Source organism: Lytechinus variegatus, chromosome 8, assembly GCF_018143015.1.
Source record: "Lytechinus variegatus isolate NC3 chromosome 8, Lvar_3.0, whole genome shotgun sequence".
Taxonomy (NCBI): domain Eukaryota; kingdom Metazoa; phylum Echinodermata; class Echinoidea; order Temnopleuroida; family Toxopneustidae; genus Lytechinus; species Lytechinus variegatus.
The window spans coordinates 29,489,969-29,562,057 of record NC_054747.1 but is presented as its reverse complement, the minus strand read 5'-3'; the positions used below and the strand labels follow the sequence as shown (position 1 = coordinate 29,562,057).

General features: G+C 36.0%; 2 protein-coding genes across 4 annotated transcripts; both read right to left on the bottom strand.

Annotated features, from left to right (window-relative positions):
- Positions 1-151: 151 nt before the first annotated feature.
- On the bottom strand, positions 152-17,202 carry LOC121420307 (zinc finger protein 615-like). 3 transcript variants are annotated; one of them, XM_041614885.1, is made up of 5 exons: positions 17,115-17,202; positions 10,473-10,737; positions 9,110-9,801; positions 2,992-3,244; positions 152-1,959 (listed from the first exon to the last, which is right to left on the bottom strand). In XM_041614885.1, exons 2-5 carry the CDS (start codon positions 10,723-10,725, stop codon positions 446-448), a joined length of 2,712 nt encoding a protein of 903 aa, XP_041470819.1. In that variant the 5' UTR covers positions 10,726-10,737; positions 17,115-17,202; the 3' UTR covers positions 152-445. The 3 variants fall into 3 exon arrangements, with proteins under 3 accessions (XP_041470819.1, XP_041470821.1, XP_041470820.1); XM_041614887.1 differs by having other exon boundaries at positions 17,118-17,185; XM_041614886.1 differs by having other exon boundaries at positions 17,111-17,137.
- Positions 17,203-23,660: 6,458 nt separating this feature from the next.
- Positions 23,661-56,768, bottom strand: LOC121420306 (ubiquitin-associated and SH3 domain-containing protein B-like). Its single transcript, XM_041614884.1, has 12 exons — positions 56,609-56,768; positions 38,255-38,308; positions 37,402-37,588; positions 30,181-30,379; positions 29,214-29,383; positions 28,519-28,727; positions 27,998-28,169; positions 26,836-26,974; positions 26,065-26,187; positions 25,649-25,741; positions 24,787-25,035; positions 23,661-24,207 (listed from the first exon to the last, which is right to left on the bottom strand). The coding sequence occupies exons 1-12, from the start codon at positions 56,725-56,727 to the stop codon at positions 23,969-23,971; spliced, it is 1,953 nt and encodes a 650-aa protein (XP_041470818.1). The 5' UTR covers positions 56,728-56,768; the 3' UTR covers positions 23,661-23,968.
- Between the last annotated feature and the right edge of the window lie 15,321 nt (positions 56,769-72,089).

Genomic DNA, 72,089 nt, shown 5'->3' with positions numbered 1-72,089 from the left:
ACGATGCCCATAGACACTGGGGTCTCACCCCCCCCCCCTTTATTGTTTTTTGTTTTCTTACCTACCACTAAACCTTGCCAAAAAAATTCAACCAACTTATTATGCATGAGTATAAAGCACACACAAAATACAAACTACTCCGTTTTCAAGTTCAATAGAGCTATTTCTATTATTGTTTATGAGTAAATTTTGGTACCAGAAAGTAAATGTAAAGTCAAATAAATCAATGTTGATCTGATATACGGAAAGAACATTTTGTGTCATTTGTCTATTTGACAGAGTAGTAAAATGGCATCAAGACGTGTAGGCCTAAAGTTATTGCACCATAATGTGATTGCTCAAACCAAGTTTCTAGTAATATCATTATCTTGTTCAATAAAATATAATCTTAACATCGCCATAGACATAATAGCAATACATGTAGGTGATTTGAATTGCCATTCCTCTAAGATTGCTGTTGTTGTTGGAAATGTTCTGAAGGTTCCCCACCCTGTATCTTGTGCCTGAACATGTGAGACGTAAAGCTATGATTCAAGGAGAATGTCTTCAAGCAGATGTGACAGGTGAAGGGTCTCTTCTCTTCATGCATACTCTGCATGTGAACCTGTAAGCTATGCTTCACAGTGAATCCTTTCCCACACACCAAACACACAAAGGGTCGGATACCCTTGTGGCGTCTCTCATGCTTGGTCAGGCCACCTTTGTCCGGGAAGCCCTTGTTGCAGACAGTGCAGAAGAAGCGCATTTGCCGTGTCTGGTGCATACGTCTCTTGTGCTGGTAGACGGCATTCTTGACACGGAAGCCACGTCCACAGAGGTCACACTTGTAAGGTTTCAGACCGTTGTGTTCGCCTTGATGGTTGTTCAAAGCAGTCTCTGAGGCGAAGGATCGAGCACAGAGGTTGCATCTGTACAACCGATGCTGTTCATGGTTCTTGACGTGATCCAAGAAACGGGCTTCGTTCATGAACATCCTTCCACAGTCTGTGCATTTATATGTTCCTTTGCCTTCGTGGACTTCCTTCTCATGCTCATAAGCTTTGGTCTTATCAACATACCTCTTGGAGCAGTAGCGACACTTGAAAGGTCTCGGTTTGATGTAATAGTCAGCCGCTTTACCCAACATGTCTTGGGGCTCCTGGGGTTTACCCCTTGCCTTTGTTTTTGCCTTTGGTTTCCGATTACGAGGCTGCATGGGCAATCTTTCAGTGTCCCCCCTACTGGTTTTAATGCTAGCATTGTGATTTTTTTCTTCTTCAGGAATGGATAATCTTTCGTTTCCGACAGAATCTGAGCTTCCAATGACATTTTCAATATTATCATCATTCTTTGTCTGCTGTTTGGTTCTTTTATCAGGTTCTACGTTCATCTTGCAAGCTCTCTTCTTTGGCGTGCCTACAACATCCTTGAATTCTCTGTGTGTCATCTCATGCTTCAAGCACTCAAGCTTCTTGGCGAAGCGAATGGGACATATCCTGCACTTATGGTTCCTGACCACTGGTATACCATGCATATCTCGCTCATGTCTGTACAGCGCTCCTCTGGTTTTATACGCCTTGTCACATTTGCTGCACTTGTGGGTCCTACTGACGTGCCTTGCCATGTGTTTTGTCAGCATGAATGTATTCCTCTGTCTCTCTCCGCATACTGGGCAGGTGTGGTCTTCGGTGAACTCGTGGAACATGGCATGAGCCTCCAGCCTTCCTTCAGTTGGGAAGTTCTTACCACAGACAGTGCAGGTGTAGTGCTTGCTTGTCTCAGTGCTGTCTTCTTTCTCATTAGCTTGTTCAGAGCTTGGATGAATGTTCTCAATGTCAGTCTTGGACTTTACCTTCCATGTTACAATGGGACATAGCTCCTTTGAGGAATCAGTCTCATGATCAAACTTGATGTGTCTTAGCATTCTCTTGGCAGATGGAAGCCTAGTGCTGCATTGCTTGCATTCAAAGTCATCATCATCTGTGGAAAACAAAAAACAAGAATTGCTTAAGATATCCTGTCATCTACATGTACTTCAACACTCATGTTTTTTTTTCAGGATTGTTTGAACATGATTGTGGGCCTTTTCAATTAGTATTCAAAGAATTGATTAAAACATTTATCAGTCATCTAGAAGAGCAACTTTTTTAATACTGTACATATATGTAACAATTTGGGGCAAGGGGGGGGGGGAGAAGGTCTAAAGATCACATACTTTACACTAGGTATAGAAAATAAGGCACATTATACAGTTTTACACTTGAGAAATTAACCTCCTCTTTTCTCTTACTTTCATTTTTTCACTGCTTAAAATTTCATAGGAGGCCTGTTGCCCCCTCATCCTTTGACAATTAAATAAGTGGATTGCCTCTGGCTGTCTCACCTGCATCACACAAACCAATATAGCAGTAGTGCTGACTTTGAAACTACTATAAAATAATTATTCACAAAAGCCACCATTCATATAATGATACAATACTACATTCATTGACACTTGACCTTGATCATGTGACCTAAAACTTGTCAGTGATACTTGATTACCCCTATATCCACATTTTATACACTATATCTATAAACTTTGAAAGTTATGACAGCAATCTAATAATTACCTCTAAAATGGCCAAAGTTCAATGACCTTAAATGACCTTTGACATTATCTATGTGACCTGAAACTCGCATCAGATGTTCAAAGATACTTGATTACTCTTATGTCCAAGTTTCATGAATCAGATCCATAAACTTTCAAAGTTATGATGGCAATTCAACAGATACCCCATTATGGCCAAAGTTCATTGACCTTTGACACTGGTCATGTGACCTGAAACTCAAGCAGAATGTTCAGTAATACTTGATTACCCTTATGGCCAAGTTTCATGAACTAGGTCCATATACTTTATGCTGTCATTTAAGAAACTTAACCTTAGATAAAGATTTGGTGTTGACGCTGCCACCGCCGTCGGAAAAGCGGCGCCTATAGTCTCACTCTGCTATGCAGGTCAGACAAAAACCTACCTTCATGATAGATAAGATCATCCAATTTCATTTTAAATCCCACGATGTCACTGTACACCTCACTATAGAACACCTTGAGCTCTTCTCCCGGCTCAATCGTCTTCATCGCTCGGAAGTAGACGTCACCAAACGACTGGACGGCCTCCAGGTTCTGTTCAGATTCATTCCGTGCGCACTGCACATAGGACATCATATGTGAACGGCCCTTGCGTTTGCCATCAATGTACAGAAAGACCTTGCCTCGTAAGCAAAGCTGTGATGACACAAATTAAGAAAAAAATTGTTCTATAGAGTGGAAATATTAAAATCTAACCACACTTTTGGAAAAAAACAAGTGGAATTGCCTCTGGCAGTCTCACCTGCATCACGCGATTCAATATAGCAGCAGTACTGACTTTGAAAACTACTACATGTATAACTCGCAAAAGATGTTATGAATCAGATCCATTTCAAAGTTATGATGGTAATTGATTGATTGATTGATTATTTTATTTCCATGCAACAACTGAACATACAACATAAAACGAATTAACAATATTCAAATATCAGAACAATCATTACATGGGAGGGGACAGTCATAAGCACAGAGGCTTGAAAAGGACACCCCTCAAGAAATGACTATACGGCCCTGAATGCGTCTTTTTTTTTCTTTTTTTTAAATAAAAATAAAATAACATTTACATTCTCCATATACGCAGCAGGGCCAAAATGAGAAACATCAAGCATGCCACAAAGATATAAAAATAAATAATATTACATAATTATAATGATGATATGTCAGCCGTGTATCGAAAGATAGTAATTTGTTTATTTTTGTAAGTATTAAACAAAAAAAAAACAAAACAAAACAAAAAAAACCAATGACTTAGATCGAATAGCTGTTAATAATAAAATGTTTGAAATCGAACTTAAATTTATTCAATGTAGAAGCGTAACGTATTGTTATGGGTATATTATTCCAGGTATCAGGACCAGTATGTCTTATTGACCTATGAGCTAAAGCGGTTATTGGGTTTAATAAATGAACATTTGTCGAAGTTCTCGTAGGATAATTATGAATGAAAGAATTTAAAACGAACATATGATTAAACGTGGTTGGTAATTGACGACAGTAAAATCGATACATAAACAAAGCAATTTGAAATATATGTATGTCATCCATTTTCAAAGTTTTAAAACGATTAAAGAGGGGATCAGTATTTTCATAATAACCAACACCAGCACATAAACGAACAGCTTTCTTTTGCAATAAGAAGATATGATTTTTTGATTTGAATGAGCCCCAAACAATATTACAGTAAGTTACATGTGGCAGTAAAATAGAATTATAAATTGAGAGTAATGCTTGAATAGGCAAATAGTATTTTACTTTAAACATTATCCCTATGCATCGTGACATAGATGTGAGTATTTTAGATATATGATCATCCCACGTTAAGAACTCATCTATAATGACACCTAAAAACCTCACATTGTTTCTTTGTGCTATAGAAATATTACTTATTTTTATTTCTTCTGTATATTGATCAGATAATGCTTTAGAGCTCTTGAAATTAACATAATATGTTTTTTGCAAGTTTAACGATAATTTATTACTTTGGAACCATGTGGATATTTTGGGCAATTCATTATTCAAAATTTCAAAAAGCCTTTTTTTATCAGAGCTCGAAGAAATAACTGTAGTGTCATCAGCATAGAGGATATATTGCAATAGAGGTGAAGAATAAACAATATCATTAATATAAAGAAGAAATAAAAGGGGCCTAAGATTGAACCTTGTGGTACACCACAATTTATATACTGCAAACGAGAACTAACTGAATTTATACATGTAAATTGTTGCCTATTAGAAATATAACTTTTAAACCAATTAAGGGTAGTACCTCTGACTCCGAAATATTTTAATTTATAAAGTAAGATATTATGATCCAGGGTGTCGAAGGCTTTGCTTAAGTCCATGAAAACACAAATTACATGCTCCTTTTTTGCCAAAAGAGAAGATATTTTATCATAAAGATCAACAAGAGCTAAATCAGCAGAATGAAGTTTACGAAAACCATATTGGGATGGATTAAATAAATTATGTAATGACAAAAATGAGACTAATCTGTTGTAAACAAGGCGTTCTAATATTTTTGAAAATGATGAGAGAACAGAAATGGGGCGATAATTCGCAATAAGTGTGCGGTCGTCCTTTTTATATATAGGAGTGACTTTTGCAACTTTCATGTCACAAGGAAAAACTCCAGATGACATTGAAATATTACATATATGAGTAAAAGGAATTATGATTGTTAATATAATATTTTTAAGGAGATTGTTACTTATCTCATCATATCCATAGGAACGTCTGGTTTTAAGATTATTAACAATTTTTAATATTTCCTCAGAATTTGTTGGATAAAAAATAATGTATGTTGACATGAATTCCGTAAGTAATCTGCAAAATTAGTAGTAGTATTAGGTATTTTTGATGCTTGTTCTTGCCCAACATTGATAAAATAATCATTAAAACCGTTAACAATATCATCCAATGTTTCATATACAACATCGCCATGTAAATATTTATGATTTACATTAACATCCTTTGTTTTTCCCAATAACTCGTTAATATTTTTCCAAGTAGCTGACATATCGCCTTTGGTATTTTCAAATTTTTGCGAATAATATGATTTCTTTGCATTTTTAATAATACATGTTAAAACATTTCTATATCTTTTATATTTAGTAATATTTTCAGGAGAAGAATTCTTTAAACTAATCTTATAAAGTTTATTTCTTTTTCGAATTGATTTTACAATCCCAAAAGTAATCCATGGTTTTCTGGGGTTTTTGATGACTTTTTCAGTCTAATTTTTGGAATGTTACGGTCTAAGTGATAATGCAATTTTTCAATGAATAATTTATATGCTGTATCAGCAACGTTACAAGATAAAACATCTTCCCAATGTTCGGATTGAAGTTCGGTTACAAAAGTTTGAATATTTTCAGGAGACATCCTTCGAATGTATTTAGATTTTGCAATATGCTTTTTGTTTTGTCTAAGTGTAGTGATCATGAAAATAGGAAGATGGTCAGAAATATCTGAATATAATATACCAGACGATACATGTTGCTTGTCAGTGTTGGAAAAAATATTATCGATTAAAGAGGAACTTGCAACAGATATACGGGTAGGTTTATCTATAAAAGGGTATAATGCATACGAATTTAATAAGTTGACAAACGTTTGACTCTGTTTGTTTACATCCAGAATATCAATATTGAAATCACCAGATAAGTATATGTCTTTATGTTCATTTGCAAGTTTATGAAGAACAATATCTAGATCAAAGAAAAAAAGATTCAATATTTAAATGAGGTGGTCGATAAACAACACCTATCACTGAGTTTTTTGAATTACAGTTGTCAACCTCAATAAATAATGATTCAGCACTATTATTCTGAAAATTTAAGTCTTTCCTAATTTTAAATTGATATGTTTCCTTAATATATATAGCAACACCACCGCCTTTCGTATTATTTCTATCAACATGAAGAAGTGAATAACCACTGATATTAAATAATTCTGGAGATTTGTCATTTAACCATGTTTCAGTTACACATATAAGACTATATTCATATTTAACAGAAGAGAGCAATTCTTGAAAAGCATCAAAATTCTTACACAAACTTCTTGCATTGACATGAAGAATACTAAAGTGTTCATCTTTGAAAGTAATCTTATTTTCGAATTCATGGGGTAAATAATATTGGCAAGGAGAAACTTCAATAGTTTCATTTAGTTGCAAATCTGTATTACTTTCCATCATGAAATAAACATTCATATAAAAAATACTTGCACACATTAATGAGAATGTGCATAAAGGCAATCACCTTCCTTGCATCTTGTAATAAATAATTGTAACAGTAATATTTATGAATCGATACACGACTGACACAAAGATATACTAAAATTACTTGCTGACTTGCGTTTATATAAGTAAAGTAATAATTATTGTAGATTATTTCAAGACTGATAATCAAATTAAGTACAAAAATATTGTGACATGCTAAAAATATGGCACAGCGATACGCAATAAGGCATTTATACGAATATAAATACAGTAAAAAACAAATGTTTTTGTTGAATGCTATTGTAAGACTAGCTTGACCTCAGATTACAGAAGAGGAACTTTCGCATTGAATTAGAATGTGGTAGGGAGAACAAAAAAGAAAAAGAAAAAAACAGATCCACAAAGAATTTGTCGTTTCAAAAGTTTATCAGCAATTCGAATTGCAGCTGGCGTTTAATCAGTTTGTCATGAGCAACACAGTTTTGTTGTAATTGTTGCTAATCAGTGAAACTAAAAATATAACTCAGCTCCATAGTATGCTGTGACAAATATGTTTAAAGAATGTAATCACTAATTTATTTTCCTAAAAGGTCAATATCCAGCTGTTGTCGTTCATAACTGCATGAAATATAGTAACATCGTTTCTAGCAGGTGTAATATACTTGTAGTCAGAGCGAGTTCAAAGAGTTAAATCAAATATTGTACTTATAGAGATCATTCATGTTTCGATAGTGAAACTGATTGCTTTCTAGATTAAAAATAGAGATGTAGTAAATAAAGATGGCGGACAAAATGGATTACCTCATCATTCAAACTTATAAGGCTCTCCACCATTCCCTCTCCATTTCCCCGCGTAGAAACGTAGCTTAGTTCCTGCGTTATACATGGTCTTGACTCGTTCAGCCCATTTTCGTTTCTCGACTAGATCCACCTTGGTGAGGTCATCAACAACAAAAAACCCGGCATTCTTGAGCTTTTCCCTGGCGCTTTTCATCACTTGTATTTTATCGCGATATGACAGCGACTTGACGAGAATATGGCGTGGTCGATTTTCGCGTTTTGCTCCATCGCGATGAGCCCTCTCGATGCGTGCAGCTATTCCGAACTTATCACGTAGGATCTCTTCGACGAGGGAGACACAATCTTCCTGCGAAGAATTCTCGGCTTCTTTGATCCCCACAAGTCGAAAATTATTTCGTCGTGAAAATCTTTCTCCCTTGTTGATGTCTCCTTCTAGATGCACAACGTTGTCGCGAAGCAGGCTGACTTCTTTCTCTAAGTTTCCCACTTTCTTCTCAAGACTTACATTCTTCCTCTCCAAGTCATCTATTCTTTTGCTCTCAAACTCTATCACTTTTCCCAGTTCAGTTTCAACTCTACGGACATTCTCAAGTAAGCTATCCATTGCATTTCGAATCATAGTTTGAAAACTGGCGGTAGTATGCCGAAAGTAATCGTCAATAGCGGCTTTGGTTGCCTGCGGGATACCACCAGAGTCGGCACTCCCAGCTGGCGCCGTGGCGCCGCCATTCCCCGGTGCGGTCACTTCAGTCGCTGATAACATTGTGGCACTCACCTCAGTTACTTTCTCAGGAGCAGATATTCCGTGTTTTTTAGCCTTTTTGTTGGGTTTCCGGAGATTATAATTGCTCATAATCAAATGTAGAACATAGGAGATAAACAAATCACGTGAAGTCCGAATAAATCCGAGAGTTTGAGAGGCTCGAGTTCAAAATTAAGATTATGAGGTCTCCGCACACGTCTTAACACCTACGCCGCCATATTTGTCATATATCAAATTGGACATATATCAAATTCAACAAATACCCCCAATTCGGCCAAAGTTCATTGACCCTAAATGACCTTTGACCTTGGTCATGTGACATGAAACTCATGCAGGATGTTCGGTGATACTTGATTAACTTAATGTCCAAGTTTCATGAACTAGGTCCACATATTTTCTAAGTTATGATGACATTTCAAAAACTTAAACTTAGGTTAAGATTGAGCCCTCTCCAAAATGCCGTCACTCATTTTGCCATATGTTTGATACACAGCAGCATGCCGATGTGAGGTTTACTTACTAAACGCTGTTGGGCGCCCTACCCCATGAGCATTAACGAACGTTAAAAAAAATTGACGAAGTGTCCGATCATCCCCTTGTAGTATCTTTGATATCAATAACAATATTGTTGGATATCCATCACACCCACATTCTTGTTTTGCAATCATCTAAACACAATACTTCATATATATTCTTTCTCTCTCCATTATTGACATACCTCCCAAGTAGATTCCTTATGAGCTCCACTGTCTTCATCCAATAGATTGCCTTCATATGGACCAAACATTGTCCCCTTCTCTACCAATCCAGTTGCGATCACACCCCTGATGTTCTCCTTATCCTCTGAATCAAACTTAAAATGTAAGAAATCTGGCAAATCTGCTTCTGGCGTCTTCTCCTCCCTTTTGGACTTTTCTCTTGACTTCCGTCCTCTCAAGTTAAAGACACTTTGTGATACAACCAAATTCTTCTGCAAAGCGGATGATGGTGTTAGGACATTTGGTGTTCTGGATTGTGAACTAATGTTTGGTGGGACGATAGTCGGATGGGATAGAACGGTCTGACGGATGGAGGTGATAGTGGAGGGAAAGGTTGAGGTAGGCGCAGTGATTGGATCGGACTGAAGGTTAGCAGGAGTGAGACAGTTTGGAGTGTCAGGTTGCTCTTTGCCGATGATTCCACTGCTGGCTGCAGGATCAAGAGGGGTAATCACAGGGGTGTGGTCACTGGTGATTACCGGTGGAGGGGTGAAGATACCGGCCTGACAGGTGGTAGGAGAGGTAGAGGATGGGAAGCCTGATGATTGGGTGGTAGGCTGGAGTAAGGTGACATGTTGAAGGCCCGGAGAATAATTAACAGGATGCTCACTGGAGGCCTGAAGACTTGTGTTGGCATTTGGATGTACAGATCCTGTACCCGACATAAAAAAATGAAAATGATGTAAATGTAATCATATGTCAGCTGGGGCCATGCCAAGGCGTTTTGATGGGTTGGAAGATGCCTTCAGAAGTGCAACAGAATTAAATTTTACGCCTTCATTTCAGTCAAGAACAAACAAAAACAGAAAAATGATAGACCCAAGGTCTGTCTCATCTAAAGTTGTCATTATGGCAACCATGGTATTAAATGACTCAACAGCCAATCATAACCAAAATTATCATGGTAATTGCAATAATGACAAAATTAGTTGAAAGTCTTTATTAAACTGGACCCAGAAAACGATTTAATATCCTATTTGAATTTCATTCAATTTCATTTTGTGACTGACATGTATCGTTTTTTTTTGTATAGTACATTTACGTGAATCATTGAAAGAAAAAAAATCCTTTATATACAATAAAGCTACTCAATGCAATTCAGTTTAAAGAGTTATGGTTACAGGACCTGCTGTAATTATGATGAATCATTTTCTAGTCAGTGCAAATGGTAACTTTCTCAACAAATCAAGGATTTCATGAGAGTTACCAAAACAGTATTAAACTTCATACAGCAGGTCCTGCTGCCATACAGTTCTATCTTCCTCCACTTGAGGGTGGTGGGGGGAGGGTGGTTACAAAAAAAAAAAAAAACAAAAAACTTACCAGTATAGATGGAACGAAGCATAACCTGGCCATTTCCAAACTCTTCCCTATTCCTCAACGGCTCGACCTGGTCAACCATGAACGGGGGCTGCTGTGGTGAGATGTGGAAAGGGATCTGGTAGTGTTGTAGGTGTTGCTGCTGTAACTGGGGGTGATGGAGTGTGTGGTGGGGATGGCGCTGATCCTGTTCTCTCTCGACAGACGGATAAAAACCCTGGCGATAGCTTGGATCCATGTTACATTCCTTTATCATTCACAATGTGATCTGAAAGAGAAGAGAAAATTTGTGTTAATAGACCATGTGATAAGAGATGGAAGATTGTCGAACTTAATTGCTGCAGCCCACAGGGTATGGTGGTAGAGGTCAAACATTACAATACAGGGAGAGTGAAGTGCGCATGATCGGTTCATCACGGACGGACATTTGATAGATTTTGAATGTTTTGAAGGCTTGTAACAAATTAGGAATAAGATGAACAAGGTTCCTTTGTGTTTTATAGTGAAGGGTAGGACATAGTATGCTGAATGATTAAAAAAGTTTGTTGCCATGGTTACCTACAAACACAGGTATCCACTAAATGTGCCATATCACGGACGGACAAGATAGAAATGTGGTTTTTAGAATTTTTGTACATTTTTATTGTTTCTATCTAAACAGCTTTACATGGACCAATTATTGTTAATGCACCTAACACTCGGGTATGTTAGCTTCTATGTTCAGCATATTGAATTCTTAACCAATATCAAACTTCCGAGAGAATTGCAAATATTTTCCATCACGGACGGACATCATGGACGGACATCACGGACGGACACAATTAAAATACAATGGAAGTACTCTGTAAAAAGTTCTTAGTACTTTTTTGGTAAACAAATGCAATTGTTTTGATGATTTGTACATATTTTAATAATATTAAACAGTATTAGTTGCACAATCAAGTTGCTACAACTTCAATCAAGTTGCTGCAACTTGATTTAAGATGTAGCAACTTGATTTCTATGCTAGACGCACAGTATAATCTAGACATACGATTGCTCTTAACACATTTCTTGTCAAAATCAAACGTAAAGAATAAGTGATGTATAACAAAAAAAAAAACGTAAAAAGCCATTAATATGCAGGCAGAAAGGAGCAAATTCACATGACAGTCCTTTTACTTTTAGAAGATGTTAGTATTCATAGAGAATTAGCAAGTGAAAAGACTTTAAATGAAAAATTGACATCCTGGTTCTTCCCGCATACATTTTTTACATAGTTTTTGTGGCTCAACTTACCCCAGACGATGGCACAACTTACCCCACAGATGGGGCAAGTTGAGCAATTTGACATCCTTTTTTTCAAAGGTCACAATGACATTCAGCGTGGGGGTAGAAAGTTATATATAGGTGAAAAATATTTCCCAAGAATCAAATTTAAAGGTAAGGTACTTATTTCTACAATATTACTAGTCATATCAATTCTAACGTGCAAAATGCAAAAAGTGTCACAACTTACCCCGCCTTCCCCTATTGTCTTTTAAAGTGTAGAATACAAGTAGGTTCTAAATCAACAGCTAGTTGATTATTGATCATGTTGATACAAGTATTTTTATGATCATGATGATTTTAGGCATTAATTTTCCAAGAGCAAAGATGTTTTTTAAGGTCCAAAAACTAAATCTAAAAGATTAACAGGTCACTGATCCTTATGCTTGTTTGTTGGATCAACACTTGTCAGGGGCTCTCTTTAAATCCATCTTTTGCATTAAAGCGGAGACACCCCATAACATCAACAGCCCTCATGTATTTAGGCCCTGACCGAATCCAAAATTGAAATTGATATTCCAATCCAAAGCTTAACTTCTAAACACTGCAGTGCGAGCTTTATGCATTTTCAGTTTACCAGATAAGTGATTTGCTTAAAATTAGCTCCAAAATGGACTTCGAAAAAAGGTATTCATGTAATTTTCACAAACCTATGTTCTGTTAGAAGCATTGTGAATCCATAAGTTTGTACATGGAAAAATTGATTTTTCTTCTTATCAGATTATGCATTGCATTCTACTTCTTCTCCATCACTTTCTGCAAGCTTGAATTGATGAAATCTACAGCTTTGGACGTGTTCTTGCCATACTTTGTTTCCCGCTTTTTTGGCATATACATGTACATGTAGCTTTTCAACTCTATCTGCATTCCAATAATGCTTAACAATTTTCCTGACAACAATATAGCCCCAATAACGGCCAAACAAAGATATCACAAAAAATTGTGAAGAGTTGTAGGCTTATTCCATTTGAGTTCTGAATAATTCTCAGAGCCATTTTTCACTGCAATTAGAAGCTAAAATTAAACTCATAATCTGCTCAGCAAAGTTTCTCATTTGCATATATGAATCTTTCCACAAGTATTTCACTCGTCCGTCCGTGATGAAATTAATGTCCGTCCGTGATCATTTTTCATTGATTTATTAAATGCATAAAATGTATGGATTTTAGCTATGTTCAAATAAAATGATGAACAGTGTCCAGTGAAATACTTCTACACACTTTTATTTCTGTTTCTATTCTGATAAAGAATAAAAAGCTGAATCCATAGACATTATCCTAATGAAAATGATCACGGACGGACATTAATTTCATCACGGACGGACGGAAATGTTAACATCTACAAGGAAAGTTTACTTCCATATTTTTTTCCTACTAATTTATGTTTGATGATAGATTAATGTTCAGAGTGCAAGACCATTAAAAAAAATTGGAGTAACTTTGAAAACAATAAAACTAGAGTGAAATGAATTTGAGTGAATTAACTTTGTCCGTCCGTGATCAAATTAATGTCCGTCCGTGATCATTTTTGACTGAGTTTATGATATGGATAAAATGTATGGATTTTAGCCATGTTCAAATAAAATAATGTACAGTGTTTAGAGAGATACCTCTAAACCTTTTAATTTTTTATTTCTACTCTGATAAAGAATAAAAAACTTTTCATCTTTTTTTCCATCACGGACGGAAATTTCAAAATGGAAATGTTAACACCTACCAAAAAAAATTAGTTCCCAATATTTTTTTTCTACTATATTATGTCTGATAATAGAGAAATGTTCAGAGTGCAAGAACATCCAAACCAAATTAGAGTAACTTTAAAAACAATAAAACTAGAGTGAATTTAATTTGAGTAGAAATGTCCGTCCGTGATGAGAGGTAGCAGCACCCCCATGAATAAAATGGACTATTCCCGTACTTTCGAAATCATCAATCTTCATGAAACTTAGTTTTTTGAAACCTGAGATATCAAAGATCATTTTAAAAGCAAATTTGATAAAAGTACCTTAAAAAATTTTTTTCACCTCAATGCGAACCCTTAACCGATCATGCTCAGCACTTGGTTTGATGATGTTGGAAAATGGAATAATCTTTTGTTATAGAGGTTAAAACAGAAGTTTGGGAGACAAAAGTGATAAAGATGCAGAGCCAACAAAATGTGATAAAAGATGGAAGACAGCAGAACTTCTTAAATAAAAAACATGAACAAAAATATAGCAATGATTTTAACAATAATAATGATAATCAACAACAACAAAAATAAAACATGACAACGCAATGTATGCGAAAAAGAATGACAGTCATCTTTAACTCTTGTAAACTTACGCTGAAAACATTTACATGATCTTTTTCTACAGACCATGACAAACACAACGTTTAAGATTAAACCTAAATTAAATTCCCATTTTCTTTATAGGGGATTCATTATTATTCCAGGTTATTATTACAGGCAGTGTGAGTACTGTAGCTTTCAAAAGACGGTGATATATTATGGAATTTAAATGTATAAATATAATCAATAAAAGTCAGTGAGTGGAAAGAGAGGAGGGCTAAACCATTCTTGGGGTTATTTACAAATCATGCAAACAGTGGTCCAAATTTTCGGCACGGACAGACAGACCATTGTGATATGGTGATTGGAGTTGGATGAACCCAATTTTGTTGACCTTTGGGAAAGGAAAAATATACTAGCAACATCTTAAAGTCACATAAGGCTTCAAAAGTAATATGAGCATATCATTTTGCAGATTAAAGAAACAATTGAGTATTCATGATATAAATTTCCATTTCTTAAAATGAAAAGCAAACTTGTTGTTTTTTCTTTGGCAATCTGTATTCCAGGTCCTTATTTCTGACAATGTATGGTTTGTAGCCTGCAAAAGATGGCACTTTACTTCGAAATTTGCATATGTAAATATAACATTTAAGCAAAAGAAACAGATAAGAAATTTATCGTTGTCAAAGCTAAACATTTTTTTTTAAAAAGTAGGATTGAAAAAATGTTTTGTCCTCGCCTTAATGAATTTAATAGTCTCCTACCAGATTGGCTGAACCACAGGACACTCAATAAACAAATGAGTATAAGTTTCTGGGGCAATATTACAAAAAGCACAATTTGGAGAATCTTCCCTCTTTATTTTGTACAGAAACTTATTCAAACCTATTGCTTTATGAAATAATTTGAAATAAAATGAACAAATACGTGTAAGAATTGTAGATTTAAAATTATTTAAATGGATTTTTTCCCAATTCTCTTGATCCGAGACAGAAAGATCTCTCCAAATGTTTATTTTCCTTTCAGGGACACAAGAATCTAATATAACATTGTATGCATATTTTGGGATTTTCTTTGTACTAAACAATTTTGCTTTAATTTCATCAAATATCATATTGGGAGTTAAACCTGATAACACCAACCAATCTTTTGGAATATTTTTCATTAAAAAATTGTACTTTCTCCTATCCCGCAAATTAATGTCAAAATCTAACACAAGTTCTTCAAATAATTTACTGCCTGAATGGGGATGATTAGGTAAATCCGATATAAACATAATTCCCTTGTCTAACCAATCTTGATAAAGAAATATTGTTTTGATTTTGAATAAAGGTTTTTATTATACCAAATACATTGACATTCTCCAATAGATGGAAAAGGGATATCCCACTCGATTTTAACAAATTTTTCTCTAAGTAAATACCATGTTTGGAGCGATTCTGCCAACTGACAAGAAGATACTGTACATAGTTTATCAAGAACACTTATAGGTGCATATCATGTTTGCCACAATATATCCTTCTTAGAAGTAAAAAGATTTAAGAGAGCAAAACTTGCTGCAGACCACAGGGTATGGTGGTAGAGATCCAAACATTACAATGGATAGTAAAGCACTTGGTATGATGATGTTGGAAAATTGACTTGTCTTTTGTTATAAAGAGGTTAAAACAAGAGTTTGGGAGACAGAAGGTGAAAAAGATACAGAGCCAACACCAAAATGCTTTTCCCCTTCTTTTTTATTTTGTTATGAAAAGCAGAGAAGGCTTTGTTGTTTTGCTAATAAAGATAAATCATTCAAAAATCAAAACAAAAAACCTGGGTCTCTTGACAGGTTACATTGGAAACAAAATATGATCTTTAACCCCTTTTACAGGGATGGTACTAAAGTTAGACGGAAATTCAGAGAGTTTAGCTAGATATCCAGTCCTCTAAAATAATTAATGACGTCAGAATATTGGTACAGCTAAAAATATATCGAGGTCTGACGTCACACAACATCATAGTATAGTTGAAATATATTTGGTCACAGGATGCTATTTGAAACAATCACTATACAGGATTTAATCTATGTAGGATATAAATATTAATAACGTCAAGCACTTAATACATTAAAATCTTGAGCTAGCAATTGGCTCAAATTGTAGAGCATCCATCTAACAACCAGGTCTGGGTGTTTAGCCCCCCCCCCCCCCGTCAGACCAAAAGATGGGAGTTGCTGCTGGTGCTACCCTGACTGTTTAGGCTTTCAACACAACGATTAACGTTAAACTGGGATAGACATAGAGCCTCGTAGATCTGGCGCTGCACAGTGGCTGCCGGGCTCAAATTGGGCAAGGCAAATTTTCAGTGTATTTCATTTCAGGTCTCTTTCGAACAATAACAAAATAGGCCCTAGGCAGGCCTTTTGTTTAATTTTAATCTTTCTTTCTCAGTTTCTGACTTCAGTCTAACAAAAAAATTGACTCATCTGAAATGAACTGAAGATTTCAGTTAATTTCAGACGAGTCAATTTTTTTTAAGACTGAAGTCAGAAACTGAGAAAGAGATTAAAAAACGAAATATGAGTCTTATGACTGAATCGGTGAAGTGAATTAGAGTCTAAGACTAAAATGCATGACTAAGACTCTAACTAAAAAATTCTGCCCAACATTTTCTTGTCGAAACTTTGGAATGGCGAAACAATAAACCACATAATATCATAATCTTTGCACTGTCAGACTTTAGAATTAGAACATAGGCTAATGGAACTTGGAAGTGAAACCGGACCTTGTCCTTGCTTCAACAAGTTCAGAATCAGACTCTGAGAATTGCTTACTCATAATCATATCCTGCACACACACAATTCTGAGTACACGGGACTGAGCTTGGCAATCTATCCTGGCAAAGCAAAGCCAAAAAGCCAGAATAGATTCGGGAGGGGTGAAAAATAATGATCATACACAACAACAACCAAGAAGGTTGAGATAGACAATAATGAATATTAAGAATGTCATGACAAGGGCAATTACGAGGCAAATATAATACTAGTAACAAAAATATAGATCGAAATGATTACTAACTCACTACCATATAAATATAGTCCTGACTGAAATTGCCGACAATTTTGATTTCCTATGGTGATTGAAGTTAGGTACTGTAACATAATTGCTGCCGGCTGACAATATGAAATAATAATGATCTATACAGGGGCGGATCTAGGGTTTCCACGAGGGGGGAGGGGGACCAGGGGCACATTTTCCCGATGAAAATTAGACAAGCAAAAATTTTAAAAAGGCCTCATTTTCAAAAGGGGGGCACACTTGGGTAAAATGAGACAACACGGCTCTGCCAGTGAAAGGGCACATCTGGCCCTTGCCCCCCCCCTCGAACCGCCAGTGAATATATATTACTGATCAACCCCAAATCATATTACTAAATTCTCAAGAGTAAAGTCCTGATCAACTGGAAAGAGCTGCCAGCCCATTTGCTATATCTACCAGGCCAAGTAAACAGTTTCTTGATGTTGAAGTTCACTGTTGTGAAAGTCAAATCTAATGGAACAAATGCAATTTTATCAATTCATAACTAAAATAAATAGCCAACAAGAGAAACATTCAAACTCATGCCAAGAAATCAATAAGACAACTATATTGACAGAAGAACCGCTCTATATACTGACTTCTATATCCAGGGGCGGATCCAGCTTTTTATAAAGGGGGGGGGGGGGTTGGGGTAGTATGCGAGGGAGTGTAGCGACCGAGTCCAAGCGAGCGAGGGGGGAGGGTGTGGGAGGGGGGACACCCACAGTAGGGAAAATTTGTGAAAATCTGTGTGTGAAAACCCCCCCTCCCCCAAAAAGAAATAATAATAATAATAGTAATAATAATAAATGAAATAAATACATAGAAATAGAATAAAATAAAATTACAAGTTTAAAAAAAAATAAGATTTAAAAAATGGTCCCCGGAATTTTTTTTTTTTTTTTTGGGGGGGGGTTGCAACCCCCCAACCCCCCCTCTAGATCCGCTTCTGATATCTGTTTGATATAGAGCCATATTCGAGGTATATGTTTCTTCTATCTCTATCTCCGTGGTTTTACCAATTATAGAATAAGGTACTGGGCATATTAATTAGACCACCATTATTACTTCATCCTGAATTGTTGGGTTCAAAGCATGTTAAGCTCCTATGGGAGTGGGATAAATTAAATAAAAAGTTTACGTCCTCACTGCTCATGTTGACATGATGATTATCATTTCATTTTCTGAAATAAATATGTGAGTGAACAAAGAAATCTAGGAAGCAAAATAAAGTTCAGGGATATGATATTTCCCTCTGAAAAAATAGCCGAGGGTTGCTAAGTCACTGCCGAAGTACGAGGCGCCCAGGTCAACGGGGGTTACAAGCTCTTGCTTGTAAAAAAAATCTAAATAATTTTTCAAGGTGAGCCTGCATGATAGTTCTAACATTTTACTTTAAAAATTAGTAAAAAAACAACAACAGCATGAGAATGCTCTTGGGTAAAGGATTTCACGCTTAAAAAAATGAAGAAAAAAAAAATTGAAAAAAAAAAATTAAAAAAAAAAAATCGGAATTCCGGTTTTAGTCGGGAGAATATCATTCCTGAAAGTTGCAGGAAGAGTTGTGATTAAACACACACAAAAAAAAATCCAGGGGAAGTCCTACTTTATATTGATTGAAAGTCAAGATGAGTATGACTTTTGGAGTTGCATTTGATCACAACTCTTTCTGCAATAAGCCTAAGGAGTGCTTGAATAACACAATCGACTTAAAGATTGCCATTTGGACTTGAACAAATATTACAAAAACATAACACTCAATCCATTTTGTGCTGCATGGAGCATTCTTTTATTCTGCATCTTGCCACGTTCTGACAGTATTTTTACAAAGTGTAGAAAAATACAATTTACACAAAATATTGATATTAAACCTGACATATTTCAGTTTTAAATTAAATTCACATAATTTCTTGAAATTATATATATTCTTACACATAACAAGATAAATATTATAATCATATACTTTATTTGCTAATTACATAATCAAACATAATATATTGAATAACAGCTAAAGGACAGATGATTTATTAATGAGATGGATACACTTTTATTTTAGTTTCCTGACACATACAGTAACTTCCGATTCAAATATTTCTAGATATCTACTTTAAAAAAAAAATATATATATGTATATTATATATATTCCCCTTTCCTCAAGGTCACAAAATCATTATACATCTACTTTTGAGATGATAGATGTTTTTCTTAAAGCAACATTATAGGAGCTACTGACACACAAAATAGAAAAAGAGAAAATATTCAAACTGTAAATTACCAATTTCTTTGTGGTCTGTGATGGATCTTAAAATTTTGGTTAAAGTTTGGTTTTGGTAACAATCATAAAATTAGTTTTAAAAGTAAAAAAGTTATCATAAAGCATGGACTGGGTTGATTGATCACTAAACTTAATATTACAGGACCTACGCAAGGGTTTTTCCAAGCTATAATCAATGCACGCAGGGCTTGTTTGATATGTCAAATGTACTTCACTTTCAGCCCTTTTCTATCTAGTTTGCACTATTTCACAGCAACTTGTACAGCAATTTGCTTTCTAATTCTCAGGATAAGAATTTTTTATCATCCCTTCTCTTATAATCACCAATTTCTTTATAAGCTTTTCTATTTTGCTCACTTGAAAAGAACAAAACCTAATTAAAAAAAAGTAGATCTCCATATTCAGTAGATTCTGGATAAATCAACCTTCTACCAGTGAAATATCTGCCTAAATCTAGGCATTTTATTCAGACCAGAATGTGTAAAATGTTTGTTATTCACATCTTGTAAGTCAAACCTCACCTTGGTCTAAAAGACTTCGGTGGAGATTTCACTAGGGCGAAGTCACTGTTATGTCAATCCTTTGCACAATAACTCACCTAGCTATTTACCAACACAGAAAAAAAGCATGTGCATGAAAAAAAAAAAAAATGCATTAATTGATTGCATAATAAAATAAAGCAGCCTATTGATCAGTATTTACATTAAAATCAAGATGTGAACAACCCTGTTCATGATGCTATTTGTACACATAATTCGCTACACAAACAAAGCTTCCAGGGTTATACTACGAAGACATTGCATATTATGGGAAAATATATCTTTGAAAAAAGGTGGGAAAGTGTACCTACACTTAGTGTAGAAAAGGACGTGTTTACAAAAAATATTTATAAAAATATACTATGTACAATTTCACATGTCCTTCCTTCATATAGAAAATAACTAAATGGCACCAGTCCACGAAATGTGCCATTATTCAGTGCACAGTGAATGCCTTGCATTATTATATCTTAAAGCATGATATCTTTGCATCTGGCTGTTTTTAACAACAAATTAAGGATATTTCTTCCCAAAAAGATTTGACAAGCAAAAAAATAAATTTTATATTACAAATGTTAATTTTGCTTCTCAAAAGTGGGGGGGGGGGGGGACACGTGCCCCCTGTGCCCCCCTGGATCCACGCCTGCAGCAAAACCACAAATATTTTTGCTTAATAGAGCCATCTCTTATCATAATTTCAATATTCAGGTGATATATACAGAAGGCAAAGTATGGGTATGACCACTGCAGTCCAAAATCAAACAAAAGGAAGGCCATATAATAACCAGCCAAGCATAGGCACGTAATAATACATAGTCTGTACTCATGAAGTTAAAACTATCAAAAGTCCTAAGAAGACATAAAATACTGGCCTTGTATTAGTCACTTGAATGAAAACGATACATATTAGCCTGAAAATAGTCTTTAACCATTTCTAGATATCATACATGCATAGCCAGCAGCATAACCCACGATTTTAAATTATTTACTTGCATTCTGACGGCAAAATATACATGTAATACATGTAATTTTAAGTGCAGTAGATATAAGTTACACTATTTGTTATATAACCTGATTGACTATTGAATTAAGATACCTTTATGATTCGATTTGAACTGAAAACACACTTAAACAGTTCAATTCCTATAGAAAAATGTCAAGTGGCACATCATTTTGAATCAAGTTAAATCTAAATATTTTTAAAACTATAAACGAGGATTATTACCAATTTGAAGAGAACATTAACTTATTAAGGAAGACCTAATAAATTAGTTTAAGGATTAAAGGATTACTTCAATCCAAAGAATACAAATACATGTAAGAACAAAAAAAGTATCAGCCACATCACATCAGTGATATCAGATACAAACAGAACGACATGAGAAACAAAGAAAGACAATGAGACACTTATTACATGAAACTTGGTACATTGCTAATGCTGGCAATTCAGTAAAAAACCGAGACACCATTCTCACTACCTTCCTAAAACTCGTTCACTGAAAACGAGTTTAGTGGAACGAGCTTAACGTTTAATGAGAACGGTCAAAGCGATCCTGGAAGCGATCTTTCAAACCAGTTCATAAAACCACCTCCCGATGTAGTTTTTAAGATTGCTTTGCCTCGTTAAACTGGTTTTAGCACAAGTGAGGATACATCTGTTCTTCGGGAAGCGATCTTTGCACATTTTGAACATGCTACTCCACACACTCTGTGTAGAATACCTACACCGAGGTTTCGAATTTCGTGCATAACGTGTCAACCCACTGAGAGCGTTCCCACAGCAACAAGATCGCTTTACATGAAGTGATTTTGAAAAACACTTTCGGGTGATCAAATGGGAATGCTAGCAAAGCGATCTTTCAAACTAATTTTAAACTAGTTTTAGAAAGTGTAATGAGAACGGGGTCCAAGAGTTTGATTGGTTGAGAAGTACTCGGGGCCATTTTATGAATATTTTTATGACAAATTTGCAATAACTGAAATCATTCAATCTGATTGGCTGATTGAAAACTTGTTATAGAAATTGTATGATAACATGTCTTCATGAAACCGGACCCCGAACTCTGACTGTTACTATGACAACAGACACATAAATGGCAAATTGGCAATGCTGACAAGCTTCATGTATCCATGCCTTGGAAGTAAAAAAGAAATACACCTCTTAGAGTGTGGTGCTATATCAGTACATAGACAAACTTTAAGAAAGTATACTTTAACTTTGTGATCTACCAACCATACAGATTTAGAATAATTAATTCAACAGCAATAAATATATATATAACAAATTCAAAGATTGTAGTTGAAATATAATCAAGAGCAATTCAAGCCCTGCTAATATCATCATTTGCAAGAAACAATTTTTTAGTGTATGGAAATGATCATGAAACAATAATGAGAGGTTTACAATTTTATGTTTGAGAAGTAAAATCAGTGAATCTGTGTGATCCTCAAATAAACAATTTAATCCGTGAACTATTAGATCATTAATCACACCTGTCATTATAAGTAGATTACCTTAATACTTGAAATATCTAATAGTCATATCTCTGTTCCTAATGATGAATCAATTATTAAGCATCAAGAAGTCAAGTTAGTTTCATGCAGCATTTAAATATACAAGTGCCAATAGCATTAGGCACTCAATGATATAAGATTATGTATGTCAATTATTTGCATTAATATAGAAATTACTATCATGGTTTTACAAGCTTGTAAAAATGCTGAAAAAATTGATTGCCAGTACATGCATGCAAAAAAGAGCAAAATATCAATAAATTTAATTATTTTGTTTTCCTTATGTGTACCTTGTACCAAATCGATCCATAATCTTAAAAAAAATATATGATATTCATTAGTGCTCAATTTTTACAAAGTCTTTCTAAGGAATGATGGCTTGGTCAATGTACATGTATGTAATATCTTTATATAAATATACACGTAAGTAGCATTTTAGGTGATATACATGTTACACTCAGCACATGATAATATAATTTACAATAAATATATAAAAGCTATAAACATGTAGACCTCTAGTCTGATAAAATCAGGGCTACGTTTCACAAACGGCTGTGGATGATCTTACCAATCTCATGTACAGAAAGCCAACAAATCAATCATCTAGATTTAATATCTCCGTTCTAAGGATTTAAACATAAAATAAATCTTGGGCATGCTTCACTATTTTAAGCAGGTCAGGGGCACAATATATATATATATATCTATAATTACGGTGAGTTTGTCATTACTATCATATTAACCTAGAATTTTGATAAGCCCCTTTCCATTATGGTGGTTACCAGAGTGGCAAAGTTATCAATTGCAGTCCATAATGAAACAGGTACCCTAATTCTTGTTTCAAACCTTCCCTTCCAAATACGGCATACTGTAGATCTCACAGTAGATGAAGAATTAAGACGATGATGTTGATATATGCATATTTTACAACACATAGGGGAGCAGCTTGCACGCGACATCGGGGGTGTATCATGACAGTTGCAATTGACCACATTATTAGCTCTAGGGGCCGTTTCACGAAGCTGTTCATAAGTTACAAGCGACTTTAAGAATGACTGGTGAACCTTTCTTATGCTCTAAACCATTGACAATGAACATTTCGCTTTATACCATTTACCAAAAGAAAGGATCACCATGTCGTTCTTAAAGTCGCTCTTAACTTACGAACAGCTTTATGAAACACACACCTGGACATTTTCAGTGAAATTCTTGGTTTTGATTGGCTGAGAAGCACTGCTCTTTGACTGTTACTATGGTTACTCTTGGGGAATGGAAGCTTGTCAGTGCTGACAAGCTTCATTAAAAGGTGCCAAGAAAATCAAACTGACAATTCATCTCTTGCATTCTTTGACAGAGTTTCGTCAATAATAAACTATACCTCTTCTCTACTTTTCTGTTTTTATCAAAACTGACTCAAAATCCGGGTTGACCCCTCCCCCCATCCCCTCTTCCTTTCAATGTGACTTCCTCAATCCTCAATACAGAGAATACTCCTTAATTCACTCTCCAATCACGGGGATAGTCATTCTCTTACGACTGCATGATCCTCCAATCAAATCGTCCATTAGGTGCATGCGTTAGCGTGGGTATGATCGGTGCAACCAGGTCCCATATACTGAATTCTGCGTACTCCTCCAGCATGATGATACCACAATAGGGAACCTTCTGGACAATACGAGAGAACTCCATGGCCGGCCGTGCGGACAGGCCCTGAAGGCACCGTGAACTGCTGTCCAACGTGCTTGCATGACCAACCAGTAAGATGTCTCCTACGAAGAAAATGGAAATATTTATGAGTTCCTTCATAAACTTGGTTTATTTCATACTGTGGGGAGCACTTCATGAAACAAATACATTTCTCTGTGAGTTACAAGCTACTCAAATTCACTAATCTGCCTGGCTCAGAGCGATCAGTCAGTGAAAATTAGTGGAGGAACATACCTGACCTGCCACCCTCCAAATCAACGATAAGTCACCAGGGAAAGTTCTCTGTAAATAGGCAAAATAGTATTGGTCTTCAAAAAGCAAAAAGAGTCATTCTTCTTCATACTGTCAAAATTTGAAGTTTCAAAGTTGAATAAAACATAAGATAAAAGGGTTTTTTTCTTTGACAATTTTTTTTTCTCCCCAGACTACCTGGACGTTTTTACAAGATTGTTAAGTTTGCACATATCATGCTTGAGTGAACCCAGAACTTCAAGCCTTGTTTTCTCCTAACAACCAAAAATCTTCTGCACTCATTAGTTTTGCTGGGTATTGTAGAATATTTTTTACAAGTAATAATTCATTTTAAAGCTTAGAATGTGTCTTTTAAAGAATGATACTGTGAATCCTTTTTATCAGCTTACCATCGTCCGAACATTCTTTCAGGACCTCGCGGACAAAGTTCTCACTTCTCTTGTAATATGCCTGACAATTTTCCTTCTGGTTAAGGTCACTTGCTGCTAGCTTCTCCTTGTAACTCAGGTCAATGTTGAGGCCAAAGGTCGCAAGTTCAGCCGGCGACAGCCACTTCGGTAGTCCCCCTTTACACCATGCTAACCATTCAAAGAGGGCGGTGTCCACGCAGATCTTGACGGCATCGGGCGCTTCTAATCCTGGAATTGGATGAGAGAAAAAGAAATGCTAGATGCAGGGTGGTTCAATAAAACAATAACAGTTCTTATATAGTGCATATCACAATATGATTATAAAGTATCTTTGGTCGCATTCCAAAGGAATTGGATATAGCGCATAACACATTATGAATAACATCTCTATGCGTTTCCAAAGGACTTGGATATTATTACCCCGGCTGTAGCTCAAGCAGTGCATTTCAAGGAATAAATTCATGCCAGGTACCCATTCACCTCACCTGGGTTGAGTGCAGCACAATTTCAATAAATTTCTTGCTGAAGGAAACTATGCCATGGGTGGGATTTGCACCCACGACCCACTGTTTCAAATTCCAGAGACTAATCCACTGGGCCACAACTCTCCAAGTAGTAATTTTTTTAGTTATTGTTTCAGTTAGAGATAAAATTGGATAAATAAAATGGATAAATAGTTACATCATGGTAGTTGAATGAATAAATAGTCACATACACAAAAGACAAGATTCTGTATAAGCTAAAAATTGTAATTTACATTCATTGTTTCAGAAGTAGTTGAGAATGTGGTCTGCTATAGCTGGAAATTAATAGAAATAATTAAATAAGAAATCCTTCTAACCTTGTAATACAGCATGTGCCGTCTGTGAGCATCTTAATGCTGGTGATGAGTAGCAGTATGATATCTTCACTCCAGCTGCTTTTAACGCTTCACCTAAAAAATCACATCACAATACAAAAGAAAATTTATAAAAGTTTGGACCATAAATAATCTTGCTGAAAAACAAATATAAACCTGATCTAACAAATATGGTAAGTGGCATTAGGCTTCGCGAAGCATAAACTTGAGGTATTAAAGAGAGCTCAAATGGTATCTTTTACTATTAAAACATTAATAAAAAATATTATTTGCTTGCTTCCAGCATATAAAGGCATCTTGCATCTTTTTACAAATCCCCCAAATGAATTCTCACATCCCACTTCCAGAATGGACCATTCCTTGAATCACATTGTGTTGTGTATGTGTGTGTGCCTTACCTGTCATTCTTGCCTGGTACACTCCCATTTCTGTAATAGGGGAGTCTTTCTTAAAATCCTGAGCCCCTCCCGGTCTCTGTGGAACCTTCTTTGGCATGTTCAAGTTTTTTCTCTGGTATTTTCCTGCAACAAAGCATTAAATTTAAATTATAATTCAAATCCAATCATTTTTTTATCAAAGCTAAATTCTTATTTCACACATGAATTCACAGAATTAATTGGCAATGAAATTTTTGGAAGAATTTGATTTGTCATTTTGTAGATTGTGCCATGGGTAATGCGCATGCTGATCTTTGTTGCAATCACGGGACGGCCGAGATCAAAAGGGGGAGGCTGATTCAGCCCCCCAGCCTTCTTAGGCGTTGAAATAGCCCAGTCTATTTAGGGTTACGTCTACACTTGGAAGGGCATCAAGGCCATTCTGAGGGCATTGGAGGCCATGGTCTTGGGTGAACCTGGGTAAATTTGATACCTGATTATAATAATAAAGGATGTGCACAGCGCACGTATCCACCTTGCTAGTTGCTCAATGCGGTCCTATATTACCCCGGCTAAGCTAGTCTACCGATTCTGGTGTGCTTTTTTAGGAATTACTTCCTGCCGGTACCCAATTACCTCACCTGGATTGAGTGCAGCAGTGTGGATAAATCTCTTGCTGAAGGAAAACACGCCATGGCTAGGATTCGAACCCACGACCCTCTGTTTGAAAGGCGAGAGTCAGAACCACTAGAACATGACGTGCCCATTATTATAATATAATGTGACATATACCTTGTTGATCAAAGCAATGTATAAGCCACTGTTCACCAAATGTCACATCCACTCTCTCCCCGTGTCTGATGATAAATAATCTCCTAGGTTGCTTCTTGGTGGGGACAGGGACATCATTCATCTTCTTTAACTTCAATAGCTGGTCAAAAAGAAAAGAAAATTCTGTGACATCATCCGCTCGATTTGCTCATTTGATAATTTTAAACTGATAACCTGTAGTTGCAGCAAACCATATCATGAGAAAGATGTTAAAAAACAAAGGTTAGATGTCACCATATCATCGTAAAATCATGATCTGGTTCGTAACCCTAACTTTGTAAAATCATGAAATCTATCAAAGCTGATGAAAGATCACATTGAAGATCTCCAACACAGATAAGCACACTCTGGACAGTGCGTTATTTTTTTCTATGTCCTGTCTTCTGAAGTCAGGTTTAACTTAAACTCTGGCTTAAAGTTGTGGTTTAAGTATGGATAGCCAATTGTTACATAAATCACTAACAGTAGACATATCATATTTCAGCTCATTTGGCTCTGAAATCATTCATAGTTGTCTAGAAGTATCAATATAAGATTGTCTTCAACCTCGATGAATCAGGGAAGAGCACAATGAACATATTAAAGAAACATACAATGTAATACAAATTTTGACACTTTTGGCTTCCCATAATTTTGGCACAGAGTTAGACCATGGTCTAAGTTAAACCTGACTTCAGAATACGGGCCTATGTCTTTAAAATCAAGATCGACTGTCACCATATTCTTGTAAAAATTGTCAAATCAAAATCAAGTTGACCTCACTCTGTGAAATCATGAAATCTAGGAAAGCTGAAATATGGTCAAACTGAAGATAACCAACATAAAAAAGGACATGTGGGACAGAGTATTATAATTGACTTGAAAAAGATCAGACAAATGGCCAGAATGTCTTACTTATTTTGCCTTTTTCTCAGTAATTACACACTTTCTTGCAAAATCCTTTGGCATATATCTTTTATTTATGCATATATACACCACCCTCGGGTGGTAATTTTATTAGATTCTTTTCAAACTCACTTCTAAACCATTACTTGACCACAACTGGCATTTTGGTTAATAGAGGACCCATTCTTCCCCATCCCACTACTCATCAAAGCTTGAGCCCTGACTCGTTCTTACTCACATTTTCATAACTGTGATCTTGTGGATTTTGAAGGAGGCCCTCTGCTGACTTATAATTACCAGAGTGCTCTAGGTCCGATCCGATAGGAATCGGAGGACTAGGAACTTTACGATCTAGACTACCCTTCTTGGCATCGTTGCTAGCTGTTCTTGGTCTGGTGATCGGTAACACTCTGAGAAAGAAAAAAGACAAAAGCTAACCATAAATTTCATCCATACATGTACATCATTTCAATTCAATTCCAAAGATTGATTTATTTTACTCTTTCAATCTTTTCATATTTGCAATGGCAATTCAATTTACATATATACAACATACATGTATACAATTCTAAATCAATTTGTACAATACAACATAAGCGTGAAATTAAAAGGGAAGCAGACCGACTAGAAAAATAAAAATCTATCTATCTATCTGTCTATCTAAAGGAAACACTTATCAAATACATGTATGTGCTACATGAACAGATAAAATTCCTGAGAAGTCTTCTATTGCCAGTTTAATAATCATACAGATTTTACCTGTGGACGGTCCATGTATCCGATTCCGGAGCTTTCTCTGTGTAGTTTCCTGGAAACATTCCCTCGCACCCTGTCTTGTGAGACGTGCCTTTGAACCATCCATCACTGTTCTTATCTAATTCACTGGCAGACATGTAGATGAAATCATCAGGGATCAACTCCAGTTCGTCCGCTACCCTCGGTGTGTGGCCGTACAGAACTCGAAGAACCTGCGGGAAAAAGATTTCAAATTACAATGGTAAGTTCAAGTCAAATGTCAATTTGGTTTGTTCATATTAGCACAAAATTATTTTAAGGTCAAGGCAGACATGTACATTGTAGATAAAATCATCAGGGATAACTCCAGTTTCCGGCCGTACAGAACTCAAAGAACCTATGGAACGAGATTCAACATCAAACAGTACGGTAAAGCTAAAGATTAATTTGGTTGATCCAACCTAAGACTCACAAATTATTTCTAGGTCAAAGCAAACATTTAGATGAAATCATCAGGAATAACCTCCAGCTTTTCATTTACATCTGTGGACGCCGGCAGCCTTAAAATCTCGAGTAGAGCTAGAACATGCACTCCCATTGAGCTGCTGCCTGGATGTCGACCCCTTTGGACAGGTCCACCAATGTTTCTTCATGGCTGGGGTCACATTGATCGGCTAGCACGAAGTAATCAAAGGTCGAATGTCAAAGTTTTCACTTACTTCTGTTGACGCTGCCCTGGGATCTCTTGAGTAGAGCCTGAATTCCCATCGAGCCGCTGAGTGGATGTCGACCTCCTTGGACAGGTTCACCAGGGCTTCTTGATGGCTAGGATTGAACTGGTAGGCTAAGGTCAGGTGGAGCTGTTTCTTATGAGGTTCAACCTTGACACCTAGGTAGTACAGGTGTTAATATGAGAGCATGAGTTTACTAAAAGCTGCTTAGTATTGGACAATTAAGAATACATTTGATCATTACCAGCTTCACTATTACGTATTATCACTATTTCTTTTGTTTGATTTGATTTATTTATTTACCAACAATATTCACATGTTTACAGGTGATGAAACAAATTGCATAACAGTTACACATGTATAAAAATACGATGGTAAATGGGACCAGAAAAAAGCACAAGTGCTAATCGAGCCTGGCCCCACAAATATTACAAAATGCACATTTAAGAAGGAAAAACAAAATAAAAATTTAAATTGCAATATATATAATAAATATTGCTTCTATTGTACATGTAGGTAATTAAAAAAATACTGAATGTCATGAGTCTGTAAGCACGGACTCATATCTCACACTTTTAATCAATCATACCATGTCTAGAGCACTGAAGAATAGACTTCAAACTCTCTATGTTGAATTTGGTAAAATACAAGTATAAGCATTTTTCTCAGCCCTAAAACATGTTTAGTAAAATACTTTTTATTCAGTTATATTTTTAATTGAATACCTGCCCCGGTCTTAGCATAACAGCAATAACAAACATCTATAAAGCGCCCGATACAATATTAAGCGGTGTGCACCCTTATTCCGACGGCTACCCGGATCAGGCTGCACAAGCATTCAAGGAATTTCTTCCGACCGGATACTCATTTACTACAAATGGGTGGACAGCGGCAAATGTAGACAAATGCCTAGTTAACAGTCCTATGAACCCACTGATGATAAATTCACACGTACCTGTTTTACTAGTAGCTTCCTGACTGAAATCGGCCATGACTTTCCTGAGGTATTCGGCATGGCTCTCCTCTAAGAAGAGGCCAATGAAGTTGGTAGAGGAATAGAAGTCTAAGGTTAGGACTTCAGGGGCCTTGGACTGCCACCGGTCAATCACCTCTTGGAATGCTTCGGTCAGTGCGGTACATTTACTGTCTGGACACTGGAAAGGAAAAGTAAATAATGTGTATATTATATGTGTATATAAACAAGTAGTGCATAAAGTGATGATTACGATGATGCTGATCTGCAGATTAAAATGCTGTTAATAATGATGGAGGTTGTGATGAATGTTAATCATGATGTTAACTGTGGTGATGATGACGTTGATGATGATGGTGTTGATGATGTTGATGATGGTGGTGTTGATGATGATGATGGTGTTGAGAATGATGATGATGGTGTTGATGATGATGATAATGATGATGATGGTGTTGATAATGATGATGGTGTTGATGATGATGATGGTGTCGATGATGGTGGTGTTGATGATGATGGTGTTGATAATGATGATGATGATGAAGATGATGGTGGTGATGATGATGATGGTGTTGATGATGGTGGTGATGATGATGATGGTGGTGATGATGATGTTGGTGTTGATGGTGATGTTGGTGTTGATGATGATGATGGTGGTGATGATGATGGTGGTGATGATGATGGTGCTGCTGATGATGTTGGTGTTGATGATGATGGTGTTGATGATGATGTTGGTGATGATGATGATGGTGTTGATGATGATGTTGGTGATGATGATGATGATGGTGTTGATGATGATAGTTGTGTTGATGATGGTGATCATGAAGATGATGATGATGGTGACAATGATGATGATGGTGGTAATGATAATGATGGTGGTGATGATGATGATAATATTGATGGTAATGGTGGTGATGATGAATATTATGTTTAATAATGGGGATGATGATGATGATAGTTATGTAATGATGATAGTTTTGGCAGCGATAATTGTCATGATTATTTTTATTATAAAAATGACCATGAATATGGTTATGAAGATGGTGACAACTACAATAATGATGACAATGATAACCATTGCCATCCTTTAATTTTGGTTTTATTTTTACAGCATTGCTAGACAAGAGTAGGCCAAGTGTATAAAGTCAAACTTCAAGTTTATTTTATTTAAAAGACAATTGAGCTTTTATAATCGTAAACAAAGCAGTTTAGTATATATGCAGCTTGCACAAGCAACCTATCCTGGAAAAAATGTGCTGAAATAAACAGAAAATAATAATATTTTACAAAACTTTAAGACACTTAAACCACCCCCTGTAGTATTTTTGAGGAAAAATGAAATACATACTGTAAATGTTAAACATGATTTTGCTCACTGATCTGTTATTTTGATTGAACAATATTACTAACCAAATGCTGTATATCATGTAAACTATACATGATAAAAACAACCCTGTGTACACAAAAAAAATCCCTTGCTCACATTACGGGTAAATACTTATTGTATGCAAATTATCCTATTAAGAAATATGAGGAAATTAGATTTGCATTCCTGTAATGAAATAAGCCCATTATAAGGAAATATATTTTCTTCCAGTTCCATGTTGTCTTAAAAAATCCTATGTGTTGTCCGGTAGATAAAGTAAATAATAAAGTTTATATTTGGATTCTTAGTTAAAAATGTTAATATAGTCATCATGAATCATGAAGAAACTGAAATTTATTGATTTTATATTACATAACATATTGGGCAGCTGCTCACATCACATATAAAAAAAATCAATAAATTTCTATTTCATACTGGTTCATGATGACTATCATTTTCTCCCCTTCAGTAGTGGGTGGTAAATGAGACTGATAAACTAATTAAAGTACAATAAACCATTTTCAATTTTTTTAGAAAATGGCATTTCACTGATTTTTTTTTTTAGTACACAATTGTGGGGAAGCTACTTGCACACAACATCACAAATAAATATTTAAAAAATTCTAATAACTTTTAAAATCTTAGATAGATAAAAACCTTCATCAATATTTCAGCATTTTTCTGTTATCTTTACTCAAAAAAATTTGTCCGGGTGGACTTACCCTTTAATTCTGTTAACACTGAAAGAACTTATAAACTACTTTCAAAAGGATATTATTCATGCACTACATTTGTTTTCTAATGGTCTATGAACATTTCTTTATAAAGCTATCAAATTTCAAGTTCATCACTCGATCCATTTTCTAACAACAATGAAAGAATTAATTACTTTCAACTTTCAAAAGGATATATCACGCAATAATACACAAAACAAATAATGAATGTGTTATCATCAATCATTTTACTAATAAATATACAGAGCAGGGGCCCCGTCTTACAAAGAGTTTTGATTGATCCAATCAATCATAACTCTATGGAAATCTATCAGTGTCATCATTTTTTCTACAGGAAATGTGCAAAATTTGTAAACAAATGAGAACGCACCAAACTCTCAAGAAATCAATGAATTTATGGATATTCATGATCTAGAAAACAAAATTGAGCAAACATGCATTTTATATTTAGACTTTGCTGGCTTTCCATAGTTGCGATTGATCAGATCAATCATAAGTCTTTGTAAGACGGGGCCCCAGGAGGTGTACTGCAAAACAGTCAACAGTTTTGTGAAATTGACTAGAATTTTTCAATGCCATTTTTTTCTTTCTTTATATACCAAATCTGAGTTTGATAATTTTTTTAGCAATTTATGCTTGTCTGCTTTCTCCATTTTATCATGACAACTTTTTGTTGGGGGTGAACTTGACACATTTCTGGATGTACAAAGGTTTCTTTTTAAGCTGTTAAGGGGGGGGGGGGGGGGGTTATGGGCAAGGTATGCCACCCCCTAGGTCCACCAATTCAACAACCAAAGGGCTTTTATAAAACAAGAGTAGTATTTTATCTACCATGCAATCCCTAGGCATTAGTAGTGTACAAAATTTATCAAATAATGCTTTCTGTTTTTTAATTAACCTATTCAAACTGACCTAAACTGGCATAATTTAAAAAAAATTTGATTTCTATTTTCACTCCTGGGTCAATCCATGTCAAATCAACCAATGCTTGTCACCCGACCCTCTTCGATTTTCTTTAAACTCGCACCAAATGTTGCCCCAAGTGTCTGACGGAAAAATCTGAAATATTTTGCCCCAATGTCAAATGGTTGCTAAGATACGGCCTCCCATAGCAACCAATGCGCACTCAAAGAAATTATTTTGTAAAAAATTGCCTATTTTTGATTGACTACTGCAGCAAAGTTTGATTGATTACAGTCTTCATTTTAAGTAAATTGGAAGAACTTTTTGGTCTAAACATGCAGAGTATACTGTAGCGCGGACCTGTCAACCGGATTTCGCACACGAGGTCACCGAAAATGGCGTTAAGCATCCGTGTCAATGATTTCAGAAGCATGTTTGGAGGCTCATAAATCCAAAACTAAATTAGCTTAGAACCAAATATTATGCACATTTATGGACTTTCATATACTCAACAGAATTACAAAAAATTGACCCAAGAGTGTGTGTCGTTTTCCTGTAGGGCGCCCTCAAAGTTGGATTTTTTTCAAAAGATGCCAAGTTCAAGGTCACAGATCACCTCCCGTCCCATCGAGGAGGGGGACCAATTTCTGTGTTTTGATAGACATTTACCCATATTTTTAAGTGTTACTTGAGAAATTTTGCTTCCGGAATGTTTAGGGGCTGATTTGCGCATTCCAAAATGGTCGTATACACCCTAAATTTGACGTTTATGACTCATACATGCTTTTCAACACTTTTCAAATTGTGATAACTCAAAGATGAAATGCCAAAAGACATTGATATCTTCTATGATGATAGTCTGTAATTGGTATTAAAAGGATGTATCTTTAGAAATAGTTTTTATTGTTGGTAATGACCTTGAAAACACACCTAAAATTCAATAAAAACAGTAAATTGGCTAATTTTTCAGAATCATATGGCATTCAAATGGTGTTTACATTGACTTTCAAATGGGTGTCATTTCAATACAAAGGGTGAGCTTAAGCCAAAACTTGAAAGACATGTTCAACTTTTGTTCTACTTTAAGCAACATAAAATATTTGAACTCAAAACTATATCATTTGACCTTGAAATTATTCCAAATATAGCTAATTATTGCTTCATAAGTAGCATATTCAAATCGTGCATGTACATTGCACTTTGCAACACATTTCAAAATGGATTTTCTCAAAGAGAGAATACCTGATCAGGCTGATATTTGCAGTATTGGTAGTCTGTAATGAGTTCTTGGAGGATCTACAGATTAAGTACCTATTCTCTCATGACAATGACCTTGAAAATACAGCTGAAAATCATGAAAAATCAATAAATCAGACTGAACTAAAAAAATATATCATTTGACCTTGAAATTATTTCCAAGTATTGAAATGTGTTGCTAAACTAATGTACATGCACGATTTGAATATATATGCTACTTATGAGGCAACAAATAGCTACATGTATATTTGGAATGATTTCAAGGTCAAAAGATATTGTTTTGAGTTCAGTCTGATTTATTGATTTTTCATGATTTTCAGCTGTATTTTCAAGGTCATTGTCATGAAAGAATAGTTCCTTGATCTGTAGATCCTGCAAGAACTCATTACAGACTACTAATACTGCAAATATCAGCCTGATCAGGTATTCTCTCTATGAGAAAATCCAATTTGAAATGTGTTGCAAAGTACACGTGTGATTTGAATATGCTACTTATGAAGCACAAATAGCTATATTTGGAACAATTTCAAGGTCAAATGATAAGGTTTTGAGTTCAAATATTTCATGTAGCTTAAAGTAGACCAAAAGTGGAACATGATTTGCAATTATCAGCATGAGCTCACAATCTAAGATGGAATAACACACAATGAAAAGTGGGTAAAAACACTTGATTACTAATGAAAATTGTATGATTTATTGATTTTCATGATTTTCAGCTGTATTTTCAAGGTCATTGTCATGAGAGAATAGGTACTTAATCTGTAGATCCTCCAAGAACTCATTACAGACTACCAATACTGCAAATATCAGCCTGATCAGGTATTCTCTCTTTGAGAAAATCCATTTTGAAATGTGTTGCAAAGTGCAATGTACATGCACGATTTGAATATGCTACTTATGAAGCAATAATTAGCTATATTTGGAATAATTTCAAGGTCAAATGATATAGTTTTGAGTTCAAATATTTTATGTTGCTTAAAGTAGAACAAAAGTTGAACATGTCTTTCAAGTTTTGGCTTAAGCTCACCCTTTGTATTGAAATGACACCCATTTGAAAGTCAATGTAAACACCATTTGAATGCCATAATGATTCTGAAAAATTAGCCAATTTACTGTTTTTATTGAATTTTAGGTGTGTTTTCAAGGTCATTACCAACAATAAAAACTATTTCTAAAGATACATCCTTTTAATACCAATTACAGACTATCATCACAGAAGATATCAATGTCTTTTGGCATTTCATCTTTGAGTTATCACAATTTGAAAAGTGTTGAAAAGCATGTATGAGTCATTAACGTCAAATTTAGGGTGTTTACGACCATTTTGGAATGCGCAAATCAGCCCCTAAACATTCCGGTAGCAAAATTTCTCAAGTAACACTTGAAAATATGGGTAAATGTCTATCAAAACACAGAAATTGGTCCCCCTCCTCGATGGGACGGGAGGTGATCTGTGACCTTGAACTTGGCATCTTTTGAAAAAAATCCAACTTTGAGGGCGCCCTACAGGAAAATGACACACACTCTTGGGTCAATTTTTTGTAATTCTGTTGAGTATATGAAAGTCCATAAATGTGCATAATATTTGGTTCTAAGCTAATTTAGTTTTGGATTTATGAGCCTCCAAACATGCTTCTGAAATCATTGACACGGATGCTTAACGCCATTTTCGGTGACCTCGTGTGCGAAATCCGGTTGACAGGTCCGCGCTACAGTATACTCTGCATGTTTAGACCAAAAAGTTCTTCCAATTTACTTAAAATGAAGACTGTAATCAATCAAACTTTGCTGCAGTAGTCAATCAAAAATAGGCAATTTTTTAAAAAATAATTTCTTTGAGTGCGCATTGGTTGCTATGGGAGGCCATATCTTAGCAACCATTTGACCTTGGGGCAAAATATTTCAGATTTTTCCGTCAGACACTTGGGGCAACATTTGGTGCGAGTTTAAAGAAAATCGAAGAGGGTCGGGTGACAAATTGTCTGAAAATTGGTTGATTTGACGTGGATTGACCCTCCTTTTAAATTTACTGTTCTACATATGTATGTACGTTGTTTTCTGTACCTACATATACATTCTTGAAATTACCTTGATATCCCAAATATGTATAAATACCAGTGACTCTGTTCTATGATAATAGGCTGATGATGAGGTGTGAACCTCGAAACATGTTCCAATTGATAAAATATTATGTTATTTTCCTTATTTTCGTCTTTAAGTTGATATCGTGTTGTTCTTTTGGAAGCATTCGGGGTTGTGTTGGTTATAACATGTTGTATGATGTCTTGTTGTACTATCAAAATACGATATCATGTTCCAGGAAATCATATGTATGTAGGTATAATCCTCCCCCATTAATTAATTCATGCAAGTATTCATGTAATGGCTTTCCAGTGCCTGTTTACATGCTTGAGTACATGTACCCACATGAAGACCGCCTGGTTTCATCTGCGGGTGATACTTTGGTTTCATACAGTGGGTCTGTGGTTGGTGTCAAGTTGTGGGTGCTCAAGCATGCAAACTATATTTATTTTATTGATGTATTTATATTTACATGCATGTACTATTTTGATGTATTTATAGTTTGCGATTGATTATTCTTTGTTCCTATGCACTTGTTGTAATTAAAGAGAAATTCCAGTAGTTGCAGTAAACACTGATTTCATGAAAAAGTCTGTAAAACAAGGCTTTAATTGTCAGTATATCGAGGATCTAGATCTGGTACAGTTACATGAACTGAACTTTGTGAATCTTGAAATCTATGCTGAAAAATGTTCACACCGAAGATCCCCAACACAGATAAGCGCACGATAATTGAACATGACAATACAAATAATTGAATTGAATAACAATTGTTACCAATTCTGAATTATCACCAAATAATGTCATGAATGCAAGGTAAGATATGTAGACATCCCACCCCGATGTAATATTATGAGAACTCACTGTGATAAACGAACACAGAGTGACGTGAGGGAGGAGGCTGTGGGCTCCGTTACGACCGCAGAGGGAGAGAGACTTGTTCCAAAACTCATCCAGCTGTTCACCCAGGGGACCTACGGCACAGGCGTAGACGATGTATTCCCTCGGTATCGACTCATCCAAGGTCGGGTCATCAAGGTGGTTCAATAACCTGGAATATGAGTCAAGGATTATCATTGTGACCAATTCTAAATTTATCATGAAACAATGTCATAGTACATCGATGCAAGGTATCAAGATTGAGATATTTATGGGGTTTTTTGTTTGTTTTGGGGGTTCAGGGCACATGAGAGTAATTCATCTGCACGCAAAGCATGTTGGACAGGCGTAAGTAAAGATCACATGACTTTATTGATTAAAATAATTCATTAAATATTAAAAAAATAAAACAATAGAGATAATGCTATGTTCACTCTTTCATAATAAATGCGTTTGGGGAGGCTAGACTGCATTTTTGTATTTCATTTTAATTATTATTACCCACAATGCAGTTCTGGTTTTTCTGGCAATGAACTGGCCGAAATTATGGTTAGTCTTATTTCAGGCCATTTAACTTTTGATTGAGCTGGGCAAGCTGATTAACATATAAAAGTCTTAATGTACTGTTGATTGTGACTAATGTCAGTGAATTAAAGCAAAATCTATCGTGGGATTGATTTTAAATGATTTTTTGATGAGCTATGATATAACACGTGAGTGAATGGGGGTCTGTAATACTCATGTGAGCCCTTCAAAGGACTCGTTTGTATACTGCTTTTCTTTGTTCAAAATAAAGAAATGATTACAATCAATTTGATATCAGATCAATTATACCTACCAATCAGAGGCAAGTTGAATGTCTTGGTGTCCTGTTGCTGCAGCTGCCTTCTCCCTGTCAAAAAATAATAATAAAAGAGGAATCAAATACAATGAGAGTGAAACCAAAAGCAATAAATAACATTTCCTTGACATAATTGGGGTTAAGTGCATTTAATTTTGAATGAATGCACTCAAGCCATTGTATAATTGTAAAAGGCCTTTATGCAACATGCACAATTTTACAAGTGCAATGTATAGAATCTAGACCAAGTCCTTACAGCAACAAGTTCATTAGAACAAGTACATGTAGGCCTACATGTAGATCGAGCAAATCAAAATAAGAAAGTGAACAAATTTAACGTTTCTCTTATTTTTCACAAAATGATTATGCACAATGTGGCAAGTATGCAATTTATGAGGAAACTGATGATGTCACTCTCATCCTTTTGTATTTTATAATATGACACTTGTACTTGTATACATACACTTTTTTTTAAAAAATATCAAATGGTTAACACCATCCCCCACCAAGTCACACACAGAATCATATGACGAATCATCTTTAAATTTCCCCAAACCAAATTGGACCCTAGATATAGTACTCCATACTTCAAGATCATATTCCATACGCAATTCCCATCTCACCCCCCCCCTTGGCCAATGGAGACAAGGCAATTCAGTATTTCCAGGATTTAAAAAAGGGGGGGTGGAATGAACAAATTTTCAATTCAATTCAATTAATTTTTCACTCATTAAAAATATCATCCATGACCATACAAGCTATAAAAAATTATACATAAGCAAGAAGGAATGACAAACAAAGTAAAGGAAGTGACAATATGTAATTTTAAACAAGAATTGTACAGAACAGAATTTGAGTGTGGACTGGTGTGAAAAAAGTGATACATAAAATGTAGATCTTTAGTTCCTGTCCAGAAGGGATCCCCACATAATAGGTCATGCAAAGACAAACACATACAAAAGGAAAACAATCCTCATGTGTGTTTTCCTTTGTAGTTAGAAAGATAAAAATAAGGGAAAGGGACTAGCGTAATTGGAGCATCACAGAAAAATTGATAGGGGAAAGAATAAAATTAGGCAAACATTGAAATTACAGTTATACAGTACCGAATGTGCACATTCAATGGAACAAGAATGATAATTGGAATATAGGAATATGAATTCATGAGTAAATGTTCAATGGGTGACACAACATTGGCTCCTATGAAAATTGCTCCGGTCTCAATGTCTCAGAGGGCATAGGGTTAGGGTTAGATCTTGTAATAGAGTTTTTGAAAAAAATATATAACTTTAAAGATTAAGCAAGATTTATTCAGTTTTGGAGATTATTATACAGGTTTTATGTTTGGCTTAACATGCACATTTTCCATCGGAGCAGTTGTCGTCCGAGCACATGTCATCCATTCAAGGTGTGACCCTTACAATACAGAGGGGGCAAGATTCCCTTGTACCCCTACAGGGACATGCCACTTGTACTCAAGAGTTGAGAATACAAATCTCAAGGAAATTATTGCGGGCTAGAAACTAAATATTCAGAGCTGATGAAAAACTGTCTGATGTCTCCAACACTGAAAGCAATTAGTCATGGTACTGTCATTCTCAATCAAACAGAACTGCACCATGGATTATTATTACGATACGATGAGTACCAAGATAATTGGCACAAGAACTCCAGTACAGGAAATGAGAAAATAAAGAAAATGGAGAGTGTGATTTTTTTGTTTGCTGGCAACACTATGATGAACGATTGTACTCTTGCAATGAATTATATCGTAAATTAATAGATGATTGTCACTAAATGAAACCTCTTTGAATGCAGAATTCAATATTAAAAATCATAAATGTACAATATGAAGCCTTTGAATATGGATTAGTTTTAAATTTTACAGGTTGATTACAAATGGATGAATTCATTTTGTCAAAAATACATTAGAACAAAATTCTGATGGAATAAGAGGTATACCAACAAGACCTGGCCATACAAACTGCCTTTAAGAATTATTGAAACTCTTAAAGCTGCTTCTGATGAAAAATATCAGCATTCTTTGAGATCTGCAAGCCCCCCCCCCGGATTAAAAGGATGAGCATTATAGAGACATGATTGACAAGGGGCTTACATGACACAGGATATGACTAAATATGAAATACTATTTCATCTAAATACCCCTGTAATTAAACTGTCACCATGAAGACATTCATTCAAAATCTATGCAGTGTCCATGTTTGCATGATCTAAAGCTTGGAAATGACAGAGAATAGATCTATAAATTTATATTACACTGTAAGCCACTTTTCTATGAAAACTCTTAATGTAACGGGTATTTTTAAAATCTACAGTAACATGAGACTTTACAACTGGGCTGATTTCCCCTTTAAAATGGGCTGTAGAACTATCGGCTTTAAATATTAAACACAGATTTGGATGCTAATGACATTATCGATGCACGTTAAGTTTCCATAAAATAACCATAAAAGAGATCAAGTACCACAACTATATTTATCTTCACAACATGAGAAATGCTTTTCAACTGGAAATGGGCCCTCGGAAAATGAAGCAAGCACTTGAATACAAACATTACACTCTAATTACAGGGATTTAAAATAAGTCCAGATGGACTGTAGTTAGGGACCAATCGAATTCCGGATTTAGTGTGAATCCTTAAGATTCATTTTTAAATCTCGAAAGATTTAAATTTAAATCATTTGAGATTTAAATTTAAGTCTTTAGGATTAAAACTAAATCCAGAAATCGATTGGTCCCTAACTACAGTCCATCTGGACTTATTTCAAATCCCTGTAATTTAGAGTGTAGATCAATTTAAAGCAGTTGTATAGAACAGTCTGCTAGTTTGCCACAAAGAATTATTTGAAGCCTCATCTTATTACAGAGTAAAAAACATGGGATATCTTTTTCTTTAAGATTTATTCCAACAAATGAGATATATGCAAATTATGGGTACCATTGAAAATCTAAATTAACTTAATTTCACATCATTTTATTTCTGCGACCTATTTGGAACTATCCAAGCGTATTGATCGACAGTAAGTACTGCACGAGCATACATGTAAATGCACGTGTACTGAACACTAGTAGACAGCATTTAAAGTAAATCATGTTATCCAGGTAAATTTCAAAACTCCTGAAAAAGTTTGCCTGCCAATTAAAAACAGAAAGTAAAATGCTATATACCTGGGTGATATATGGAAGTTTTGATTCTATTGTAGAGTAATAAAGTATGCATAATCTATCATTCATCCACCACCCCTCTCTCGTTTCCTCTCCGTCTTCCTTCCTCTATCAAACGCTCTACACACACGAGCTTGTTCACACTGGCTATAAATTTAGCTTATAATATAGGCACAGGCAGCTTTTGTTTCCGTCATTACAAGTCTGATGCTGTTAATACATGAAATGCCATCTACAGTGTCTACAAGAATTGTTTGTACACTACTGTACATGTACATACAGCAATGATGCATAATGAGAAGATTAATTAAGTTGGAACCCCAAAATTCCTAACTTTGCCATTATAAAATATAATATTGTATATCAATATGAAAGAGGGAAGTACATGTATACATGTAGCCATTGTTTTGCACTTGGTTGCAAATTGTGATCATTCACGCGTGAATGATTATGACATCTGAAATGCAATAATGCATTTTTCAGACCTTGATGTGATCATTGAAGCATAGAATGCAATACGTCAATTGATGATCATGACTTATTTCCTATTTTTCAGAAAGATGAGATATGCTTTCATTTGATATACGATTCTTAATATTTTGGTCGCCTTTACGGATTTTGTAAACGATATTGATGTCTGACTGCTGTTGCCTCATTGACTTAAATTGTAAATGGGTGTAATCGAATATACATACATGTAGATTGAATTTTTCATATTATTTCATTTCCTGTCAAATTTAATTCAAGTGGAGCACCTCTGATTAACCTTATGTCCAAGTTTCTTGAACTAGGTCCATAAATTTTCTAAGTTACATTTATGATGACATAAAACTTAACCTTAGGTTTAATAAGATTTTGATGTTGATTCCCCCAACATGGTCTAAGTTCATTTACCCTATTGACCTCTGACCTTGGTCATGTGACCTGAAACTAAGGCAGGATCTTCAGAAATACTTGATTAACCTTAAATGGCCAAGTTTCATGAACTAGGTCCATACTTTCTAAGTTATGCTGTCATTTCAAAAATTCAACCTTCGATTAAGATTTGGTAGTGATGCCGCCGGCATTGGAAAAGCGGCGCCTACAGTGTATAGTCTCACTCTAGTAGATGCAGGTGAGACAAAAATGGAAAATAAAGTACAATGTATGGCCTTCGTTTTGCAAAATATTGCGCAACGCTTCATTGATCATGACTTATTTCCTTTTTTCTGAGAGACGATATGATATGCTTTCATTTGTAATACAGTTCATTTCAGTTGGTATTCAAATTCCATAAACAATTTTAAACAAACGGATGCTTGACTGCTGTTGCCCCATTGACTTTTTGTACAGGGGAGGAATTAGATTCATTTTTAATATTTCATTTTCTGTCAAAATAAATAACACAGGTGAAAACAAACATCTGAATTTCATATCAAATGAAAGCATGTCATCGCATCTCTCAGAAAAATAAGAAATAAGTCATGACCATTGAAGTATAGCGAGTGACTATTACGCTTCAATGATCACAAAAAGGTATGAAAATATGCTTTATCACAGTTTAATGAATTACAATCATTCATGTGTGACCGATAATTATGTAACATTTAACATGTAGATGGAAAACAAAGACTTTACTTTTCTCTTACATATAATAATTGATATATATATTTTTTTTATCATAGTCCTTCCACTCATTTTTCAGTGTTTTTAATGTACAGAGTACAAATAATTCTTGTAAACACTGTGTACTGTATTTTATGTATTAAAGTCTGATGTGGAAGACAGAAACAGACATCTTAATACACACACTAGTCTTGTAAAATAGTTGCGTTTTACTTCAACAAATGTCACTTTTTTATTATGGAGAACCTGCATCGGCTCTTTGACGATAAAATGAAAACGACAACTTATGCAAGACCGGAGTGTAATAGCGAAGGCAGCCATGATTGATATTAAAGTTTTCCACATCAGATATATTGCTGACAGAAACATTCAGCATTAAAACACAAAACACTAAATATATGCACAACTCAGTAATATGTAAAATGAGAGAGTTGGTGAAGTCTATTGCTCACTACTTCTTTTGTTTTTTATTGATTGAAATGATAAAATACATGTATTTCAATTTGTACAGATTTGAAAAATGACTGAACAGGAGTCAGGAGCAATATTAAAACATAATTTCACATACATGTAACAATGAGAAGATGAACAAATATTAGTGAGTGCCATGGGTGACATCATCAGTCCCCTCATTTGCATACCATTACTGACCAGGATGTGCATATAACTCTATTGTGAAATTAAGTGAAACTTTTAAATGTCATACTCTTCTAATTACATCAGATTTGATGACATTTTCAGTGCTTATACATGTATATGCTTATTGAATTTTTTTCTTAGGGGCATTGAAAAAAAAATCCCCTGATACCTATGTGCTGTAATATAGGACTAAATTCTAGTAACTTTCTTTATCTTCCATGAATTTTCCTAAAACTTTATTATTTTTTCTGCTAATTCTAAAACAAACTTTCCTTCAGGGTAACTTCCCCTTTAAATATAACAAGTGGAGCGCCCTCTGGCAGTCTAACATGCATTATGCAATTCAATATAGCAGCAGCAGTGCTGACTTTGAAAACTACTATGAAATAATTTTCACAAAAGACACCAGGATTCATATAATGATACAATACATGTAGGTCATTGACCCTAAATATTTGACCTTGATCATGTGACCTAAGACTTGTCAGTGATAATTGATTACCCCTACATGTATGTCCACATTAGTTTGAAAATTATGACAGCAATTCAAGAATTACTTCCAACATGGCCAAAGTTCATTGACCTTAAATGACCTTTGACATGTAACCTGAAACTCGCACAAGATGTTCAGTGACAATTGATTACTGTACATGTAATACAGTATGTCGAAGCATGAATAAGATCGGTTAAGGGTTCGCATTGAGGTGAAAAAAAATTTTTAAGGTACTTTTATCAAATTTGCTTTTAAAATAATCTTTGATATCTCAGGTTTAAAAAAACTAAGTTTCATGAAGTTTGATGATTCCGAAAGTACCGGAATAGTCCATTTTATTCATGGGGGTGCTGCTACCTCTCATCACGGACGGACATTTCTACTCAAATTAAATTCACTCTAGTTTTATTGTTTTTAAAGTTACTCTAATTTGGTTTGGATGTTCTTGCACTCTGAACATTACTCTATTATCAGACATAATATAGTAGAAAAAAAATATTGGGAAGTAATTTTTTTTGGTAGGTGTTAACATTTCCATTTTGAAATTTCCGTCCGTGATGGAAAAAAAGATGAAAAGTTTTTTTATTCTTTATCAGAATAGAAATAAAAAATAAAAAGGTGTAGAGGTATCTCTCTAAACACTGTACATCATTTTATTTGAACATAGCTGAAATCCATACATTTTATCCATATCATAAATTCAATCAAAAATGATCACGGACGGACATTAATTTCATCACGGACGGACAAAGTTAATTCACTCAAATTCATTTCACTCTAGTTTTATTGTTTTCAAAGTTACTCCAATTTTTTTTAATGGTCTTGCACTCTGAACATTTATCTATCATCAAACATAAATTAGCAGGAAAAAAATATGGGAAGTAAACTTTCCTTGTAGATGTTAACATTTCCGTCCGTCCGTGATGAAATTAATGTCCGTCCGTGATCATTTTTATTAGGATAATGTCTATGGATTCAGCTTTTTATTCTTTATCAGAATAAAAACAGAAATAAAAGTGTGTAGAAGTATTTCACTGGACACTGTACATCATTTTATTTGAACATAGCTATAATCCATACATTTTATGCATATAATAAATCAATCAAAAATGATCATGGATGGACATTAATTTCATCACGGACGGACGAGTGAAATACTGGTGGAAAGATTCATATATGCAAATGAGAAACTTAGCTGAGTAGATTATGAATTTAATTTTAGCTTCTAATTGCAGTGAAAAATGGCTCTGAGAATTATTCAGAACTCAAATGGAATAAACCTACAACTCTTCACAATTTTTTGTGATATCTTTGTTTGGCCGTTATTGGGGCTATATTGCTGTCAGAAATTTTTTTTAAACATTATTGGAATGCAGATAGAGTTGAAAAGCTACATGTACATGTATATGCCAAAAAAGCGGGAAACAAAGTATGGCAAGAACAAGTCCAAAGCTGTAGATTTCACCAATTCAAGCTTGCAGAAAGTGATGGAGAAGAAGTAGAATGCAATGCATAATCTGATAAGCAGAAAAATCAATTTTTCCATGTACAAACCTATGGCTTCACAATGCTTCTAAGAGAACATGACATCACAGTCTTGAGGTTTGTGAAAATTACATGAATACCTATTTTCGAAGTCCATTTTGGAGCTAATTTCAAGCAAATCGCTTATCTGGTAAACTGTGAAAATGCATAAAGCTTGCACTGCAGTGTTTAGAAGTTTTAATAAGCTTTGGATTGGAATATCAAGTTCAATTTTGGATTCGGTCAGGGCCTAAATACATGAGGGCTGTTGATGTTATGGGGTGTCTCCGCTTTGATATGTGCAAAAGATGGATTTGTTGATCCAACAAACAAGCATAAGGATCAGCAACCTGTTGATCTTTTCAATTCAGTTTTTGGACCTTAAAAAAACATCTTTGCTCTTGGAAAAAAAATACTTGAATCAACATGATCATTAATCAACTAGCTGTGGATTTTGAACCTACTAGTATTCTACAATTTAAAAAGACAATATTCTTTACATTCGATTTTGACAAGAACTGTGTTTAGAGCAATCGTATGTCTACATGTAGATTATACTGTGCGTCTAGCACCCAGGGGGGCCACTTACATTGACGAGTGGATACCATGCGCAACCAAAAAACAAGTAAAAAGGATTTTCACGATAGGGCACGTTACGTACGTAACGGGATAAGGGTGTCAAAAACACAAAAATAATGAAAACAGGGTATCTATTTCACTAGGAAATTACGTGTAGGGCCTATAGGGTCGAATTTGCGGGGATGATGAAACAAAATTAAAATGTTTTATAATAGAGGTGGGCTATAGAGGGTGACATTTTCAGATCATGCTCATCACACCTTAGTTTGATGAATTAGTGCACACTGACACCATAATCAGAAAAAAAAATGAAAAAAATGTGAAAACCAGGGTGCCCTGGCCGAAAAACCTGAAAATCCAAGATGGCCGCCGGATTGCCTAAAAAAACATGTTTTTGGCCATAACTCGGTCATTTTTTCATCTTTTAGCCTAGTTTTGGTGTCTAAACCTATGTTTTAGGGGTCACTGAACTCATTTATGGTATTCCTTTTAATATATTAGTGTTAAAATTCATGTTATATCAGTATTTAATCAAATTTCTACTTATTTCCTCCAAAATGCGAATTCTTACAGTATTAATTCCTACAGATGACGTGTGCATCACAATCAACAGTTTAAGCTTTCTTCTTTTTTTTTCTTCTTGTCTCATGCCCATTATCCCAAATGTCATCCACTTTGTATTAAAGTAGGCCTATGCACAATAGTTCCAGCACTGCTCCCTTTATCACCGCATGTAATGTATCACTATTACCACTCGATCTCCTCATTACTACAAACATCAAATAGCAGCATCTCTTAACAGTCAGCACATCCCTCTACACACTTAATATGTGTTGTATGTGAGCCACACATATATTTGATGCAGGCAATATTATCTCTACCCTTGTTCAGCATGAAGTCAAGTTAGGGCTTTGTGAAAAGTTAATTGCATACTATGCCATACATGCCGACCCTGAAATCCTTCCTCAAGAAGAGTGTGGTCAGTTGTAGCAGCATTACAGGCACTGACAAAACAAGTATAGTTAGGACAGACACAAGTCATCCATGTGGGAGACCTTCGAGAGTGAGGTTGCATCTGCAGGGAAAACAAAGAAGCACAGCCTCTTCAATGAACACCAATTTGCTCAGATGGGATACACTGCTGCAGTCATTCTATATCACATCCCAGAGTATGAGGCGACATTGCAGAACATCAAATCCAACAACCTACTTGTTCAAGCCTGCCATCTGTAGTGTACCTGAGTGTGATTTAGTCATGATAGTATTAGCCTGGTTCACATACTGCATAACCCTGCACTCCTAACATGGTGGAAGTCAGCTCACAGAATGATCTAGTGACCATCCTCCCACGTCTTCATGATGATCTGCTGAATAACAAGACAGACACGCTGTCTTCATACAAGGTACCATACTCTTTCCAAGTGGAAAAACCTGAGACCTTGTAAGGCTTGTAGGCATGTATTTGCAGCAAATGTGTCAGCAAGCTGCCAAAGATTTGGCTATTCGGAGAGGAGAGGGGTATGGATTTAAGCAAATGGCAGAAACAGGTTTTGCAGAATCTAGAGCAACTGAACTCTAGAAACCCACACCAGAAGATCTCACCAATCTACCTTCAAACAATTTACAGTGTGAGCAGGATCTGTCAAAGTTTGACAAACTAGCAAAGCTTTCCGCTGCTGCTTCTAATAGAAACTTCACTGCCAAGGGTATTTGAGATGATATGACCTTGAACAAGGCTGGTGTAGTAAACTGGAAAAAGCGACCCATATAACATTGCAAAAATGTTGGGTAAGAGTGAGCAGAAATGGGTGGAAGAGCAAAACATCCTCTCGCAGGAAAATCTTCAGCAGAATGTGGCCCAAGCACAACAAGCAGTTGAGTACCAGGTACATGTATGTGCATAGGCTGTTACAGAAATGCAAAAAATGGGGAGGTCCATTAACAAACGTTGATGAGCTTCAGGAATGCCAGGATACCCAGGATTCAACCAAGCTGAATGTTACATGCAGAGCTGTCATATCCCAGACACACATCCCATCTAGATTACTTGGTGCGCCAACACTTGTATTAGGTCAACCAACTACCGTATGTGAAACAAAAATGAAGGTGAACTTGACTCTTCTATTGACTGGAGGAGAGTCTGATAATCTCCCTGCCCCTTACTGCCTACTGAGGATGACATGCATTCAATCTAAAGTCATCCAATGGGATCACACAGCCAACTGCCCATTCAAACCTTGAAGAAAATACTGACAAAGACAAAGAAGTGGGCATCAATGAGTTCTGCAGTGTGATATGGGATTACGATAATGAACGAAACTGACATCGTGAGGGATATGAAATCGAGCACATGGAAAGATACCGATACTTCAAAGATAAAAATGGGCAGATCAGCATGAGTGCTAGAAATGGCCATAGCACGGCGATGTACAGACAGTACTGCCGATGCAGATTCTTCTATGTACGGGTAATGTAATTGGCTCATGGGATACATCTTCCAGCAGAAACATTACATTTGTGCTTGGCAATCGGCATATCATTTTACAATTAAATATGTATACCCACAGTGGACCTGTATAGTTCTCTCTGACTAGAGGTCTGATGACCAAATAATTGGTACTTCAAAGCAGATACAGTGTTAGTACTGGCTCCACAGTTACCATGCATGCCGACTCCTAATTCACTAGCCACATACAGGTGTCGCACAACACAGTCATGTGTAGGTTTTTGGTATATTTCTCGATGTATTGTTTAAATTAAAAAAAAAACTTTTAGTAGCTAGAATTTATTATTAGTAGTATCATAGCTAGCATGACTTGAAGAAAATACTGAAAATAAAGTACAAAAATTGTGGTTGGGGTAGGGGTGAAGGAGAGGGAAAATTTAATATCAAATATGGGGGAAAATGTGAGTTTAATGTAGAAGGTTAGGTTTTACACCAAAAATATCATTATATTCAATTTCCTTGACCCCTAAAACATGGGGTTAGATACCAAAACTATTACAGTAGACAAAAAAATGACCGAGTTACAGCCAAAAATGTCTATTTTTAGCCGAAACGGCGGCCATCTTGGATTTTTACGTTTTCGGTCAGGGCACCCCGGATAACGCATTTTTTTCATTTTTTTTTCAAAAGTGGTGTCAGTAGGCACAAAGTCATCAAACTAGGGTGTGATGAGCATGTTCTGAAAATGTGACCTAAAATTGACCCTCTATAGCCCACCTCTACTAATAAAGGATGTCCTATTTGCCCCAACACTTCGTGTTTAGAGTCCGATTTGCGCGAGGTGCAGAAGGTGGGATCGTACTAAACCAAACTACCTGAAAGCCGACGACCGAAGGACCCGGAACAATAAAACATTCCTGTACTTGTTTAGGGGTTCATTTCAGGGAATATTTGCCAAGAGTATCGTTTTGTTTCCAATACTTGTTCAGGGTAGGGTTTCACACGCCAATACTTGTTAAGGGGTGCATTTTCAGAATATGGAAATTACTTATTAGGGTGCTTTTCGAGACCCCACGGTCGCGCATGGTATGCACTCCTGAATGGAAGTGCCCCCCCCCCCCCCCCCCCCCGGGGTCTAGCATAGAAATCAAGTTGCTACATCTTAAATCACGTTGCAGCAACTTGATTGAAGTTGTAGCAACTTGATTGTGCCACTAATACTGTTTAATATTATTAAAATATGTACAAATCATCAATACAATAGCATTTGTTTACCCAAAAAAGTATTAAGAACTTCTTACAGAGTTCTTCCATTGTATTTTGATAGTGTCCGTCCGTGATGTCCGTCCGAGATGTCCGTCCGTGATGGAAAATGTTTGCAATTCTCTCAGAAGTTTGATATTGGTTAAGAATTCAATATGCTGAACATAGAAGCTAACATACCCGAGTGTTAGTTGCATTAACAATTATTGGTCCATGTAAAGCTGTTTAGATAGAAACAATAAAAATGTACAAAAATTCTAAAAACCACATTTCTATCATGTCCGTCCGTGATATGGCACATTTAGTGGATACCTATGTTTGTAGGTAACCATGGCAACAAACTTTTTTCATCATTCAGCATACTTTGTCCTACCCTTCACTATAAAACACAAAGGAACCTTGTTAATCTTATTCCTAATTTGTTACAAGCCTTCAAAACTTTCAAAATCTATCAAATGTCCGTCCGTGATGAACCGATCATGAATAAGATCCATAAACTTTCAAAGTAATGATGGTAATACCCCCAACTTGGTCAAAGTTCATTGACTCTGAATGACCTTTGACCTTGGTCATATGACTTGAAACTCAGGTAGGATGTTCAGTAATACTTGATTAACCTTATGTCCAAGTTTCATGAACTAGGTCCATATACTTTATAAGTTATGCTGTCATTTCAAAAACTTAACCTTCGGTTAAGATTTGATGTTGACGCCGGCGCTGCTGCCATTGGAAAAGCAGCGCCTATAGACTCATTCTGCATAGCAGAATAAGACAAAATATTAGACAAAAATGCATTAACAAGCTTTATTGCAATTTAGCTTAATCATCAAGCAAGTATGCTACTTTTCATACATCTCATCCACATACAGCTTAGAATAGAAAACATCAGAATTTTGCAGGGATTCAAGGGAACATGGACCTACGTAAATAAAGTAGGTCAAGGGAGGGTGGAATTGAAGCAAATTAAAATGGCAGTGTGGACAGACCAGGTCTATGTAATGAATAAATGTTTTGATCATTAGAACACTTTGGGAAATATTGATACACCCAGCTGTAAACACATGCAACATAAACTTGAGATATTGACAAAGGATTTTACTCTACATGTACATGTAAATTGTAATTGTACAGAATATACAAGTAACAAATCAAAAGACACTCAACTTTAAAGGACACCCCCCCCCCCAAGAAAAGTTGATTTAAATAAAAAAGAGAAAAATCAAACAAGCATAAAATTGACAATTTCATAAATATTGGATGCCATATAATAAAGATATGACATTTTGTAGAATGGGCATCATGCCTAATTACCAACGCATGGCCAGCCATGCAACCAGTAAATATGCCATGTGCCCACCCCCCCCCCATCGATAGGATTAGTACGCATGCAGTAACTATGGAAACTAGTCTAAACCCACTCAGCTGCACCCCTCTTGGGTTTAATAAAAGTTTCACACTACATGTATATCTACAACTGGGTGAATCACAATCATTTATACAGCTTTGCTTAATTTCACATACTGTACAGTGTAAGAGTTATTATTTTCACATCCTGGACAGTATGCAGGGGACTGATGACATCACCAACTCACTACATGCATTTCTTTTGTATTGAAATATGTATCAGTGTCATGTGAAGCAAAGTTTAATTCCTTCCTTAACATCTGGATCAGTTTTAACATTCTGAGGTTCATTGAAGTTCTTGTCATTATAGCGAGATCTGTAAAAACTTTAAATATAGTACAATTCAATTAAAAACAAAACTTTAAAGAAATAGTGGGGGCATCATCTCTCATTTGCATAGAACTAATTTGTGAAAATTTAAGTTACATTTTAAATGTCAGGTCTGATTTTGATAAATCGTGAGCGATATGCTTTTTAAAATTTATTATATTGGTTCATATCAACATTTTTTCTGGGGTGGACTTGACCTTTAATAATATCTAACATGTACATTATGACAAATACGAATACAGTGACATTAACAGCACTGCATCACTGTACAACTTCTACATGAAAGCAAATAAAGTTTAAAGGATGCCTTGAACACCATCGTTACGATAAGAAAACAGTCTTCATTTACACAATCACAAAAATGCACCGTGTTTTGATAAGCTTGATAAGCTTTCGCTTCCTAGGCTGCAAGCTTACCAAAACATGAAAAATTTTACATGATTGTGTAGTAATCAGATAAATCTTTTCAATAAACCATTGAAATTATTTTTTTTACAAAAACTGAAGTTGGTTCTCTTTCACATTTGACACAAAATTTTATAAACATTATTTCAAGGAAAAGTTGGATCTTGGAAAATGGGGGTGGAGAAATTTGAGCAAAAGGAACAAAATAAGTCCTGACAAGCACAGAAGTCAAAGAAAAAAATGATAAGGAAAATATGTGATTATTTTTTTTAAGTACATGTACCAAAAATGAAAAACTAAAAAGACTGAAGATTTTAACAAATTTAACAAAGTACAAAACTGAAACAATATGATTCAGATGTGACATGACAAGAGCAAAATTTTATGGCACAAAATAAAACTCGAATAGGCATATGAATATGTATATATGACTAAATCCAAAGCCAAAGGACACTCGAATTACTTGATAAAATGGCCTTATCGTCATCCAAGTCACTGGGGACAAACTTGAGACACACCTCAAATATCAGCAATCTTTCAATAGAATCCACGGTTGGAAGATTTTCAAAAGAAATTCATTGTTCGCGATGCGAAACTGTGCGAAGCTTCTCACTGAGCGGGGACTTCCTTCCACCACACGTTTTCCCATTGACACAAAAACAACTGACTCGGACACTTTTTCAAACGACAAAAATAGTCTTTTTCTTTTCTCTCCTGTGGCGGTATATTCTTCCTAGTTGATGAAGCAATGATCAAAACAATTAATAAGACAAAATTAATCACACAAAAACACTATTTAACTGTCTAAATACTCCTCGTGATCCGAGTCCCCTTCCCGTGTCAAGTTCGTCCAATCTCCCATAGGAGGGGACTTGGATAACGACTAATACTAATCCTCGTTATCCAAGTCCCCTCCTATGGGAAATTAGACGAACTCAACACGGGAAGGGGACTCCGATCACGAGGAGTATTTAGACAGTTAAATAGTGTTTTTAATGTGATTTTCATTGATTTTAATGATTCGTATTATCGAAAATATTCATTAACCATGTCTATTAAACTGTCTAAAAGTGGCAGAGTGGTTTTGAAGAGGAGGGAAATGAGGGGTAGATGAATATCAACGGGTTAATTGCCGTTTTGTATTTTTAGGAGAGGGGACTTGGATCACGAGTAATAGTACTTCTCGTTATCCAAGTCCCCTCCTATGGGAAATTGGACGAACTTAACACGGGAAAGGGACTCGGATCACGAGGAGTATTTAGACAGTTAAATAGTGTTTTTAATGTGATTTTCATTGATTTTAATGATTCTTATTATCGAAAATATTAATTAATCATGTCTATTAAACTGTCTAAAGTGGCAGAGTGGTTTTGAAGAGGAGGGAAATGAGGGGTAGATGAATATCAACGGGTTAATTGCCGTTTTGTATTTTTAGGAGAGGGGACTTGGATCACGAGTAATAGTACTTCTCGTTATCCAAGTCCCCTCCTATGGGAAATTGGACGAACTTAACACGGGAAGGGGACTCGGATCACGAGGAGTATTTAGACAGTTAAATAGTGTTTTTAATGTGATTTTCATTGATTTTAATGATTCTTATTATCGAAAATATTCATTAATCATGTCTATTAAACTGTCTAAAAGTGGCAGAGTGGTTTTGAAGAGGAGGGAAATGAGGGGTAGATGAATATCAACGGGTTAATTGCCGTTTTGTATTTTTAGGAGAGGGGACTTGGATCACGAGTAATAGTACTCCTCGTTATCCAAGTCCCCTCCTATGGGAAATTGAACGAACTTAACACGGGAAGGGGACTCGGATCACGAGGAGTATTTAGACAGTTAAATAGTGTTTTTAATGTGATTTTCATTGATTTTAATGATTCTTTTTATCGAAAATATTCATTTATCATGTCTATTAAACTGTCTAAAAGTGGCAGAGTGGTTTTGAAGAGGAGGGAAATGAGGGGTAGATGAATATCAACGGGTTAATTGCCGTTTTGTATTTTTAGGAGAGGGGACTTGGATCACGAGGAGTAGTATATACTGTTTTAATTCAAACTTTTTAGACAGTTAAATAGTGTCTTTAATGTGATTTTCATTGATTTTAATGATTCTTTTTATCGAAAATATTCATTAATCATGTCTATTAAACTGTCTAAAAGTGGCAGAGTGGTTTTGAAGAGGAGGGAAATGAGGGGTAGATGAATATCAACGGGTTAATTGCCGTTTTGTATTTTTAGGAGAGGGGACTTGGATCACGAGTAATAGTACTCCTCGTTATCCAAGTCCCCTCCTATGGGAAATTGAACGAACTTAACACGGGAAGGGGACTCGGATCACGAGGAGTATTTAGACAGTTAAATAGTGTTTTTAATGTGATTTTCATTGATTTTAATGATTCTTTTTATCGAAAATATTCATTTATCATGTCTATTAAACTGTCTAAAAGTGGCAGAGTGGTTTTGAAGAGGAGGGAAATGAGGGGTAGATGAATATCAACGGGTTAATTGCCGTTTTGTATTTTTAGGAGAGGGGACTTGGATCACGAGTAATAGTACTTCTCGTTATCCAAGTCCCCTCCTATGGGAAATTGGACGAACTTAACACGGGAAGGGGACTCGGATCACGAGGAGTATTTAGACAGTTAAATAGTGTTTTTAATGTGATTTTCATTGATTTTAATGATTCTTATTATCGAAAATATTTATTAATCATCTCTAGGAAACTGTCTAAAAGTGGCAGAGTGGTTTTGAAGAGGAGGGAAATGAGGGGTAGATGAATATCAACGGGTTAATTGCCGTTTTGTATTTTTAGGAGAGGGGACTTGGATCACGAGGAGTAGTATATACTGTTTTAATTCAAACTTCTTTAGACAGTTAAATAGTGTCTTAATGTGATTTTCATTGATTTTCATGATTCTTATTATTGAAAATATTTATTACTCATCTCTAGGAAACTGTCTAAAAGTGGCAGAGTGGTTTTGAAGAGGAGGGAAATGAGGGGTAGATGAATATCAACGGGTTAATTGCCGTTTTGTATTTTTAGGAGAGGGGACTTGGATCACGAGTAGTATATACTGTTTTAATTCAAACTTTTTAGACAGTTAAATAGTGTCTTTAATGTGATTTTCATTGATTTTAATGATTCTTATTATCGAAAATATTTATTAATCATCTCTAGGAAACTGTCTAAAAGTGGCAGAGTGGTTTTGAAGAGGAGGGAAATGAGGGGTAGATGAATATCAACGGGTTAATTGCCGTTTTGTATTTTTAGGAGAGGGGACTTGGATCACGAGGAGTAGTATACTGTTTTAATTCAATTCTATTGATCTTAATAATTCATCATCGAAAATAGGAAACAAGTAACACAGTGGTTTAATTCGGATGAAGGGGGACTTGAATCACGAGGAGTAATTATATTATTTTACGTACCTTACGAAATAAAGCAATGGAGACAGTTAAGAAAGAGATATGCATTTTGATTTATTTAGTAAAAACGTGATAGACGAAATAAAGCATAATCATGACAAACATATCATGAGATTTATTCATAGCATAATTAAAAAGTACGACGAAATAAAGCCTATATATACTGAAAAGAAGTAGATGCAATTTTGATTTATTTAGTAAATTAGGGATAAACGAAATAAAGCAATGTCTGCAGAAGAGGGATATACTCGGGGCCGATTTATTTAGTAAAAATGTAAACGAAATAAAGCAAATTTCATAGTGTGGGAAACATAAGAAGATGAATATAATCTTGATTTATGTATATGAAAAGTACTAATTTACGAAATAAAGCAATGGAGATTGAAAAGATGATTCAATCCTGATTTATTTAGTAAATTAGGAATCAACGAAATATAGCAATTGAGACTGTTCGAGGGATATACTTGGGGCCGATTTATTTAGTAAAAATGTAAACGAAATAAAGCAAATTTCATAGTGTGGGAAACATAAAAAGATGAATATAATCATGATTTATTTATATGAAAAGTACTAATTTACTAACTAAAGCAATAGAGATTGAAAAGAAGTATATAGATGCAACTCGAATCGATCTAATTCATAACGCCAATAAAGTGAAGATAGACCAAAGATTGTAGAGCTCGCGTACGCGGCGCTCTACGATCTTTGGTGGAGACTGAAAAGAGACAAGTCATACACCACACACCTACGATGGAGGTTGGTAGAAACAGGTAGGACATGTTTTACGTTGTGAAAAATTGTCCGTGGATCCGAGTCACCGGGGACTTGGATCACGATAATGCCGATAAAATTCGTCTGTATGGAAATAATGTTCGCATTACTCAGCTCAGCTCAGCGGGATAGAGAACGCGAGCGGTACTTCCGGGTTTGCGAACCCCGCCGAAACGGGGTCGGAGATAAGAGCGATCCGCCCAGTGGACGTTTCATCCCGTGTCCACACATTATATAAGGAAATATAAAATACAACAAAAAAGACAGGAGATACTTACACTCGATGTTTTGGAAATCCCATGGACATGAGGAGATCCAAGGGAGTTATACTTTGCCGAATCATGCTTGTTTTCCGCATGGTTCGCCGGTGAACTTCTGAGGAAGATCCCACTGACATTTTGGATCACTTTCGATCAAGTTTCGCTCACAAAAAATGATTGACATGTTCAGATTTAGACGCATGAGGGCGCCAAATGACAACAAACCAAATTCGGGGATTGAGGAGAGCTTTTTTTTTTGTCGAGTGGAAAGACTATACTTCCATAGGCGAAACTCATTAAGGGGTTGCAAGATGATAAATTCTGGGAATAAATTCGGAATTAATTCTATCTTTGTGTAACTTCATTATCATATTCATGACTTTCATCCGTCCCCCTCCTTTTCATTCATTTATGTCTCTTTTTATCATTTATTTCCCCCCCGGGGGGGGGGGGGCGGCACTTCCATTGACAAGTGGATACCATGCGCGACCATGGCGTCTCGAAAAGCACCCTAAACACATATTTTCCATATTCTGAAAATGCACCCCCTTAACAAGTATTGGCGTGCATAACCATACCCTTAACAAGTATTGGAAACAAAATATACTCTTGGCAAGTATTTCCTGAATGTCGAACCCCCTAAACAAATACAACGATATTTTTAGTATTATGTCACTGTCGTCGGTCGTCGATTTTACCTTTACCTGATTGGGTTTATAGTACAGCCCCACCTCCCACATCTCGCGCAAAATCTTACTCTAAACACGTAGTGTTGAGCTCTTAGGGGCAAAAAGTGCATTCTTTTTCAACATTTTATATAGTCTTAATTTTTAAGCCCTCGCAAATTTGATCCTATCGAAAATAGGTCCCCCTTTTTTTCATTATTTTAGTGTTTTTGACACCCTTATTACGTTACGACGTAACGTGACCTATCTTGAAAAAGACATCCTTTAAACGTGATTTTTGGTCGCGTATTATATCCACTCGTCAATGTGAGTGCCCCCCCCCCCGGGTTATTTTCCTAAGTGTTAATGGATCAATTTAATAAGAGCCAAAACGACCCCGGAACCCGCCTACTGTACGCGAATGCTGCAGGCCTTTGAGCAATTTTTGGAGAAGGGGTGCTGGTTTGGAAAAAGAACGGCCCCCGGCACCCCTGCTTTCCAGGGCAATGTCGCCTTACTTGTATATTGATTAATATATATATGTATATATATATATATATATATATATATATATATATGTTTATTTTACGTCGGATTAAGTTGAATGAAGTTCACGTGATTTCAGAGCTCTTTAATTCGATATATAACAACCCGATGTTACCCATTATGACTGGGCGTTGTGGCGTGCGCCTGTCAATCCAAGATGTGGGGAAGTTACAAATTGATGCAGAGGTTCTAGCCCTGATCACGTCTTTCGGATGGTGACGTTAAAGGTCAGTCCAGACGTAAATATAATCATACCTGATTGATACACGTCTGACAAAGTTGAAATACACACATTGTTACCCATTGGTGGATCATCAGTAAATGCATTGTATATATTGACCCCAAACAGGGATATTTTAAGGACTATTTTTTAAAAGAATCCATTAAAAGTGTATATATCTCACCATAGTCCTCTAATGCGAGTGCCAAGCGCCTGCTGATTTTGTTAGAATTACATACTAAACACACGAAGCACTTTTTGAAGTAATTATAATCATGATTATCATACGCATCTCACTAATCAGATATTGCGAGCGCGAAGCGCGAGCTGAATAGTTAGGAAATTCAGAACTGAAGAGGAGCATTCTAAGGCTTGTTTAGAGGAATTCACTAAGACCATACATATTTCACTAACCGAATAATGCGAGCGCGAAGCGCGAGCTGAAAATTTTTGATATTCAGATTAGAAAAGGGGCATTTTAAGACTTTAAAATGGAGGCAATCACCTTAAGTAGTCATGAAAAAGAAGTATATGTCACTACATAAAGCAATAATAACTCGAAGTGCGAGGAAATATATTTGGTGTATATTGATTTGAAAACCGGATGTTAGTACAACAGGATCATATATCTCGTTCATCAGACTATGCGACCACCAGGAACAATGACGACATAGGCCCTGAGCAAATTATGTTTCATAAAGTTATGAAAAAAACATTCTTATGTAATATAACATAACATAATAATTTCTTCTTTCCCGGCCCGCTATGTTTTTCTTCTTTTCTCCCTTTTTTCTCCTTTTCCCGTTTTTTTTTTTTTTTTGGGGGGGGGGGGCGTGCCCCCATGCCTCCCCCGTAGTTACGCCACTGCCAACTAGTATTTTAGGGCCTACATACTTTATCTATCTTTTTTCTTCTAATAAAGCACAATTTCTTCCTTTCGGATTAACCAAGACAATTATCTACTAAAACCACTGTTTGCAAGATCAAGTGATGAGGCAAAACATTGTATCGTTTTGAAAAAAAAGGCTCGAGACCCGGAAAAGAAAAAAATCACGTTTTATTTACATTTGTATTAACCACTCTGCATGTTAGCATTGGTTTAATAATAATGAAAAAAAAATGATACAAAGAACCTTTCATATTTGTATTGTGTCAAATGAATACAGATAATAATTCAGGATTTTGAGAGGTTGCAAATAATCTGCTGACAGTACAGTATCAGTTAATTATCTGCAAATTACTCATCCTCTTTTTATTCAGTGTCAGATGGAAGAGTGGTATTAAAGTGTGATGTATTGGATCAAGTGCAGGGCAAATATTTTTCAAAAAGCCTGCATGCTTCGGCAATTAGCCACACTCGGTGATCTTCTCTTGAGTATTAGCATTATCTTGTACAGGCGCGTACGCAGAATTTTTGAAAGGGGGGGGGGGTTCGAGCTGATTTTTTTTTAATCTCCCGCCCAGTCTCTAAAAGGTGATGAGCGGGGGGGGGGAGGTGATGATTTTTTTTTTTTTTTTTCAGCGCTGCAAATAAGACAATAACATTTAAGTGGGGATGGGTATGTAACAGTGCGGTCATGACCCGCGAGCGAGCAGAAATTTTCTCGTTTTTGCGTTGAAAACATAACCTTTTTGTCAATAGTTTGTTGGTATCATAGTCGATGCTACATGTCCTTCGGATCGTAGCACTCATGATATGGCCATCCTCGTAGCCAGGATTTCATTTTGGAGGGGGCGGTAAATGCACGCGAAGCGTGCCAACACTTCGCGCGCTCCCTAGGGGGTGGGTGCAGGGAGGGGGAGTTTCCCCCTCCCGCGCCAAGCTTTTAGTGTTTCATAAATTAAAATGAAAAGGAGCCGTTTCTCTTGTCTCTAGTACCTCCAATTCGGTTGACTATATTGCGATTTTGAACCTTGTTTTCAAAAGTGATTGTAAACGCACAAAAGAGGTATACAATGGAGGAAATTAAAATGATAATAACTCCGCGCGAAGCGCGGAAGCTAAAGTGATTTATCAATTTTTCTTGCCATAAAAAGGGTCCCGAGAAAAGGGTATTCTCAAAGATATATTGAAACTTTCTTTGGAAAGATCAGATTTGATTACAAACAATTTAGCATCAGTGCATATTTTTAACTCGCAAAACAGAGGAGAAGATTGGTAGAGAAAGATATTCCTCCCCGCGATGAGCAATGAAACTCTGAAATTTCAAAGGGCGGACGTTTCATCAAATGTAGATATCTCTAATACCCAATCGTCTCTAATTCAATTGATTTTCTAAGATTATTGAACTTCATTACAAGGAAAATAGTGCGCATAAAGTTGAAACTTCTGTGATTTATTGAAATTATCTATCTATATAATAAAGGATGATTATTTTTTTTTTGACTTATCCTGAAGCGCTTCATTTTGAATATAAAGAAACTTAAGTGTCATTCAAAATTTCAAACTGAGGGCGCAAAACAGGACAGGAGATGAATGTATACAGGGAAATGACATGAAGTTTAATACAATTTGATAAAAAAAATATTGTACTTTTTTATTTAATACGACACGAATTCCATACCTTCCTCTTTTTAAATTAGGAACCTGTTTGCCCCCAAATTATGGTTGTTTATAGTAATGAGCTGAAAAGCGGGAGAAGCTGACTTTATGGAGGTGACGGCAGAAACTGATATAAAGATTTTACCCGCTCGGAGCCGACCAGACCAGAAGTTGCGCGATCAATTGAAAAAAAAAGATAACTTCATACATTTACTTCGGCCTAACCTTACTCAAATTCATGCCCTAATATATACAATTTTAACTTTAACTGGCAAGAAGCACATAGCTGAGGTGGAAAAACAGGGTTAGAGAAAAGGTGGGGGAACAATGGAGAACTTCAATATTGTCATTTAACCGCGCGCAGCGCGGAAGCAAAATTCATATATGAATTTAAAGCAAGAAGAGTGAAGGAGTTTCTCTTTTGAGAAAAAAATAAAGAATAAATAGAAAAAACACAAAGCTACCTTTCTTCCCTTTCCTTCCTTCCCTTTTCCTTTTCTCCTCTCCTTTTTTCCCTTCTTTTTTTTTCTTTTTGGGGACTTTTTTTTTTTTGGGGGGGGGGCGCCCCCCCCCTGGCTACGCGCCTGGATATGGCCTTGATCAGAACACTAGAAACTTGAGAAATGTCATGAATAATTACGAGCGATCCGAAATGTTTGCGTTTTTCCGTCAAAACATACAATTCTTCTCAATAGCTTGTTGGTAATGATTACATATTAGTTGATGATACATGTCCTTCTGCTCGTAAGTCTCATGATATGGCCTTGATCAAGAGACTAGAAACTTAAGAAATTTCATAAAGGATTACGAGCGAGCGGAGTGAGCGAGCCGAAATTTTCGCGTTTTCCCGTCAAAACATACATTTCTTGTCAATAGTTTGTTAGTAAATCAAGTATTAGTCGATGCTACATGTCCTTCTATTCGTAACACTCATAATACGGCCTTGAACAGGAGACTAGATACTTATGGAATTTCATAAATTATTACGAGCGAGCTAACCGACATTTTAGCGTTTTCCGTCATTTTGGTTTTCATATTGGTAAAACATATTTTGTAAGAAAACGTATGTCTTTGTCTTGGTTCACTTGTATTCATAAGTATACATCATGATAATCATGTATGGCCTTGTTAATGGCGATACCGTGATCATGTCGGCGACATGCGGAAATAAAAGATATAATAAAATGGAGCGAGCGAAGCGAGCGGAAATTTTTTTCTGTGTTTTTCGTCGGAAACATGAGATTCTGTTCATTATTGCTGTCATATACATTATTGGGTAGGGGAACTGTCCGTAACCAGACCAAGGAGTTATCAGGCGCTTGCCCGATAACTCCTTGACCAGACCGACCTCTGGGGAGACAAGCAAAAAAAAAAAAAAAAGGAAACGAAAAGGGGGGTTTGAACCCCCGAACCCCCCCTTGCGTACGCGCCTGATCTTGTATAATATTATGTCATTTTAAACCAACTATGTAGGACTATTGGAAGCAAAGCCTTGAAATATTCACCATGTTGTTATTTTTTTAAAATAAAAGAAACCCCTATATATGCTCAAATTTTTGGGAGGAGGGGGGGGGGTGTTAAGGCAGGAAAAGAAAATTTTGCGCCGTAGAAGGATTTATAAAATTTAGAGTGGGGAGGGGATGGGACTCTCGCCACACTGGCACCATATATGGTGCATATATATATAGGCCTATACAGTGCGTATCAAAAAAAGTTTACACTTTGAAAAAGCCCTGGGAAGTAAAGAATATACAAAATGTGGGTAATTTTTTCACATATAATTATAGGTTTGGGTCTCATCTATCCAATGAAAGTAAAAGTTTTGATAGAATGTTACACTTGAGTGAGCACTGTCCATTTTTGTAATGCTCGCAGAAACCCGTTTGCGCAAAAATGCTTGTTTTCACGCTGTGTCAAGGGGAAAGGGCGAAATCAAACTTACCCTGCGAAGCATTTCTCATAAATTTCCCTAGCACTTTTAGCCAATTGAAATCAAACGGATACATTTAAGCATTTTGTAACAATTTTGCCGCCCAAATTGAAATTTCAACACATAGTAAGCACAACCTTTACCCTCTTTGCGCCAGCTGGATCTGAGGACATAACTGAATCTGTACAAAAGTTTATATCATACATCTCCAGCATGTTTCACTAAGTTTTTATCATTTATAGTTGGTTTACATTTCATTTTTCATTTAATACTTGTTTCTCCACACTTTTCCTAAGCTTGACAATGATTAACAAAATGAAAATCAAGCCTAAGCCATTTCATGTAAATCACAGCTCAGTGTAAAGCAAATATCGTCGCGATGGCCTCAGTGTGTGGGGGAGTGGGGTGGGGCGCAATGCACTCTTCGAAGTGTTTTGTGCAAGGAAACAAGTTTAAAAAGGTAAAAGATATCTTCAAATCAATTTTACTAGCTGAATTCCACGTGTTCTTCATGATTAAGGTCTACTTTTATTCGCATAACTATTTCAAAGTTCTGCGCGAATCATTTTTCACCAACTTTTCAAAAGTAAGTGGTGCTCACTCAAGCGGAAATATTTTTCGACAGTTATATCGTCATTTGCTTAAATGGATCTGTACCAATGGTAAAATGTGGAAAAATCGTCAGGATATTACAAATACATAATTTTACAGGATCTTTTCTAAGTGTAAACTTTTTTTGATACGCACTGTATATAGGCCTATCAAACTTATAGGCAGTGGACTAATGGGCACCAAATTAGAGGGGGTAACAATTGCCGTGTGGGGCGAAATTTCTATTAAAAAGATTCGAGAGGGAAGCGAGTAAGAAATTTTGATTTAGATTAATCTATTTTTTCGCTAGAGACTGATATGTTATTTAGACCACAATAAAACTTTTTTTTTCTTTTTAGCTTAGTTTCCTTTCTTCTCTCTCTCTTTATCTTGATCGTGGAAACCTGTTGGCCCGGAACCATGCCCCTAAGGCCCATCTGCACGGCATAGTGATCATACAGTTGCGACTCCTTAAAGGACAAGTCCACCCCAACAAAAACTTGATTTGAATAAAAAGAGAAAAATTCAAGAAGCATAACACTGAAAATTTCATCAAAATCGGATGTAAAATAAGTAAGTAATGACATTTTAAAGTTTCGTTTGATTTCACAAAACAGTTATATGCACATCTCGGTCGGTATGCAAATGAGGAACTGATGACATCACTCACTCACTATTTCTTTTGTATTTTATTATATGAAATATGAAATATTTTGATTTTCTCGTCATTGTCATGTGAAATGAAGCTTTACTCCTCCCTGAAAATGTAAAATTTCATTATTTTAACATTTTGTGCTTCAGGCAAGGAGGTCCTAATCGTCAAATTCGTAAAAATTGAAATATATGTATAATTCAAACAATAAAAAACAAAAGAAATAGTGAGTGAGTGACATCATCGACTCTCTCATTTGGAAGTAACTGGCTCGTTCATATAACCATTTCGAATAAATAAGCGAAACATTGAAATGTAATAATCTTTTATTTTACATCCGATTTTGATGAAATTTTCAGCATTGTGCTCGTCTGATTTTTCTCTATTGATTTAAATCAACATTTTTCTGAGGTGGACTTGACCTTTAAAGAGATGATTCAACAGCTTGACCAGGGTGCAGGGTTTTATAAGGTTTGCCAATGATCTTTAAGAGACCTTTGCTACAGGTCAACACGAGGAACAGTTTGGAGGGCTTCGGTATCCCCCACCAAAATTCCACCGCCCGGAAAAAAGATGAAAATGGAAGGGTAAAAAGTGTGTAAAATATTACATTGTCTTAATCATATTGGAATATATCATAAAATTCAATTATTTTAAGAAGTCACAGTTTGGTTTTGAAACTGCATGTGCCCCATTTACGTTTGACCTCTTTAATTTGTGTGAGGGGGGGGGGTGGATTTGTCCATTCCCCTGCTGGTCACTTGTTGCTTTTGATAGGAAATAGCACTTCAAAATAATACAGCAATTAACACCGTGCATATCATAAGTTCGTGTTTTGAGTTAATGACGTACGATATGCCCGATCGAGGAGTAGAAATACATCGAATACTGACAGATACTCATCAACCCTGCTAATTTGAAAGCAATCGCTGTAGAATATAATACTTGATCATACTTATGAAGACACGGACGCAATGTTTATCTTCTTTGGCACCGTGCGGGCCATTCTAAATTGCTCCTTGAGACATCAACTTGGCGAAAGGGCCTGCACATGCGTCAATTAAGAAAATCTCTATGCGAATTCTGATTGAAGTTGATTTGCACTGTGTCTCTTTTTGAGTGCAGAGCTAAGCTCCTCTGTAATGAATCCCTCTACGATTACGTGTTACATCACGTAATTCACCAATCATTGATAATCCAAGGAAAATACGTGGAGGTGAAGTTCCTATCTCATCCATTAATGTTCATCTCGGTTACACTTGTTTTTGTGGCAACCTTAGACATCAGAAGTGGCCGAGAGACTTTGCAATTTAAATCAAGAATGGAAATCCATCCTGATCACTTTATCTCCTGTGGTGCTGGTGGTGGTTTTCTAGAGCTCACTGTGTCTGTAGTTCGTATAATCTTCTCCGTTCATTCTCTCGGATTAAGGTCTACAGATGAACTGTGCTAAAAAAGTTGCTGGGTTAATTAAGCACATATAGGAAAACTAAATGAAATAAAATAAGAATCTCGATCGAACAATTTAACGTTTTCCGTCGCATCGAAGAGCGGTGATGCTCTTTGACAACAACAGCAACAATTCCGACAGGATATCATCGCCATTCAACCCGTTGCTTGCTGAAATTAGATGGTAAACATATATATGAATTCTAAGAAAATCCAGAAATTCAGAAGTTAAACTGAGTGAGAGCATTGGAATCTTCAACTTTATATGGATGAAATCTGCTAACTCTGCATCAGTTCACCATATCTTCTTTGGACTCTTCATCTATTGCAAATAGCCTATATTGGCGACGGCATGCCGTAATATCATTCTTGGAGGGAAACGAGCCAAATATCAATATCGTCACGAATATTGAAGGTAGACCTATATTCTATTTCGTTACGCTTTGGACGTTAAGAAAGTTTCTACAACTGCAGCAGCTCACCATTATTCCCCAATCTTTCACTTTTTATATCATTCGAGGCATTCGAAATTCATCAGAATTACTACTCCGAAGTAAACGGCGCATGACCGCTCGAATATCACCATGGTATCCACTGCAAACATGACATTGCTACAAGCAATGAATTCAAACCTCTCAATTGAAGAGGCTGTGGAGATGCATAACAAAGAGAATTCAGTAACCTTCAATTTCACGGTGATGATTATTTGTTACACCCAGATCATCTTGGCTACCATTTCGAACATAATCGCTCTTTACGCCCTGCGATGCGAGGACACCAGCCTCGACGAGATAACCCGCTTGTTCTTCAAAGCCCTCACCATCGTCAACCTCGTCGTTGGAGTCGTCTATCCATTCACCTACTCTTTCATCTCTCTCGACAGGGCAACCGATTTCACGAAGCCTAAGCAACTTTATAACGTCATCTGCAGATGGTTTCAGTCTTTCTTCACCGCCCCGCTGGTCCTGGCCCTGCTCATCGTAGTCTGTGTCAATCTTAACAAGTACTTGATGATTTCAAGACCTCTGCGATATCATCAACTCGTCACACCTGCCAGGGCTAAGGTTGCCATTGTCTGTGCGGTGGTTACCGCCATTGGTTACTCGATGCTCTTCGCGTCGTTTCCTTCGTCACCTTATGCGCGATACAGGTAAGAATGAGATCTTTGACCGTTTTGTCTATACTTTCCAACTGATTCAGAAGGCCGCTATAAAACAAACAAACAAACCAACCAACAAACAAATGAATTCTGGAACAGACTTCACTCAGACTATACACCAAAGGTGACGACCATGCCGACAGGGTATTCGGACAAGGGGGATTATGGAACTGCAACATGAAAATGCTTTTAGTGTTGTTTCTCATTAAAAACATGTTATCATATTATGACTGGTTGAGGAATTATACATTTGTTACATCGGGCCTGCAAGCTTTTTTAATAAATAATTAAAGTGTTTTCCTCTCCCCAGGCTTATTTCAATTTAATTTCTTTCAAAAAAATATCCTGTGCGGCCACCACCTGTCCTTATAACGCCGTCCTGAAACAGGGCCTATGGGATAAAAGAAATTGTAGATTAGTTTATCCTTCCCGAAGGCACAAGCTCCTTCTCTTGCATGGTAAACAAAAATGAAAACGAAAATGAAATCACAAGAATGATAATGGTAGAAAAGGATTTACATGTCTCCTTTTTTAAGTTTTGAGACTTTGTGGCCCGAATTCACAAAGGTGGTTTCTGCAGAAACCATAGTTTCAAACGAAACCATCTTTGTGAATTCGGGCCTGTAAGTCTAATATAAAGTTTATCGTGAGGTATAATATCGCCAAACATAAATATACAGCAAGAAGAAAATTTGAATAGAAAACGGTAATTTACATTTCATCGGCTGACAAAACAAAATTGATTCGCAGACTGCGGTCCCTTCCAAATTAATTTGTAAGTTTCGCTTAATTCTACAAAACAGTTATATGCACATCCCGGTCGGTATGCAAATGAGGGAACTGATAATATAACTTACTCAACATTTTATTTGTATTTTATTATATGGAATATTCGAATTTTCTCCTCATTGTCCTGTGAAACAAAGTATTATTTTTCCGTGAACATATATAATTACCATTGTATATTATTTTATGGTTCTGTCAAGATGATCCTTAATTGACAAATCTGCAAACGTTAAAATAATGCATAATTCGAACAAAAAGAACAACAATATAAATAGAGAGTAATGGACACCATCGATTTTCTTGTTTGCATGTTACTAAATTGTGCATATAAGTATTTTGTGAAAAATAAGCGAAACTTTAAAATGTCATAATTTTCTTATTTTACTTCAGATTTTGATAATATTTTCAGCATCATGCTTGTCTGACTTTCATATCTTGATCGAAATCAACAGTTTTATGAGATGGACTTGACCTTTAAAACAGAAATGTGACCCCCCCCCCCCTTAGAAAGCGAAGACCCCTTTTTTTGCTTGTCAATTATTTTCGTCAACGAAATATCCTTAATTTTGTTGGTTGAAACCTTTCTTTATTTATTTTTTGGCTTGTCATTTTTTTCCTCTGGAAAATGTGCGCCCCCTTTTTTCTTTTTGAAAATCCTGGATCCGCTCCCATTGTATGTAGATAATTCTTTCATCGATTTCCAATACTGTCTTTTTCAGTATCTACCTTGTGACATCGTAACAGTAAAACATTACATGTACGAAGTCTGAGATATACTTTTAATGGAAACATGAACATGGTGAAAAATATGCCTGTTTTAAAAATTTAATTACTATGATAATTAAAGATACTTGTTGTGAGATGTGATCTCAGTTAGAAACGGAAAGCGACTCCGACATTTATTTACGTCATTTTATTTTTGTAAGTAAACCAGTCAGGTCTAAGTGCGAATGGCAGTTTTTGAAATTTTGAAAAATGCTCTCTGAGATTTGTAATTTATGTGCTTCAGAGCTTCAGTAATTCCAGAAAACTAAAAAAAGAATCAAGTCAAATTGCGATAACAGCATTTTTTCTGTTAGATTTGAGATATAAGAAGAATAATCAATATTTAATGTGGGGGAATTTTTAAGACAAACTTTCACGTCAACAAATTCTCTATTCATTCTCGTTGCATTTATAGGACAGACATTTGTAATAAAGAAGAGAAAAGTCTTTATCAAATCGGTAAGAGATGGCTTCTCGCAGAAATAGGCATCCTCACACCTCTACTCATCTTGACCACTGCTCTCAATGTACGAATCTTGAGGATATCGCTCAAGTTCACCAAACGACAGGTTCTCCCACGCCCTCTACGTTCGTCACCACTTTTGAGGTCCGACACTCGGTCTTCTTCAACTGCTACAGATTCAACTTCAGTATCATCTTCTTTATCATCCTCGTCCATGAAGTCATCCTGCAACCGTTCTTCTCCTTCGTCTCCTTTCACGCCCTCTCCTCCCAACGCTTTTTCTCATTTTTCTTCGTCTTCTTCTCCTCCTAATTCTAACACTTTTTCATTTCCTCAGCACCCCCCTTCACCTTTTAATTGCCCTTCTTCCTCACCGCTTATCAAGTTGGGAAGCCCTAACGGAGATCGAAACCCGCTACCTTTCAATTCTCACCCCACCCCTTGCCCACTTCCGCTTCAAGCTCAACATTCCTCATCACCTAAACACCCCTCAAATCCCGAATTTGGTCGGCATAATCAGACCAGAATTCCTGGACCCCTTCTCCCGTGCATCCCTCCAAAGGCCACCCCCGATCCTTCCACCCCTCTACCATCTCCCGACATCCTACTAATTGCCCCTCCGGGGGTCCCCTCCAAATCTCACTCTACATCGTCCGGTCGCCAAAGAAAAACCGACCACCATTCGAACCGTGGATCATCTCGTTATCACATCAGGCGGAGCGATCGCAAAGCCATCAAGACCATCGCGATCATCACAGCTACATTCTACATCATATGGGTGCCACTGATAGTCTATGACATCCTTAACTACTTGGAGATCCCGATGGAAAGCTTCGTGAGTGCAGTTAAGTTAATTTTAATGGCTAGTACGTGGTGGAATACATTCCTTTACATTGGAACTGACAAGAACGTCAGAAGCCATGTCCTCCGTTGTCTTAGGAAGTTATTTAGATGCAAGAAGAAAATATAACTGCTCAAAAGTATTTTAGCGGAGCTTACGAGACGTTAACAATTTTCACGTATTTTAACGAGAATGTTACAATTTTCACTATTTTTTTGTCAGTGAGTGACGGAAGAAGTTTTAACCACCTGGGGCCCGTTTCATAAAGCTGTTTGTAAGTTAAGAGCGACTTTAAGAATGACTCTTTCTTACATGCTTAACCATCACAACTGAATATACCATTTTCCACAAGAAAGGATCACCAGTCGTTCCTAAAGTCGCCCTTAACTTACGAACAGCTTCATGAAACACCCACCTGATTAGCAAGCATTACCAATTCAAATTTATGAAAAGGACAAATTAAATATATAGATATTGGCATGACTTGGGGAAAAATGTTGTGTAGGGTTTTGCTGACTTATACATTTACGGCGGAATGTTATAGTATTGATCATGTTTGTTGTGGACTTGCCCCACTCTTTACACGTATTTTCAGAACTAGAATATCCATTTTCATAGCGGATTCACGAATTCAAAGTCTCCTTCCGTTCGTGAAATCTCCTTTACAATAGTCAAACTCAAGTGACGTGTTGCTTAGATGGTAAAAAGCTATGAATCATTAAATGTTGCTAAAGAGTTGTAAATATATTAAGTAGATATAAACGTTGGCTGCGAACATGGTTTCATCGTGATGGAGGAAATGATTTGTTTAAGGTTTCCAGAAGACCTACAAGAGTCCTATTTTCAAACATGTCAAAAGCTCATAATGACTTCCCTTTTCATGAAGAGAGATAGAAGTATGCTATATGTTGATTGCCGCCCCCAAATCCTTTATATAATGAGATTGTTTCCATTCATACTTGTTGCAATCTACACATTAAGTTGCCAATTTGAGATCGCCTTAGGGATCTCAGTTGGAAACATCCATGCATTTTAAACAATTTGTTCCCGGTTCGATTCTCCCTAAAACCTTCAGAAATCTGCTTTCCCCGATTGTGATTGCTTTGTCTTTCTAAATAATTATTTTATATATAGAAAATTCAATCTTATTCCTCCCCTTTCCATTATACTTTTTCAGAGCGATTTTCATGAGGCAAATCATTTTTTCTGCCAGTAAAGAAACCCCACAAAGTTTGGACTCGGTTATATAGGTGTGACTCTAAGATAAATGATTTTGATTCACCCTACCAAGTGAAAAAAATCCCTTTCAGACTGGCTACAGCTTAAACATGTTAATAGGACGAAGAATAAAACAAAAAATGACAAGGATCAAATGATTTTTTTCAAATATTATATTAATTGTTTTCATTATAAATATACAGGTATGTTATTTAGAATAATAATCAAGCAACGATGAACATGTGAAATATTTCACGATGACTGTTTAAATAATACATATATAATTACCAGCAAAGTCGACTTAAAACCGAACGATGGTATGACATTCTGAACAAGGTAATATCTTTGACCAGTCCGGGTCCCACAAAGACTTGTTATAATAACAAATGGACAATTTCTATAACAAATTTACTATCAGCCAATCAGATTGAAGGATTTCCGTAGCTTTTAACTGGTATTGCAAATTTGTTATTATAACAAGTTTTATGAAACGGGTCTCTGGATTTGGTTTCGTTGGTCCGACTGTAGCACTTGACGTCTTTAACTGGGGCCGCGGAACCGGGGGCGGGGGGGGCTTCAGCCCCCACTTTTTTTTTCCAAAACCGTGTACAAAAACGTAAAAAGGACCATATGATTGTGATTTTTTGCATGGTCAGTCCCCACTTTTGGATCAGTTCCCCCCTTTGAAAACCGTTCCGCGGCCCCTGATATTATTTTAAACAAATCTATCCCCGCATTTAGTAGCTAGTTTCTATATCGATATAGTACCACGTTTGGAGTTACTCTCTTAAAAACCCAGGTCGAGTTTTATGTTAATAAACAGTAAAAAAAAAAGATTGTTGAAGCCCATTACTCTGACAACATGCTGTGTATATAAACTTTTAAGAAATTGTTAAAAACTTTTTGCACAACGTTTAAAAACTTTAAATAACATGTTACATGTTAAAGTTTTAAGATATTGTTAAAACTTTTTAAAACAACTTTTGATATCTTTGAACGAGATGTTATATTGTAATTCATTGGTAAAGCTTTCAAAGCAACTTTTTAAAAACTTTGAACAACCTGTTTCAAACCATACACAATGTATAAGCCGTTACATCGGAGTGACGGTTTATACATAATTGTTATCAGATTGACGGCCTAAACTACGTACTTGATTTTTAAAAGAAAGTTTATAGTGTAATAAGTACAATACTTCACGAAGGAAAAGTCAATGTGGGTACTAGATATTATTGACTAGCACACACACAAAGTGTCAGTGCACCTCCATGCTCTATGCCAGAAGGAACACACAGGGCTCACAGGCCTAATTCATTTCCCATGGACTCGTGTGTTAAAGTGGCACTTAAAAAGAATTCATAAAAAGATAAGGAGGAAATTCGAGGGTTGAATGTTTACTACCAGTGGATAGGATAAATGTCTGACATTCCATATCTGACCAGAAAAGGGTACCTCGACCGGCTCATTTGAAAAATAAATCAGCATTTACGAAGACTACACCTGACGGGACCAAATTCATCACTTGAGAGAGTAAAATGACCATAATTCTTCCGCCAGTAAAAATATAGTTCCATAGTGGTGATATATCTTTCCAATTTGGAAAAAGTAAGTTCAGTAGGTACGCTCCCTAGAATCAGTGTTGGATTGTCAGTCGTATTCATTCATTTTTGTC

Coding starts and splice junctions, on each gene's coding strand:
- LOC121420307 (XM_041614885.1), bottom strand. CDS start 10,725: ATGATAAAGGAATGTAACATGGATCCAAGCTATCGCCAGGGTTTTTAT. Junction 9,802..10,472: donor GCTTCGTTCCATCTATACTG/GTAAGTTTTTTG, acceptor TGTCGGGTACAG/GATCTGTACATCCAAATGCC. Junction 3,245..9,109: donor ATAAGGAATCTACTTGGGAG/GTATGTCAATAA, acceptor GTGTCATCACAG/CTTTGCTTACGAGGCAAGGT.
- LOC121420306 (XM_041614884.1), bottom strand. CDS start 56,727: ATGTCAGTGGGATCTTCCTCAGAAGTTCACCGGCGAACCATGCGGAAA. Junction 28,728..29,213: donor CCAGGGCAGCGTCAACAGAA/GTAAGTGAAAAC, acceptor TTTTTCCCGCAG/GTTCTTCGAGTTCTGTACGG. Junction 25,742..26,064: donor GTACCAGGCAAGAATGACAG/GTAAGGCACACA, acceptor GTGATTTTTTAG/GTGAAGCGTTAAAAGCAGCT.